Source organism: Homo sapiens, chromosome 2 (genome assembly GCF_000001405.40).
Source record: "Homo sapiens chromosome 2, GRCh38.p14 Primary Assembly".
Lineage (NCBI taxonomy): Eukaryota > Metazoa > Chordata > Mammalia > Primates > Hominidae > Homo > Homo sapiens.
The window spans coordinates 57687033-57753342 of NC_000002.12; the positions used below are offsets into that span (position 1 = coordinate 57687033).

The 66310-nt window shown below is 36.1% G+C and overlaps 2 long non-coding RNA genes across 3 annotated transcripts, besides 3 other annotated features; both read left to right on the forward strand.

Moving 5' to 3' along the window:
• The first annotated feature begins 14189 nt into the window (after positions 1-14189).
• LOC101927235 (uncharacterized) lies at positions 14190-26150 on the forward strand. 2 transcript variants are annotated; one of them, XR_245007.4, is made up of 3 exons: positions 14190-14759; positions 19391-19551; positions 25935-26150. It is a non-coding gene; the product is annotated as an uncharacterized LOC101927235 (long non-coding RNA). The 2 variants fall into 2 exon arrangements; XR_940113.3 differs by having other exon boundaries at positions 14190-14582.
• Positions 14760-15261: an enhancer, noted in NCBI's record as "H3K27ac hESC enhancer chr2:57928927-57929428 (GRCh37/hg19 assembly coordinates)". NCBI's record gives its function as "activates a minimal SCP1, AML or CMV promoter by ChIP-STARR-seq in naive H9 embryonic stem cells {active_cell/tissue: H9 hESC(naive)}" and the evidence as "EXISTENCE:reporter gene assay evidence [ECO:0000049][PMID:30033119]".
• Positions 15262-15761: an enhancer, noted in NCBI's record as "H3K27ac hESC enhancer chr2:57929429-57929928 (GRCh37/hg19 assembly coordinates)". NCBI's record gives its function as "activates a minimal SCP1, AML or CMV promoter by ChIP-STARR-seq in naive H9 embryonic stem cells {active_cell/tissue: H9 hESC(naive)}" and the evidence as "EXISTENCE:reporter gene assay evidence [ECO:0000049][PMID:30033119]".
• Positions 26151-33867: 7717 nt separating the features above from the next.
• On the forward strand, positions 33868-39303 carry LOC105374697 (uncharacterized). The gene is made up of 3 exons (XR_940111.3): positions 33868-33944; positions 35824-35920; positions 38663-39303. It is a non-coding gene; the product is annotated as an uncharacterized LOC105374697 (long non-coding RNA).
• Positions 54388-54588: a silencer, noted in NCBI's record as "peak3705 fragment used in MPRA reporter construct". NCBI's record gives its function as "represses an SCP1 promoter by STARR-seq MPRAs in K562 erythroleukemia cells {active_cell/tissue: K562}" and the evidence as "EXISTENCE:reporter gene assay evidence [ECO:0000049][PMID:32103011]".

Sequence of the window (66310 nt, forward strand, 5' to 3'; positions counted from 1 at the left end):
AGTCAGACAAAAATAAAGAAAAAACACTTTAAAAAATGAACAAAGCATCCGAGAGTTATGGGATATGTAAATCAACCAACTCTATGCCTCACTGGCATTGCTGACAGAGAAAAAGAGAGAGTAAGCAACTTGGAAAACATATTTGAGGATATAATCCATGAAAATTTTCCCAATCTCACAATAGAGGTCAGCATGAAAATACAAGAAAATCAGAGAACCCCTGCAAGCTTCTCTACAAGATAAACATTTTAAGGCACACAGTCATCAGATTTTCCAAGGTCAGCACACAAGAAAAAATCTGAAAGGCAGCTAGAGAAAAGGGTTACATAGTGTAAAAAGGGAACCCAATTAGACTGACAGTGGATTTCTCAGCAGAAACCTTACAAGTGAGAAGGGAGTAGAGGCCTATTTTTAGCATTCTTATAGAAAATAAATTCTAACCAAGAGTTTCATATCGGCCAAGCTAAGCTTTATAAGTGAAGGAGAAAGAAAATATTTCCCAGACAAGCAGTCACTAAGGGAATTTTTTACCATGAGACCAGCCTTACAAGAGAGGCTTAAGGGAGTTTTAAACATGGAAACAAAAGAAATATACCTGCTATCAAAAAAACAAATATAAGTACATATGCCACAGACCCTATTAATAAAACAACACAATTGAGACTACAATGCAACCAATTAACACCACCACAACAGAAACAAAACCTCATATATCAATATTACCCTTGTGTTGGGAATAGGCCCCCCAAAATCTGGCCATAAATTGGCCCCAAAACTGGCCATAAACAAAGTCTCTGCAGCACTGTGACATATTCATGATGGCCATAATGCCCACGCTGGAAGTTTGTGGGTTTACAGGAATGAGGGTGACGAACACCTGGCCCTCCCAGGACAGAAAACCACTTAAAGGCATTCTTAAACCACAAACAATAGCATGAGTGATCTGTGCCTTAAGGACATGCTCCTGCTGCAGGTAACTAGCCCAACCTATTCCTTTATTTCTGCCCATCCCTTCGTCTCCCATAAGGGATACTTTTAGTTAATTGAATATCTATAGAAACAATGCTAATGACTGGCTTGCTGTTAATAAATACGTGGGTAAATCTCTGTTCAGGGCTTTCAGCTCTGAAGGCTGTGAGACCCCTGATTTCCCACTTCACACCTCTATATTTCTGTGTGTGTGTCTTTAATTCCTCTAGCGCTGCTGGGTTAGGGTCTCCCTGACTGAGCTGGTCTCGGCAGCCTTGAAGGTAAATGTCCCACTTAATAGACACAGAGTGGCAATTTGGATAAAAATCAAGGCCTAAACTTGTGCTGTTTTCAAGAGACCTGTCTCACATGTAAGACACCCATAGGCTCAAAGATCAATTACACAAATAGAAAACAAAGTAGACAAAGTAGAGCAGGGGTTGCTATTCTTGTATCAGATAAAACAGACTTTAACAATAGTGTAAAAAAAAAGGGGGATACAGAAGGTTGTTACATAATGGTAAAGGTTTCAATTCAACAAGAAGAATTTAACTTTCCTAAATATATATGCACCCAATATTGGAGCACCCAAATTCATAAGAGAAGTACTGCTAGACCTATAAAAAGACTAAGACAGCCAGACAATAGTAGTGGAGAACATTAGCACCCCACTAACAGAGTTAGATCACCAAGGCAGAAAACTAGCAAAGAAATTCTGGAATAATTGACTTGACTAATTGGACCTAATAGACATATACAGAATACTCCACCCAATAACCACAAAATATACATTATTCTCATTTGCACACAGTACATACTCTCAGATAAGCCACATGCTCAACCATAAAGCCACTCTTGATAAATTCAAAAAAGGCAAAATTATACCAAGCATATACTCAGACAAAAGTGGAATCAAAATAGAAATTAATACCAAGAGGATCTCACCACACAATAACAGAAATTAAACAACTTGCTCCTGAATGACTTTTGGATAAATACCCAAATTAAGGCAGAAATTTTAAAAAATCTTTGAAATAAATGAAAACAGAGAAATAACATTCCAAAATCTCTGGGATATGGGGAAAGCAGCGTTAAGAGAAAAGTTCATAGCACTAAATGTCTACATCAGGAAGTTAGAAAGATTTCAAATTAATGACATAATATTGCACCTAAAGGTACAAGAACAAACTAATCACAAAGCTAGCAGAAGAAAAGAAATAGCTAAAATCAGAGCTAAACTAAATGAAATTGAGATTCAAAAAACCATACAAAGGATTGATAAAAAATGAAAAATTGCTTTTTTGAAAGGATAAATAAGATCCATAGGCTGCTAACAAGATTAACAAGAAAAAATGAGAGAAGATCCAAATTAATACAACCAGAAATGATTAATGTGACATTAGAACTGAGCCCACAGAAATGCAAAATATTCTCAGAGACTTCTGTGAACACTTCTATGCACACAAATGAGAAAATCTAGAAGAATGGGTAAATTCCTGGAAACATACAACTTCCCAATATTGAATCAGGAAGAAATAGAAACCCTGAACAGACCAATAACAAGTTCCAAAATTTAATCAGTAATAGAAAAACCTACCAAGAAAAAAATAAAAAAGCCCTGGACCATATGGATTCCCAGACAAATTCTATGAGACATACAAAAAAGAGCAGGTACCAAACCTACTGAAAATATTCTAAAAAAAAAAATGAGAAGGAGAAGTTTATTTCTAACCTATTCTAAGAAACTAGTATTATCTTGATTCCAAACTCCAGCAAAGACACAACAAAAGAAGAAAACTACAGGCCAATATCCCTAATGAACACAGATATGAAAATCCTCAACAAAATACTAGCAAACTGAATTCAGCAGCACATCAAAAAGTTAATTCACCACTATCGAATGAGCTTTATTCCTGTAATGCAAGGCTGGTTCAATATATGCAAACCAATAAATGTGATTCACCACATAAACAGAATTAAAAATAGAACTATATGATCACCTCAATAGACACACACAAAAAAGCTTTCCATAACATCCAACATCTCTTTATGATTAAAAAAAAAAACCCTCAACAAACTAGGCATCAAAGAAACATGCCTCAAAATAATAAGAGCCATCTGTCACATGCCTATAGCGAATCTCATACTGAACAGGCAAAAGTTGATAACATCTCCTTAAGAACTGGAATATGACAAGAATGCCTAATCTCATCACTCCTATTCAACATATTATTGGAAATCCTAGCCAGAGCAATCAGGCAAGAGAAAGAAATAAAAGACATCCAAATATGAAAAGACGAAATCAAATTATCTGTCTTTACTGAGGAAATGATTCTATACATAGAATGCCCTAAAGACTCCACCAAAAGGCTCCTATACCTAAGAAATGACTTCAGTAAAATTTCAAGATACAAAATCAAACTACAAAAATTAGTGCATTTTTTACACTCAAAACATTCAAGCTGAAAGTCAAATTAAGAACACAATCTCATTTACAATAGCTACAAAAATAATAAAATACTTGGAAAGACAGCTAACTCAGGAGGTGAAAGATCTCTACAAGGAGAACTACAAAGGACTGCTGAAAGAAATCAGAGACAACACAAACAACTGGAAAAACAATCCATGTTCATGAATTGGAAAAATGAGTATTGTTAAAATATTTATGCTGCCCAAAGCAATCTACACATTAAATGCTATTCTTATCAAATCACCAATATCATTTCTCAAAGAATTAGAAAAAACTATTTTAAAATTTATTTGGAACCAAAAAAGTGCCGGAATAGCCAAAGCAATCTTGAGTATAAAGAACAAAGCCAAGGGCATCACATTACCCACCTTCAAACTATACTACAAGGCTACAGTAAACAAAACAGCATGGTGCTGATTCCAAAAATAGATACATAGATCAATGGAAAGAATCAAGAACTCAGAAATAAATCACCATATCTACAATCTACTGATCTTCAACAAGATTAACAAAAATAAGCAATGTAGAAAGGATTCCCTATTCAGTAAATGGTGCTGGGAAAATTGGCTATCCCTATGCAGAAGAATAAAACCGGACCCTGATCTATCGCTGTACATATACGAAAATTCACTCAAGATCAATTAAAGACTTAAATGTAAGACTTCAAACTCTAAAAATACTAGAAGGAAACCTAGGAAATATCCTTCTGAATATCAACCTTGACAAATAATTTATGAGCAAGTCCTCAAAAGCAATTGCAACAAAAAAATTGACAGGTGGGATCTAATTAAAGTAAAGAGCTTCTTCACAGAAGAAACTATCAACAGATTAAACAGACAACCTACAGAATGGGGGAAAATATTCACAAACTATGAACCCAACAAAGGGCTATTATCCCGAATCTATAAGGAACTTTAAAAAATCAACAAGAAGAAAACAAATAACTCCATTCAAAAGTGGGCAAAGGACATGAACAGACACTTCTTAAAAGAAGACATACAAACAGCCAACAAACATGTAAAAAATGCCCAGCATCACTAATCATCAGGGAAATACAAATCAGAACCACAATGAGATACCATTTCACATCTTTGGTATGGCTATTAATAAAAAGTCAAAAAGTAACACATGCTGGTGAGGCTATGGAGAAAGAGGAATGCTTTTACACTGCTGGTGGGACTGTAAATTAGTTCAGCCACTGTGAAAATCAGTTTGGAGATTTCTCAAATAACTAAAAATAGAGCTGCCATTTGACCCAGGAATCCCATTACTGGGTAGATACCCAAAGGAAAAATAAATCATTCTACCAAAAAGACACATGCACTCATGTGTTCATCACACCAAAGACATAAAATCAATAGAAAAGACATGGAATCCATCTAGGTGCCCATCAATGGTAGAGTGGACAAAGAAAATGTACATATACACTATGAAATACTATGCAGCCATAAAAAGAATAAAATCGCGCCCTTTGCAACAACATGGATGCAGATGGAGGCCATTATCCTAAGCAAATTAACACAGAAACACAAAACCAAGTACCCCATGTTCTCACTTGTAAGTGGGAGCTGAATCTTGGGTACACACAGGCAGAATGATGGGAACAATAGACACTGGGGACTCTAAAAGGAGGGAAGTAAAGAGGAAAGTAGGGAGAGATGGGGACAAGGGCTGAAAAACTTTCTGCTGGGTACTATGCTCAGTATCCGAGTGACAGGATCAACAGAATACCAAACCTCCACATCATGCAATACACCCTTATAATAAGCTTGCATGTATATGCCCTGAATCTAAAATAAAAGTGGAAATTTTTAAAACTTGTACATATTTATTATTTACATGTTGTTTTGAAATAAATATGTATACAATGTGGAATGGCTAAATTGAGCTAGTTAACATATTATGATCTCTCATATTTATCATTTTTTGGTGCTGAGAATACTTCAAAAGTACTCTCAACAATTTTCAAAAATTAAGTATAGTCACCAGGCTAGATCTCTTGAACTTGTTTCTGCTACCTGACTGAAATTTTATATTATTGACCAACATTTTCCCAGCCCCTGGGACAACCATTGTACCTTCTTTCATGAAGCCCACTGTTTCAGACTCCACATTTAAGTGAGATTGTGCAATATATTTGTCTCTGTGTGCCTGGTTTATTTCACTTAATATAATTTCCTCCAGATTCATCTATGTTGTTGCAAATGACAGGATTTCCTTATTTTTAAAGGCTGAATAGTATTCCTTTGTGTATACATGCCACACTTACTTTATCCATTCATCCATTGATGGACACATAGATTGTTTCCCTATCTTGGCTGTTCAGAATAGTGCTGCAATGAACATGGGAGTGCAGATATCTCTTTAACATACTGATTTCATTTTTTATATATAAATGATCTTTTATGTGAAATTTTTGGAATGTGAAAGAAAAGAAGGCAGAAAAGGGCAGGAGAACAAAATTGATTCCTGCATTAGGAAATTACTGGTTTTTTCTCAAGGGAGAGCAGATAGTCATATTTATATGTTGCCTGGAGATTACATGACGACAGAAAAGGTGCTATGTGCACATTTATTCTTAATGTTGTTCAATGTGCTTTGACCTGCCTGCTAATGTTTTAAAATGTGGTTTTCAACATTAAGCTTGTATTATTGCAGATGTTTGCTCCTGTTTTCTCTGACACGGTTGACCCTCTGAGAAACAAAACCTACAAAGATCATTTATTTATTCATTTTCATTCAATTATTTATTCAACAAATGTGTTTGAACATGTACTATTTGCAGTCAATGGGCTTTTAAAGTTCCAGAACTGCACTCCCCACACAGCAGCAGCCACTTTAACCACAATTCCCAGATCACAGTCTCCATTTTCCTATGAGACTGAGCATCAAGTGATTTGGTTTGAATGAGCCACAGTGAATACTGCTGCCTCCTTGCACAACTCCACTAGCTAAGCTAGCATATTGCTTTTCATTTTATATTTAGCTCATCTTCTGTCCTAAATTTAACAATTACTTCAATTTAAAGAAACATGGTAACAAAACTATTTGCAAAGCCAACTACACTTATTTTTCATTTGCTGTTATTTTGATATAGCATTTAAATCTTGTGCACTGACACAAACTGCTGTTGAAAATGGAAGAGTTTAGGGAAACACACTGGGAGATCAGACAGTAGAGCCAGGGTAGCTAAAAATAATCCTGATCCCTTTATGGTTAACCCTATTCAACAAGCTGAAATTTATAATTATTTGATTTTAACTTTAATCCATTTCTGCTCAAGGTAAAGAAAATCAGCTCAAGGTAAAGAAGAGTAAAAATTATCTCTAGAAAAAATATACAATTAAACAGTATGTATTAGGTAACCACAATGCAAATAACTGTGCTATTTAGATGGATAAAAGGAAACACTGTATAATGTTCCTTAAATTTAAATGGGATAGATAAAACATGAAGCATTGAGTTATGTAGAACTCAATTCTACATAACTTTATTCTATGTAAATGTGAGCAAAAAAGAAAAAAATGTATGGAGGCTGTTAAAAAGGTAAAATTAAAGCAGGTCTTGTGGGAAGAAGATAAATTGGGAGTTGGCTCTTGAAAGAAGTGATGTATTTGAACACAAATAGGGACAGTTAAGGGAACCACTGAGGTGGTAATTAGCATCAAATGAGGTCAGTAGTCCATCAGTTCTTTTGGTTGAAGCAGAATCTTGGTTAAGAATTAGTGACAGTAAGTGAAACAGAAAGTTATGGGGTACTAAGAAATACCGGATTGACACAAAGCATAATACTACCCTTGAATAGAAAAAACAGCATAGCGGTGTCAAAGTCATCATCCTAGTAAAAGTTTACTCTTAAAGTTTCACCCACAAGGATATCTATAGAGGTGCTGATTTTCCAGCTGGAGCAGCTATTGATTTGCAAGTACATTCCAATCTTTTTCCAAACTGTCCCAGTAGTGGATATGAAGTGAGAGAGGCAAAGGAAAAGATGTCTTAGCTTTTTAAAAGTAATAAGAAACGGACAAAAGACCAAACACCGCATGTTCTCACTCATAGGTGGGAATTGAACAGTGAGAACGCAGGCACACAGGAAGGGGAACATCACACACCGGAGACTGTTGTGGGGTGGGGGGAGGGGGGAGGGACAGCATTAGGAGATATATCTAATGCTAAATGACCAGTTAATGGGTGCAGCACACCAACATGGCACATGTATACATATATAACAAACCTGCACGTTGTGCACATGTACCCTAAAACTTAAAGCATAATAATAAAAAAAGTAATAAGAAACGTTGATGCCTTATAGAGAATAATTATCTCACCTCATATTATCAGTTGATTTTATTGAAATAGTCACATTATATTTGCATTAAAAGACAGTGTAAGGAACTTGTACAACAATTACAAATAGCAATTGCTTTACTCCCAGTAACATTTTAGTGATGAGTCAAAATTCTCATCAGAAATATCCAGTCTGAAATACCATAGAACTTGTAGACAGTCTTCTATGTAACAAATATTCATTTTTCACTGTGAAGAAAATCATAGAAACTAACCATCAATATTATCAAACAGCAAAATAAAGTTACAGTCTGTACATTCTTAGCTGAGCGTACAGGTCAGATATTTTCAGCCATTTACAGACTACTTAAAGGTTATTACTGCTACTATAAAACAGGAAACTATATACCATGAAAAAAATTACTAATTGAATTTCTGTACAGATGAGCTGCATAAACCTTTGCCTCAGATGTTGATCATCTTAATATTTTCCTTGAACTTAATGATGGAGGCTCCATTCAGTGTATTTTATGTAACTACTTTAACATTGTAGAACATATTACTATGAGCAAAAAATTAGTATTAATAAATCAATTCTCAGCCATAAATATGTTTATGCTATAAGTTTATAAAATGTACAGCACACTAGATTGAGTTCAGTGGTAATAAGGGCATAAATTTGATATAAAACATCTTGGTGATAGATAAATTCTTTCATAATTTCACTACACTATAAAAATTCCCTGTCATTGATATTTTGTCTGGTTATATCTGGCTATTTTGCCCCAATATGAGACAAACGTGATTTAAAAACAGATTGTGAAGAAAAAGTACTTTTCTACAGATGATTGTTTAACAGTTGTGAAGTTGGAGAAAGTACATATTCTGACATATAGGATGACCTGAATCAACTAACCTCATCTTTGCATAATCCTGGCTATTCTTGCTTATTTCTTTATTTGATATGAACTTTTGAACTGCCCTGTCTAATTAAATATAAATTTATCTAAATTTTTATTGGGTCAGCATTAAACTTAAAAATAAACTCAATCACAATGGACATATTAATGATGTTAAATCTTTTCATTAATAAAACATAGTATGCCTTTCTATTTTTTCGATATTCTGTCTTAGGTTGCGTTCCCCCAGTAGACAGACACTGAGATGGAAATTTGCATACCGAAGGTGGATTGAGGATTGTTTATCTGAAAAAAACATCTATGGTGGAGTAAGAAAAATCACGACTGGGCTATGGAGAAAGCTGAACTGGGATGCAGAACAGAAGCTTCAGCCTCACTCGTGGGGAGCTCTGGCGCTAAAAAAACTCATCGAAGATTTCCCAAATTGGAACAAGGCCTCTGTACTCCTGCATTGACCAGTCATGGTATAAAAGCTTCAATTCACCTAAGCGGGGGTTATAACAGTGGATGAGTCAGCTGCCTGAGGCTATGGAGAATGCTCAGGGAGGGACTCAGCTGTGATTAGTTGACAGGCAACACTCCTGGCAGCTGGGAGAATGAGTGCCTTACTCTTGCCAGAGGGGTCTGGTATACACACCATATCATCCACTACTAACCATGTTTATGTTGCTAAGATTCACTTGCTTCATATAATAAGTGTACCCCATCTAGGAACATCTTCTCTAGAATTCTGGTCATCCTCTTGCCTGGAAAAACTTATATGAGGAAGGTGACTAGGACTAACTAAAGCCCCTGCTGTTATAATTATTCTTGGAGCTGCAAGTAATATTCATTATTCCCCTTCTGCACTAAGATTCTGTATTCTCCTCAACCACAGCTAGCACCTCTCCTGGTTTAAGTGATGATGGGATGATCCAGACCATCATCCCTAAGGGGTTTGAGCCCCTGGTCTTCATCACCTTCTTAGTCCATGGCTTCTGCATTTTTATATTTAGCATAAATATAAGCAAGGGACTATCGAGAGAGACTCACTGGATCACCTAGGTGACAAACATTCTTCCCTATACCCATTGTGTGACTGAAGACCTACCTCCTCCTGATGGCCAGGACACATTTCCTTGCCTGCTGCTGTTCTCCTAGCCCAGGGAATCTGAAGTGACAAGGTGGCAGGCATAAACAAGTCTGACAGAACTATTGTTATGTTCCCTGGCAAAAGCATTGTTTCTCTGGGAGCTCAGATCTCAGACATGCCTGAAGTTGTGGGGAAGAGCAGCACAAGTTCCTCAAGTGGGTTCCTGGGAATGATAGTAAACAGGGATACTTCTGCTTCATGGATCCAGGTGTCTCCTATCTATGGGGAGTACATCATGACATAAAAATTGTTGATTTCTACACTATGGCCTAGAGCATGGCACTCCATCCTCCTAGGGCATTATCTCCACGCTGGTGACGCTGGTGATACAACTGAGCCATTGCATAACTCAGTCAATCTTGTAACTTCTAGGTGGTATATTATATAACCAATTCCCACTCTTGCAACTCCTCTGCCTAGCTATTTGTACTTGATTCTGGATTCAACTTTTCTATCCTACGATGGATTGCTAGTGAGCCGATCTAACCTTGACCCAGCTCATGGTGGGCCGTTCAAGCTGCATAGTGGCCTAATCTCCCATGGACAAGCACTCCATGTCTGCCAGGAACCATTAGCATACCAGGAGCTGTGAATGGTGCATCGGTATCTCTTATGGATGTTATATGTATCTAAGTTGTGATGCTTTTATTGGGGTTTGCTATAAACTCCACATGGCAACTTTTCTCACCACAGATGCCTCTAATACTGTAGGATCTGCTGGGTCATATGGGCCAGATAGCAGAGCTAATTGCAGGAGAGTCTAAAACTTCTGTAGAGTCCTTTTCTTCTGTAAGCTACACTCAAAGCTGGAAGCTGTCTGTGTTACTTGGCAGATAAGTATTCTACCAAAGTGTGGAATGAGCTACCTCTCTAATTTAAAGAGGTTTACCAGGCATTGTGCTTTTCTCTTAGTGGTAGGGTCCGGAAAGTGTAATAATTTGTATTTATGTTGCAGAGGATGTCCTAACGTTTTCCAGATCAATCAATTGCTACAAACTTCACTAATGTGATCAGTCTCTGAACCTCAATAGGTTTTTCTCTCACTTTCTGGGGCACATATATATTACCCATGACTTGAATATACTTGTGACTTCTTGCTCATCCAGATTTACATGAGATCATTGGACCATATTAGAGGATGGAAGAGTTAATATTGCCCTAAGGCAAACATGTAAATATGTACTGTTGTCTATCCTATTTGAACTGACATTCCCACATAATATGGTTGGCAGGAGTTTTTCTGGATTTTCCTAATGTATCTACTCTAGCATGTTTATTTCTCTTAGTCTTCGATCCCATGTTGTATCATCTATGGAGCTCTGTCATTTTAAATTTACTCATTGTGGACTATAGCTTTTTGCAAAATGCCTATCAAACAGTATAGAAGTGTTAACTCATATGGTCCTTGCTAGGGTATAAAATCCCTTAACAGAGAAAAGTATTCCTGAGTCAATAAACTCTCTCATCCAACTTTTTATTGTCCTCCTTGAACCAGAATTCTCAGGATCCAGTCAAAAACTACTTTATCGGATCTTGCCAGTATATCTTGGCTAGCTCCTTCAGATCTTTCAATGTTAGCCCCTTTTGTCCCATGGAAAGCTCAGAACTTTTCCATATGAGTTATGCACTTTCACCCTAGTCATTAGTCTGGTGGCAAGGAGAGGCAGAAGATAAGTACAGGAGGGGAGAAGGGTACCTGGCCTTGTAAGACAGAGTCTCTGCATTGTATTTAAGCTAGTGTGAAGTTCTGGCATTTAACAATGAGGAGCAAGACACTTCAGCAGACTCAGAGGATGCAGGGAGATAAGGAGTTTCAACAGCCTTAAAAGCATCAACCCATTTTTCCTATCCCAAGGCTCAAGTTCCCTCTACTTTCCAAACAAGGTCAGAGCACAGAAAACTTGCCAGATTGAGAACTTAACCTTCTCTGGAGTTTTGCCACCGTTTAAAATTAAGTCCTATGCATCACCTTCAGTCTTCTGTCCTTGGCTGCAAGAAATAAGCATCCTTTCGTATGCTAAAAAGGAGTCCTTCTGACTTTTATATTTTACATTAAATTGGTGATTAATCACTTCATATTTCATCATCTTTCTCTAAAGCATAGCTTATATTCACCAATCATAAGATTCTATGGTACTTATAATTACTACTTACTCTGAACCTCTCTAGATTCTAAAATATTGCATCTGCCAATTAATTCCTTTCCTGGTTTTCCATGCCAGGTCACCACTGGTGAAAGTTTTAACAACTGCATCACCAGAGTGTGCTAGAGCCTATCTGTACTCCATCTACCACCAGTGATGTTACCTACCATTTACTGATGATTCAGCATTCCAATTTAGGATCTGTTTTCTTGATCCTCTCTTGGGACTAATTGTCTTAGGTCTGGTGCTCTAAGAAAGACTCTCACGTGCAGATTTGCATACAGGAAGTTTATGAGGGCATACTCTCATAAAACACCACCTGGGAGGGAATGCAAGCTGCAGATCTGGCAGATAAAGAAGTTGAATTGAGATGCAGTTACAACAGAGGCCTTAGCTGATTATACCAGGAGCTCAGAAGCTAAGCTGGCTCTTCACAGATATAACAAATTGGGGGAAGCGATTAAGCTTGTGTCCTGCCTTATTGACCAATCATTTCATGTTGTCTTCTCAGAATGTAATTGGCTTTTTAAACAGCAATACTTGATGTCAGACAACAATGAAGCCATAGTTAAAAATTGCCAACCAAATTAAAAGGAGAAAATGAAAATCTTTTGATATATTCAAAGCTGAGAAAAATTAATCCAATGTGCCCTTTTAAATATTTTTTCTTTTATCCCATTATCCCTTGAAAAGTTACCAAAAAACTTTCTTTGAAGGATGTACCAACATCAAGGAGAGAGGATGTTATGAGATTCCAACCCTAGAAAGCGTCAAAAGAAATTCCTAGGTATCAGATGAGCTACTACAGGTTCTAACCTGCAGTTCATATACACCGTTCCTCCAAGACCCCGGGAAAGAGTCATCTCACTCTTGGACACAAGAAGGACAAAAGTAAAACTTGAATAAACTGTCTGCTACCTGTAAATATCTAACATGCTTCATAAAGACCATTATTTGTTTATTTTAATGTAAAAGTAAAAGCAAATACCAGAAGAGAAAAATGCCCAGACACAGTGGCTCACACCTATATGTTGAAGGCCAAAAGAGTAAGGGTCGTGATCAACCCAGTATACCACTGGAGGCTGTATGAGTAAACAGCAAACTGTTCTCATAAATGCAGAATGTTGGCAGACGGACAAACTGCCTCTGCCACCCAGAAGGAATGCTGAGGGCAGTCACGACCCAGGCACAAGTGTTTCTTTTGATTAGGCACATCTGAAGCCTGTTAGCAATAATGTGAACCTGTGATCAGTCGAGCAGCTGACCAATCATTACCTCCTCCTCCCTGCTCTTTCTACCCAATAAATACAAAGGGCTGTGGAAGCTCAAGGTTGCTGCCTTTGCTTACTGGAAGCAGAGAGCCCTCTTCTTCCTCCCCTAGCCCCTTCCTTTAAAATAGTTACTTTTGTCTTAAGTTTTTATTTCTACATTCGTCCTCCTTCCTTCAGTCTCGTAATGACTGTCTCAAGCAGTATCAGTAGTAACTGTTGTAATGATAGTCTCAAGTAGTAACCATGGCAGTCAGCCACACCTGTAATTCCAGTTTTGGGGAGGCCAAGGTGGAAGGATCACTTGAAGCCAAGAGTTTAAGACAAGTCAGGACAACATAAGGAGACTCCATTTCTACAGAGAAAAAAAAAATTAAATTAGTGGTGCATGGTGGCCTGTGCCTGTGGTCCTAGCTACTTGAAAGACTGAGGTGGAAGAATCACTTGTTCAAGGCCAGAAGTTCAAGGTTAAAGTGAGCTATGATCGCACCACTGCACTCCAGCCTGGGCAACAAAGTGAGACACTATCTCAAAAAAAAAAAAAAAAAAAAAAAAAAAAAGAAAGAGAGAGTGATAAATGGTCAAAATGGTCAAAGGGCATAAATTAGGCTCACAAAATAGGATATCTGAATGTTTATTAAATATAAAATGTTAAAATTTGATTATGAAAGAAATACACATTTTAAAAAACAATGAGATGCCATTGGGGGCCTATTACTTTCAGAGATTAAAAAGATTGAAAAGAGCTCTGTGCAGGTAACAAGATATGGGCCTTCTCAAGTATTGTTGCTAAGTGTGCAAATTGTTTTAATAATCCTGGTGGGTAATTATTAACTTTAACAAGGTGCCAAACCCTTGAGCCAGTATTAGTCTCAGAAATATCCATGACAATTTTGTTTGCACTAGTAAGAAATTGAAAATAGCCTAAACAGCAAAAGGAGAGTTGAATAAATAAATTTCACTGTGGAATTAGAAAATGAAATACTATGTTGTTAATAACGAAGGTGTTGTAGAAAACTAACATCATGGTAACATTGGTACTATATTTTCAAGAGAGATAAAGCAGATTGTTAGGTAATGAGTAGTTTGTGAACCAATAATGCAAAGAGATTCTATTTTGCCTCCCCAACCCCACAGCTCAGGTTTTTCTTCTCCTTTGGGCAACTGCTTAAATTCAGAGGCAGCTACCAAAAGGAAACGTCTCTCTACCCCCTACTGTTTCTTCTGTGCAAAAGAATGTAAAATATGAGGCTTCTCTTTCGCATGTAGGCCTGAGAAGTTTTGACAAGAATGTGTATGCAGGGAGAAATGACTGGTGAAAGAATTTAGAAAGAATGTATGGGGACAAAAAGGAATCACATGAGCTGATTTAAATTCTTCTTGTGACAAGGGGTGTGTGCAAACATGAAGGAACTAGGGTTTTGTTTGTAAATGTTTATCGGTTTGGGAGAGGCAAAGATCACAGACTGTGATATTCTTGGGATAAACAGCTCAATATGTTGGTCCCAAGCGACACCATGTGGAATTGAGAAGAGGGCCATTCTCATCTAAACACCCATCGGAGCCCAGGTTTGGCGTTCTGAAGATCAGGGACTTCCATTTGTTTATAAGCTCATTTGATTGACAAGTATTTATTGAGCAACTACTTTATGATAGTCCCTGTTTTTGCTGTTGGTAATGTAAAAATGAAAAAGACACGTTTTTCTGTTCTTAAGGCAGTTACCGAGTTAAAAAAAAATAGTATGTAATCATCTTATATGGTACATGTATATTTATATAAAAATATGTTATAATGATAGTATATCTTAAATATCATAGTATGTTATACTATAAGAAAGAGTATAATACATTCAGTAATGAAAAATGCTGTAAAGAAAAATAAATCCAAGAGGGAATGGTGTGGTAGTGAAAGAACGCATCTAGCTGGGGTCGTCTACCTAATACAGAGAAATGTTAACTGAGATTTGAAGGAAGAGATAGCGTGAACCCTGCTCATACCTGGAGGAAAGCACGCTTGAGGGGAGAGCACTTGGCAGCTGGAGGAAATGCAGAAAGGCCTGGTGCTAGGGAGCACAATGTGGCTAGGGGAGAGCAGCACCAGACCAGTCAGTGGCCTGGTCCCAGGCGGAGGCATGGCTGGAAGGCCCTTCTATTCCCAGTAAAAGAACTAGGACATGATATCACTTAGGTTAAAAAATAAAATACAGTTATTCTGGCTGATTGGTGGTGAATAGAAGCAGGGAGACTGGCTAAGCTGCTATTGTTACAGTCCCAAGGTGGTAGTATATTGCACTAAAGCAATCAGAATTGACTTATAGGTTGCATTTGTGTCATGAAAGAGAGATGTCAATGATGACAGCATAGGTATTGACCTGGACCATCAGAAGAACAAAACATTGAGAGAACACCCATGACCTAGTCACAGGCATTTCATGAACAACTGTATCCCCATAGTGACTCTGAAACTCCCTAAATTGGACTTCAGACTCCAAGACATCCAATCAGAACCTAAGTAAAAGAAAAAAAATATGGCAGATGCATAATGATGATTTTTGATGATAGACTGATTTGTGAACTGTCATGAGGAACCTCCTTGAGGCTTTTAAAAACTGAGTTTTTGGAAGAGGGTGCTAAGTTCCAGCAATCTAGTACATAGACGGATAAATGGATTGATAGCTGAAAGGGAGAAAGATTATATAGAAAGAGGCAGAGAGAAATTGTGTGTGTGCATGAGTGGAGTCTCAAGAGAATATCAAAGTAAATATTTAATACAAGTCCCCATACACCTACTATGTACCCCAAAATTAAAAATTTTAAAAATTTTAGAAATAAATATAATTTTAAATTGAGGACTACCAAAAAAAGTGATGGTATCTGGTGTCTGAAAAATAGTAATTAGTTGGGATTCCTAAACTAAATGCCATTCTTGGTCATCAATCAAAAGATAAGGAGAATGAAAATTTGAAGGAAAGGAGAGGGATGTTCTCTACAGAAACACTTAAAAATGGAATTACCTATGGGTAAAAGCTTTATGATTATAGGAAACCATATTTCTTCACTAGTTGTAAGTTAGAGTTTTAAACAGCACAACACTATTTAAGACCATGCGTGTTTACTTTTTCTCTCTTTGGAGGAAATTGCAACAAAACAAAATATTCCTTCTTCATAAACTCTGAGATTTTGTGATATTTTACAGAAGGCTATGAGAATTGGTTGAGTGAAAATATACTATTCAGAGATTTTAAAGTCTCAAAAATGATTGTTCCTTTGGGAAAAGTACCTCCTAAATGAACCACCACTTAAGTGAAAACAGAAAATGCCATTGTTAACATTCTAACAGACTCACTCCTCTAGACATGTGCTCAAGTGTTGTTCGCACATACTCAGCAAGCTCTCTGTGGCCATGTACCTGCCTTGTTTCCTCCCTTGGCATGTGCTTGAGCTATAAAGTCATCATTTAAAATTAAAAACCCTGGGTATGATGCGCATAATAGCTTCTTTGTTTCTAGGCTTACCAGGTGAGTGAAAGTAGAACTTCTAAGAGTAAAACCAAAGCATAATATTGATTACTTCGTATGCAAACTTTTTTTAATTTTAAGCAAAATCTACATGGATTGTCAGGGAAAGTATTACAGACTTTGATGACCTATGGGTAGAAGATCAATCAGAGACAAGGATATTTAAATGACAGCAAACCAATAGTGGGTAGGTTTTTTTGTTTTCTCAGTGAGGAGTAATGGAGACAGGAGCAAAGATAAAAGAAAAAAGAAGACAATGTCTTAAATTTTAAAATGAGACCTTGGACTTGCAGTCACACGATACTATTTCCCTTTGTTCCAGATATTTATTGCTGCATAACCACCACCCCAAAATTTAGTGGGATTAAAACATAACCAACAAGCAGTTGGTTACCTTTGCCATTTTGTAGGTCTGGAATTTGAATAAGGCACAGTAGAATAGCTAATCTTTTCTCCATAATATCTGAGTTCTCAACTAAGGTGGCTTGAATAGGTTAAGATGGCTGGGACAGCTTTATTGGGTGGTATGTTTGGAGTCTTTGTTCCAGTCTGTTGTGCGGGTTCATCAATTTTCCACTTTGTGTCTGCTAATACTGCAGTGTCTAAGATGACTTTGTTTCTCGTTCTTGTGTGTGTTTGTTGTTTTTCTTGAGACAGGGTCTCACTCTGTCACCCAGGCTGGAGCACAGTGGGACAATCGCGGCTCACTGCAGCCTCCACCTTCTGGGCTCAGGTGATCCTTGCACCTCAGCCTCCCAAGTAGATGGGACCACAGGCAAGCACCACCACATCTGGCTAATTTTTTGTAGAGACAGGGTCTCCTTATGTTGCCTAGGCTGGTCTTGAACTCATGGGCTCAAACAGTCCTCCCATCTCAGCCTCCCAAAGTGTGGGGATTACAGGCATGAGCCACTGCACGCAGCCTTAAGATGACTTCTTTACTCACCTAGGTTGGGTTACTGGAACAACTGGGACTGTGTGTGCATCTCTCTCCATGTGGCCTGTCAACATAGCTAGCTTTGGTCATCTTCACAGCAAGGTAGCCTCAGCATAGTAGGACTTGTTAAAGAGAGGCTGTTTTCTCCTAAGAACAAACATTCTAGGAACACACTGACTAAGCCTTAGAAATTCTGGAATATCACTTCAACAATAGTCTATTGATCAACTATATCATTAAAAACTGGTCAAATTCAAGGGAATCCACATCTTGAAAGAAGAGTAAAATATGCAAGCATATTTAATATACCATACCTCTCCTTATAGTATAATCTCATATAATTTGGAAAGTGTTATAATATTCCTTAATTTTAGAAAAATTTAAAGGTGGGAAAAAAAGGTGTGGCATAATAAAATAAAACGATTATCTTCCATTTTAAGGACTGTCTTACTCTGGTAGTCCATATTGAAATAAGAATAAATATAATTATTGGTAAATTTGATTGTCTAGTCAATAACACGTTTACTTTATGAGAAATATAAATAATATGAAATACAAAATGAAATATATAAACATGGCATATTTTGTTACATATAGAAATGTAAAGATTTTTTTGTAAAGTAATTGTGACCTCCCAACTTTCTGTTTTCCCTCATTCAAAACATTCTGGGCCTACATAGCAAAAGGCTTTAAAATGTCTTCTATTAAAATGTTATCGAAATGTTCTGTGATTAAAGTAGCATCTCAAGTGTGTTCTAATTGAACTGCATCTGTGAATTCTGCAATTTGGCTCCTATGAACCTTGACAACATGTAAAAGCTTGCATAGAAATTATATTTATTGAGCTTTTAGTCTGTGCTAGAAAATATTTTAAACACTTATTACCTATTAATTCATTTAAATCTCCAAATGGCTCTAGGAAATGAATAGTAGTATTATTTCAATTTAACAAATAAGTTATCTAAAGCAAAGACCTTGCCCAAGCTCAGAAGCCAACGAGAAGTAGAGCTGGGATTCAAATCCACACAGCTAGCTTTATTGAGTGTTTTAATCACTATAATACACTGTATGAGCTGCCTGAGTATTCTTAAAAGTAACAGTGGAGTTAAAATCACTTTATTTAATCTCTCTCTTTCTATGACTTATTCTTCTGCATTTAAAATCTCTGAGGAACAAAATTTTTACTTTGTCACTGTGACTTAAAATCCTTCCAATCACAGATAGAAAATGTAAACTGGGGAAATAAAATATGGAGTGCATTTTGTATTAACTGTCCTAGTATTAAGACAGACTAGAACACATTTTGATCATCTGTAATTGGAGCCAATTGACTTGGATCTTGCACTGAAATCCTGCTGAGCATCACAGACACACTTAGCCTAAATATTATTACTTAGATTTAATTTCTCCAAATTATGGCTTTTATGGGCCTTAAAAGCCCCATAAACAAGTGTCAATGATTGTAGACACATACAATTTCTGTTGACATACACAACAAAATGTGTGGGTCACTGTACAAAGCTCAAAGTAAAAGTTGACTTTTATTACCTCTGTACTAATAACAGTTACCATTAGTAGACCATGCCTATAGAAGGACAGTTATTAAATGGATGAGCTTTAGAAAAAATTAAATCAAATTTAATTCTATCAGTTCTAGATAACAAAGCATGGGCCAGATAGCATAACTGTCAGCATCAATGTGGGCCTTTAAGTAGGTACTAAATTACATGTCATTTCTCCTTCAGAGAAAACAGAAGAAAAGTTGCAACAGAGTGAAAAATCAGGAAAACCTCATCGAGATAGATATTCTGCCAGAGACAAAACGAAACCTCATCGAGATAGATATTCTGCCAGAGAAAAATGAGACATCAGATATGTGTGATCACAGGTCATAGACTCAGTGAAGGTGAACAATTCTCAGACTTGGGAATTTTGAGACCAGCAGGCAGGTCCTATATCAGCACATTGGCTGTAGCCATTGGTCACAGGGAATAAAGCAAGCATGAGGGTTTCCCGAGTCCAGAGGCTCTTGTAATTGCTCTAGAGCTATGTGCTTCATAGGGTGAGTGTGACATCTGAGAGATGTCAGGTATGGTGACAACAAATTTAGTGGAAGCCTTAGCACAAGGTCATACTGTTTTAGAAGAAGCCTAATCTTAATCCTCTTTAAACTAGCAGTTTGGGTTTCTGGTGAGTTATTTAGCTTGGGCAGAAAACCAGATCCAAACATCTAAGAACTTTTCCTTCTGGTTCAAAGAACTTTTGGATAAAATCACCCTCTAACAACCTCTTCTGAGGTAGGAATTTTCTTTTTTCTCTATCTTGTGGCTTCAGCCATCTTGCCGTGTGCCTTCTTCTAGGGCTCCAGAACTTTTTTATCCAAGTCTTAGCCTACTCACGATTGAAGAGTAAATAGGAGTTGAAACTTGTCTGTTACAAATTCAGCTTATACTGGTCTCCTGGAAGCTGGAGGCTCCTTTGGGAACATAAGTGGGTAGAATGCATATATTTCACTTTGTGCCTTTTATTTTCGGAGTTTAAAAAAAAATCCCTTACTTTTTATACTGCCTCATACTAGCCTCTCTAAGATAACTTAAACCATTTTCTTTACCCTTTTATTGAAGCCAATGGGGCATTGCAAATTATCATTGTACTACTGAGTCAGTAATAGCCATAGAGTTTTTTAAAAGCATTATTAAAGGAACTAATCTGAATGCACATCAACTACTTTTCTCATTTGAATAATAGAGCCACGTAATTTTTCAAACTGTATTAAAAATGCCCAGTTTAAATTTCAGAATATAGTTCCATTTGTGAGGCTCTAATGTGGGTTTTTTTTGGTTTTGTTTTGTTTTGTTTTTGCAGCAAGGGAGCGAGGGTTTGTTAATTTTTGTTTTTATGATGTTTCCAAAATAAATTACACAAGCGAATGATTAATAAATTCCAAATCAAGCTTTTAAATCTATGTGCTGATAAAACTGTCTTAAAATTTATATCTCAAAGACTATAGTGTTCTATGAAATCTATCCAGAATAGAGGAAACATAATCTCTTTTCTCCATTACTCCAACAATGTCCAAACAGAAGAAGGCAGTAATAACTTTTTTTTTTTTTTTTTTTGAGACAGAGTCTCGCTCTGTCACCAGGCTGGAGTGCAGTGGCGTGATCTCAGCTCACTGCAACCTCTGCCTCTGAGGTTCCAGTGATTCTCCTGCCTCAGCCTCCCGAGTAGCTGAGACTACAGGCATGTGCCACCACACCCAGCCAATTTTTGTATTTTTAGTAGAGACAGCATTTCACCATGTTGGCCAGGATTGTCTCAATCTCTTGACCTCGTGATCCGCCCACCTCGGCCTCCCAAAGTGCTGGGATTACAGGCCTGAGCCACCGCGCCTGGCCAATAATAACATTTTTAAGCTCAATTTAGATGAGTGACATTATGCTGTGTGCTATAAATATCTAATCTTCCAAACAACCCTGAAATGAAGTTATTACTATTTGTACTTTTCCCTACTTTGTATTCATCTGCTTATCATCACTACATATCCTCTGTTCTGGAGACACCAGGTTGATAGTGAATGTTTTCAGCCTTCCTCATGATATGACCAGAATATAAATCTGGTAATCACTAATCAAATGTATTTTATAAGTTAAAACTTGCTAGATAGAAAACCCAATAAAAAGCTATTTGTAATGTTCAGTAATGACATAATGAGATGTAAACCTCTGGGAGGGAGAAGAAAAGAAATAAATGTTTGGCCAAAGAATTATAGAGGCAGCAGTACCTGGACATGAGGGGCTTGTGAAAAAGAGAAGTCTTGATGAATCGACTTTTTTATGAATGGTGATAATGTTAACAGAAATCGTGTAGAGAGAAGATGATGGTGAATCTCTCTAGACATATTGGTTTAACGTTCTATGAAACATGCAGGTGGAAACGCCTGACTTTTTTTGGGGTAGAGGGGTGAAATGAAAGCACTGTGGGACCCCTAAAGGAGGATCAGGGAAGAAAAAAGGGACGAACAAAAAAGAGGGAGGAGAGAGCAGATGTAAAGGAGAGGGAAGTTTATGTCTCCTACTTTATAATGCACAAGTAAAAGTTTTTCACCTTTTTGGTACCATCATATAATCTGTTGTTCAAAAAGAAAAAAAGTGATGAGACTTTACACTCACCAAATAGGATGCTCTTTTCAACAAATCAAGCAAACAAACAAAACTTGTGTCTGACAACCACAGCCAAGAGAAGCAGAGGCCACTACCCATCACTAACTTTAATTACTTCTAGGATAGCCTAAAAAGAAAAAAAGAAGAAAGGAAGAGACAGGGAGAGAAAGGAAGGAAGGAAGTTAGATAGTTGGCAGATTAGATCTGTTGGTTATTGTGGAAGTAACGATAGGGCTTAGAAAAAAGCACATCATTTTCATACTTTTTCTGATATGTGTATCTAATTTTTTAGTATATGAAAATTTATTTTCTCATGTTTTCTACTAATTGATATTCATTATGATACAGAAATAGGCAAGGCTACTTGATTACAATCAAAAATCAATTTTTTTCAGTTTTGAAATAGTTTCCTGTTCTTTTTTCAACTAAAAACTATTTTAAACTCTTCACTTATACAGTACTTGTAAGGTAAGTTCCCTTGATTGCTGCCTAGAAGTTTCCCACCGAGAAGTATAAACATATGCTTCTACTTAAAATAGAAGCAGCCCTATCTTCACCTCCTTCATTTTTCTTAAGATCTTTTATCATTAGAAATGTCCTTGGAATCAGAAATTTTAGCAGAACAGTATTGTACTTTCCCATTGAAAAAAAAAAGATTTTTATTGCTTTCCTTTAATTACCAGCTTCTGGAACGATTTTGAACATCCCTCTGAAATATTAAAAATTTGAGATTGTTGAACAACTATGAATATTCACCAAGCAGTCATTCGACCCCTTTGCACATTCCTAAGCAGAATATGATAAAGATCAGTCAATCCAATTCTGCAATTCCTTGTTTGAATTTTCAGATATAAGTTTAAGATTGATTTAGTCATAGCTTTCTTCTCACCTGAGATGGACTTTGGTAAATTCAATAGAAGAATGTAAGTATTCCTGTTTACTTATTTAATTTTTTTTGCCTTGAGTTTTTCTAATTGGCATGTATACCCCCTTTTAAAATTTCCCTCAACCTGACAATCAATTGCTATAGGACCAAGCCGGTGCAGTATGCTTCTCTTGCTGTTTAGCACAATACCTATATACAGTAGGAGCTTGATTGGTGCTCATGAAAGAAGGAAAGGAGAAGCAGGCATGCAGCTTGTTCTTAAGGAATTAGATTGAATTGGATTAACAAGTAGGCTGGAAGTAAATACCAAACAGTAACAACAAACGTTCCAAAGCTAAAAATATTTTATGACCAGCAAATAATTACAGCCTGAAAAATTATCTTTATTGCCATTTTTGCTATGATTGGTATCTTTAAAAGCCACGCTTATTAGCATGCAGGTTTACAATTATGCTCTGAGCCTGGTAATGCCCTGCCATTTTTACCTCTAGGGATTTATGTCTGATTCTTGTTCCATTAGTAAGCGTCTGTAGGACAGAATGACAGAGCCATTCGTGCTTTGCCAGCACATGATAATGATGATATTATTATTTTCACAGTCAGTTTGGTGATGGTTGTTTGAACCTCATCATGTCTAATAGAGGAAAAAATGAAAAAACTAATATTTGAAACAGTGTATTGTGTTTAGCATCATTATTGCCACTTTTATGGCAAGTGCTTTGACATTTAAGTGAGTTCCATTTACAATATCGCCACCATAATCTCCTCATTTTGTAATTGCTTCTGGATACCTATAAGGTTTAACTGCTGGTATTACTCTTCAATAAAAAAAAAAGAACTCATGCATTAGATTTATGGAAAGTTATCCTGGGGATTTTAGATCGTTATTTTAATGTTAGCAGAGCTCAATACAGCATAGGTCCTATTGTTAGTTGCTGTAGCCTGCATGAGTTATGTGGATTTCTTGGGCTGTACAGACATTGAGGCCAGTTGTGCTATGGGGGTAGCAACTCCCATCTTGGGATTGTAGAATAAATGTATAATAAGGTATTCTGAAGTGAGCAGCTTATTTGGCTGCTCCTCAGAGACCCTCTGACTCTGGGATGGATACAGGATGTCTGCCCCAGCACGCTTGTTTTCCTCGTCCCAACGCCTGACAGACAGCACCACTCAAGTGTGGGATTTTCACTAGTTGGCGTGATGTCAGCCAACTGGGGAATACATCTGAGAGGGCAGCATACTGAGACACTACTGCCTGACAGGTTTGTTTTCACGTGATGGATTGGTCAGGGGATCAACAAGGCAGAGATCAGATATGGTCTAAACATCCAGCTGTAGGATTTGGTGTTTAGGAAGAGGGGAAATTGCTTCTGTTTGGCCCATAGATTGGAACCCACTATAGAGATGGATTTTTGTTTTTTTCCCTTTCATGAACATTCTTTAATTAACATTATAATGGCTTCTGAGTAGCCTTGCCAAGCTTAGATCCTTTCTTCCAACTGAAATCATTCTGCTTCACCTTCTGTACCAAAAGCAAAGAAATATTTCCAAACCTCCACAGTGCAGTTTGGTCCTCCTGGAGATTTCTTCTTCATCTTTTGAATCTATCAATATTCCCCATGTCTAATGGAAGTATTACTATAACTTACAGAAAGCTGAGTTAGCTGTTACTTACTTTTTATTCAGACCACAAAACGTGAGTTCTGAGGACACCAAAAAGTAGGTGCTGAAGGCAGAAATCTGAATAGGTCAGATTTTTCTTCCTTTCATGATTATGCAGTGAGTCCTATAGAAAGAATTTTTCCTTGCAGTCTGGCTTCCCTCTATATGACAATCTGTCCACCAAATTCTGGATATAGGAATATTATGAATCATACAAGTTATGTAAATACATCTTTGCACCAAATGTTGAAAAACTAGATTTAACAAACAAATAGGAGAGGTATGTGATATGATTAAGCAAAAGAGTGTTCCTAAGTAAATAAAAATCAAGTAATTTTTGTTTAAAACAGAATAACCTATGCTACTGGGGAGCCTATACCATGATGAGTTTCAGTAAATCTAACTCCACATTCATTTACCTAACTTGTGCATTCTGTTGATTTCATCAAAAGCCATCTAGCAAGAGAAATAAGGTTGCCTGTTAGCACTTACTAATCTAACAATCTGGGGTTTTAAAAAGTTATTCCTGCTTCTCAGTTAATACTTCAAGATTTATAAGTATAATGGCTTTGATAATCCAGTCAATAATTCACATGTAGATAACAGTATAAAAAATTCTGCAACTACCCATTGAGACAAGAAATCTTCACATTTCAATAAATAACCAAGAAAAAACCCTGCAGCTTTCAGCTGCCAGCTTAGAGGAAGTTTCTGTTGAGGTTCTGAGGCCCTCAGACTACTCTCTCCTCTGTCTGTCCATTTCTATAGCAGCTTTGTTATGTTTTATGATGACAGTCTCACCCCCTTGAGACCAGCCATAAGAAAGGTACAATAGCAGCATTATTTGTATTGTTTGGTTTTGTATGAGATGCACATTGGGAAACCACTACTTCATGGAATAGCATTTGCAGGAGGTCTCCAGGGGGCAGCTCTTACCAATCTCGCTGGCTCAACCCAAGGTTGAATGACAATAAAGAATGGGAAAAATTAAAAGAAAAGGTACTTTAATTGAACCTGTATTTGTGGAAATGTGATACAGACCTAGAAAACACCTTTCTTAGTTCCTGGAATGAGAAAGACGGCTTCTCCAGGGACCTTGTACAGTGACAGCTGAATCTTTGCTGGCTAAAACAAATGCCCTCCATTAGCTAAAGATGTACTTCAAAAATACTTCTTTGAGAAAATGCTCATTCTCCCATTGACAAATAAAACAGAATAAGATAAAATAAAATAACAAAATAAAACAGACGAGACCAAAAACAAGAGATGGCAAACTTTCTCAGTCAAGGGCTTTGCAGGGCATATGGTCTCTGTGGCAACTACTCAGCACTGCCATTATAGTGTGAAAGGAGTCATGGAAAATAACATAATCAAATGTGCGTAGCTGTGTCCCAATAAAACCTTTTTTATAAAAGGAAGCTGAGTTTGGCCCAGGGAGCTGTATGCTGATCACTGATCTAAAGTATTTTGCAGTCTAGCTGCTTACTATAAAGTTGGAGAAAAGTCTGGAATAATGAAGTCGTTATCCAGCATGTCTAAAATTCAGATCTTTTAACATTCAGTTCTCTTGCTCTACAGTGCCACTGTCACAATGCTCTCATGCCAAACCTTGACTGCAAAGCTGAGATGTTAATATGGAACACCTGAGAGGGCTGGCACTTCAGCGTCCTTATTCCTCCAGAACCACACCACAAAAGTCACCTTCTCCCCAGACAGATTCTCTACAAAATGCCTTGCAGCCGAGGTGTGGTGGAAAGAATATTGTATTTGGAATAAAAAATTTTTGATTTTGCACCATCATGGTCTCATTCATGAGCTACGTGTACCTGGGCAAGACAGGCTGTTCATGGCTTTTCTTTTTCTTACTTCTAAGAGTCAATATTTAACTCCGTAGGAGACTTGTTAAGCTCAAGTGAGAAAATTTACCTAAATATCCTTTAGTGATGACAAAGGACTAAACAACTATGAGCTATGTCATTATATCGATTAAATACATGGATAAGTGAATGGCTATCTTCAGGTAAACTGTGATCGATGAATTATGTGGTGGGTTGTGATTGGCAAGCACATGAGTTCCATGCGTGCCTAAGCCAGTTGATTTTACTGTACTTCAAGGCCTCCAAATTATATCTCCTAGCCTTGACAGGCATACTTGTAAATATATTACAAAACTGTAATAAATTGCATATACATCAAATCATGAGAGTATCAGGATAGGATCCAAATTGTTTAAAAATCTACTAACATGACAGACTCTCTTGGGTTAAAGCATAAGCAGCTTTTTCATATTTGAAAGAATGACTGTCACTGTGTCTCAATTTGGGATGCAATACAAACTTATCTTAAATTCAAAGATCACCCATTGAACCAGATTATGTGGCAAATTGCTGGGGTAGGGCTGATAAAAAAAATTCCCTAATGTTTCTGGCTCCTGAAAGACTCAACCACTGGCTTCTCTAAAAGCAAGTGCAATCCAGGGCATGGATCTCTTCCTTAAGAGGTACTCTATGAGAATACTGTGGAGGAGAAAAACAAAAACAAAACAAAAAGCATTGCTAAATAATCTGTTTTGTCTTGTCTTGTCTTTGGTGCACAGTATTTTAGCACCATTCTAGAGTCTATTAATTTGTTTGCTATAATACAAAAGCTTTCTTAGAGCTACTCCACTTCTATCACTTACTTTAGTTCTACAACTCCAAAAAGACATAGGATCTAGTCTAATTTAAAAAGAAACTTTTTTTTTATTTGAAGAAATGTTTTTGCATATGGCTTCCAAAAGTATCTATGAGCTTCAAATAAATCTTTTGACCTAAACATTATTATGGGTCATTGTAATTCTGAGAGGCAGTCGACTGCCAGCTCAGACTCAATCAGTATTCATCTAGAGGCATATTCTACATGTAAAACCTTGTTAATGGTGGAGAAGCACTGGTTAGGAGAAAGGGGTGAGTGGAAGGCAGAAGCAGAAAAGATGCAGAAGACATTCCACATCCACCCAAGTACAGTGAGGTGTGTAAGACAGAACACAAATTATGGGAACCACATAGAACCACACCTAGTCCAGTCAAAAGAGCACAAACTGGGATTACAGAGACCTGGTCTATCCCAAATGTATTGCTAAGAACCTGGGTGCTTTTGTAAATCTCCATTTACTCACCTTTACTGGAGAGTTTAGTCCACATGCCAATCCTGCTTTTACTGTTTTATGGATTCATGATTCTATGGATTTTAATAGCATAGATTACAGAAAGTTCAGTAGGGAGATTCCCCTCTGCATATTATGATATGATAAAACCAAGTACTTAGGCTTTCTGACCAGAGTTCTGTCTTATAAGGTAGTTTCTTCTTTAACACTGACCTATGGCTATGTGAGGACTCCACAATGAACACATGAATGCTCAGACTGGGATTATTGAGAGTTATTTTTCCTAGGGCTTCATTCATTCCAGAGAAGAAACAACTGCTTCTCTGTGCCTGAAACTATGTCCCCACTTCTCGCATTCTAGTAGACGGCTCTAGGTAAAATGTTTGTTTCTGACTGTGCTTCGGGTGTAGCAAACAAAATATACAAAACGTGGGTGTAGGAAACAAAAGTCATGAAGTTGGAAAAGTGCTCCATGAAAGACATTATATTTTATATTTAGAACTAGATTTTACATCTCAAAAATAACAGATTAAACAGACCTAATGCTTCCTTATGTCAGTGAAGAAAATAATAGACAATATAAAATTTATGTTATTTTTTACATCATCTAAGTACTTCGAAACTAGAATAAAATCACTATCAAACAACACAGTGTACAAAGACAGTGATTTCCAACTCTGGTAGTAGAATAAAATTATGTGTTAATATTTAAAAATGACCAGGGTCCTGCCCCAAACAATTAAATGATGAGGTTTGCGTATAGGAGTTTTGCTCCAGAGAGCAGTATTTACGTACACCAAAATGAAAATGGTGCACGTGGAGTTTTGCTGCTCCACGGCCCTAACATTGTTCTAAAAGCAGATGCAAGAAAAACGTTTGCAAACACTTCATTTTTCCAGCAAAAGTATTCATTCCTTCATTAGCACATATTCCAATAAGGGAATAAATTGGACTTCATTCTTCAAGTTTTTGTTGAATTATAAGGAGGCTGGAAGGACAGGACCAGTAGTTACAATCATTTTAGAAGGATGACGTTGCCTGAAAAAAAGCAGTCATGGAAGCCACTCCAGGTGGCCTCTGAGACCTGTGGAGATTTTTTCATTTCTCACTAACTCATGTTTTACCATCTGTAAAAAGAAGGCAATATTTGCCTCTGACCACCACAGAAGAACGATCTGAGAGAAAATGTAATTAAAAATGAGAGTTCCAAGGAGTGCTTTTTGTAAGAAAAGTATGATGTAAAATTAAGATATTATCATAGTTAATGCGGTTGTCACTACTACTGTTACTTGACTATTGTACTACAATATCCCTGTCATGCTGTTAACGATCTTCTTGGGACCAAAAGTGACAGGTGTAAAATGATTTTTTTTAATGTCATACTTGCTTTGTCTTCTAAAGAAAAGTCTATGAGGACCTCAGAATGGGCCAAAAAATACAGTAGTCTTCTCATGGAAATCCCTCTAACCCTGGATCTACTGTACACACTCATTATTTCAGTTTCCCCACCCCTTCAATTATCATGCATTTTTATTCAAATACAATGTAAAGCTTCAGCTGATTTGAATAGTGTTAGAAACCACAGAAGGGGCTTTCTTTAGAACATTAAATGGGGACTGCCTTTCTTGAATCCAACCTTCTTGAATATCACAACTGTTTCTATCCTGTTTCTAGAGAAAAAGTTCCATTTTCACATCTGTCTCTTGCAAAGACATAACATGTGCATAGAAGTAAACTCTGTTATGCGCCACTGAAGGATTCAGTATCTGGAGTCTGAGGGCATTTTTCTTTATGTCTACAATGAGAGAAATTGGACTAGCTGAGCCTACAGTGCTTCTACTGCAAAAATGCTGTGAGTATAGAATTATGACCAAAAATCCCAATAGGTTTTTTCTTTTTATTTATTTTTGTTGTTGTTTTCTTGAGACAGAGTCTCGCACTGTCGCCCAGGCTGGAGTGCAGCGGCATGATCTCGGCTCACTGCAACCTCCGCCTCCCAGCTTCAAGCGATTCTCCTGCCTCAGCCTCCCAAGTAGCTGGGATTACAGGCACCTGCCACCAGGCCCGGCTAATTTTTTGTATTTTTAGTAGAGACGGGGTTTCGCCGTGTTAGCCAGGATGGTCTTGAACGCCTGACCTCATGATCCACATGCCTTAGCCTCCCAAAATGCTGGGATTACAGATGTGAGCCATTGCCCCCGGCCCCCTATTGGGATTTTTTTAATGGAACTATGTGACTCTAAAATTCAGTTTAAAGAACAACCCAAATACTCTTGCTTAAAATACCAGAAAAAATCTTTAGTTTAGTGGTGTGAATGCGGGAATAGGGACTTTTACCTGCCAAATATCAAGACGTATGATAAAGTTATAATTAAGGCAGTGTCGTTCTGGTCCAAAATATATAGTCATATGATAGAATAGAATAGTAAATACAAAAAGAAATTAATGTTTGTGAAAGAATCAGTGAGAAAGGGATGAAAATAGAAATTACTATTGTGACCAAAATGTTTATCCATTCCTAGTAAGTATTCAGTATTTACAGAATATGTTTATATTCTTTACATTAAATTCATGACTAGCCATGTTCCTTAATTCAATATTATTTTTGAATAGTTTGTAAGTTGATTATCTTTCAGTTTCCAAGTCAACAAAATTATTACTTACAGATGCTATGGTTATTTACTTTTATTTAAATATACTTAGTATTAATTTTGATATTATGTATTGATTAGAATTTTCTCTTTGTGATGCATAATGACAGTAATGAGAGATACCCTTCTGCCTTTTCTACTCAGTAGACATTGGCGGTTGCTTTTAAACACATATTCTTTTTTGGAATGTGGGTCCCCATCTCTAGCGCATTGAAAGTTGTTTTTTATTTTTTTTTTAATTTTTGAATCATGACTATATGTTACATTTATAAATGCCTTTAAATCATCTATCAGAAAGTTTTCACAGTCTTTTTCTTATGATCATGTAGTGTGATGAAAAAGGGTTATAGATTGCAATCTTAAATTTCTAGATTAAACCTTATTTGGTATAGTTTTCATTTTAAAAATCAGAATTTGATAATACTATGTTTAATATTTGTGCATCTATAGTCATAAGTAAAATTGGTCTACTTTTGGTATTATTCTTTTCAAGTATTTTTCTAAGTATTAAAAATTTATTTTTGTAAACCTGTCCCATGGCTATTACCTAGATGAATAGGTGTCTTAGTCCACTTGGTGTCATTCTAAAGGCATAACTGAGGCTGGTCAACTGATAAAAGAGGTTTATTGGCTTATGGTTCTGTAGACTGTATAAAAAGTATGGTGCCAGCGTCTGCTCAGCTTCTGGTGAGGGTCTAAGTCTACTTCCACTATATTGGAAGAAGAAACTAGTGCCTACAGAAACCACAGAGCAAGAGAGAAAGTGGCAGGGGAAGTGCCAGGTTCTTTTTAACCAGCTCTCACAGGAACTAATAGAGTGAGAAGTCACTCACCCCCGAGGGAAGGCATTAATCTATGCTGGAGGGTTCCACCACCATCACCCAAACACCTTACATTAGGTCCAGCCTCCAAAACGGGATCAAATTTCAACATGAGGTTTGGAGGGATCAAACATCCAAGCTACAGCAGTAGGTAAACAAATAGGACAAACTACATTACCCAAATCCACTTGACTAGGAGGAATTCAGCTGTTAGACCTAATGAATGCAATGAATAGATGAAAATTTTAGCCTTCTATACACAGGTTAAAACAACTTTCAGAAATACAGTTGTTTCCATATCACATCAAACCAATTTATGTATTTGTAAATTAAAACTTTAAGTTATTCGGTTTATCACCTATATGCATAACACATAAATACAAGGAAAAACTAGATTGATTTTTCTTTTTCATTAATTACATTACTGACAGAATGTTTGAGCTTCAAGAAAAAACTCTAATCAGAACAAATTTTGGTAAAAACTGGCACTATATAAGAGCAAAATTTCTGTGTAATAGGAAAAGACAGACATATAGATCAATGGAATAGTATAGAAAGCCCAGAAATAAACTCTTGCATATATAACCAAATGACTTTGACAAGAATGCTAGATATTCAATCAGAAAAGTATAGTTGTTTTTGACAAATGATGTTAAGAAAACTGGATATTCACATGCAAAAGAATGAGGTTGGACCCGTACCTTACTCCATATACAAAATTAATTCAAAATGGATTAAAGACATGTAAAGAGATGTAACAGTTAAAACTATAAAACTGTTAAAAGAAAACATAAGATAAAAACTTCATGACACTGGATTTGGCAAAGATCTTGGATATGATACCAAAAGGCAGCAAAAGCAAACAGAGATAAATTGCACTTCATCAAAATCTAAAAATTCTGCACATCTAACAACATCTATCTTTCTATAGCTACTATCAACAGAGTATAAAAGGCAACATATGGAATAAAATATTTGCAAATCATATTCTAATAAGGGTTCAATATCCAGAATATATGAACAACTCATAGAACTCAACAACAACCCAATTTAAAAACAGTTAAAGGACTTGAATAGACTTTTCTCACAAGAAGATATATAGTTGGCCACTAAGAACATAAAAAGATGTTTAATATCACTAACCATTAGGGAAATGTACATCAAAAGCACAGTAAGCTATCCCTTCACATTCATTAAGATGACTATTTTTTTAAAAAATTAGAAAATAATAAGTGGCAAGGATGTGGAGAAATTACTGCCCTTAAGCATTGCTTGTGGGAGTATGAAATGCTGTAACTACCACAGAAAACAGTATGGCAGTTCTATGTTTAAAAAACTAAGCATGGAATTACCATATGATCCAGCTATTTCATTTCTGGGTATGTACGCAAAAGAACTAAAATCAGGGAAGCAAACAGATATTTGTGCATCAGTGTTCACAGCAACACTATTCATCATACTGAAAATCTGGAAACATCCCAACATCCATGGATCAGTGAATAAATAAATGTGTTATATAGATACAATGGAGTATTATACACCCTTAAAAAGAATGACATTCTGACACATGCTATAAGGATGAGCCTTGAAGACATTATGCTAAATGAAATAATCCAGACACAAAAAGACAAATATTGTATGGTTCCACTTATATAAGGTACCTAAAGTAGTCAAATTCATAGAAACAGACAATACAACGGTAGTTGCCAGGGCTGGAGGGAGAGGAGAATGGGTGTTATTTTTTAATGGGTACAGAGTTTCAGCTTGGAAAGATGAAAGATTTTTGGACATGGATGTTGGTGATTCTTGCACAACAATGTCAATGTGTGTAATGCCTCTAAACTTTACACTTAAAAATTGCTAAAATTGTAAATTTTAAGTTATGTATATTTTACCACAATTTAAAAATACTAAAGTGCTTGAGGTCAAGGTTTATGTCTTTTTCTCCATATGTCAAAAGTTGGCCACACATTGGAGCCTCCAGAGTCAGATGCACCACATTTAAAACCCAGTTTTTTCACTTACCGGCTATTTGACTATTACTAACCTTTAAAGATTATTATTTGCATATCTATGAAGTGACAGTTAGAATAATACCTACCTGTGACTTGACATGAAGAATAAATGTGTAATGCTTAAAAATGTTTAGTATAATGCTGACAAATTGTAGTCACTAAAGAATTAACCACTATTACTCCTGTCTTAGAAAATCTGACACAGTGCTCACTTCTGAGGCCACCTGCATTTCTGGACACGGTCTTGGCCTTGATTCTCTGTCTATAAAGTGGGAACTATGTAGTTTGCATCGCAGAGCTGCTATGATGAGATTATGTGAAAGTGCTTATAAATTACAGGACTATATAGAAATAAGCTATCTCACAGCAGAGAATAACAAAATACATTAGAAACTAAAGCAAAAAAATGGGAAGGAAGGAAGGAAGGAAGGAAGGAAGAAGGAAGGAAGGAAGGAAGGAAGGAAAGAAAGAAAGAAAGAAAGAAAGAAAGAAAGAAAGAAAGAAAGAAAGAAAGAAAGAAAGAAAGGAAAGAAACTACTTGCCACGAGAACAATTTTCAATGCTGACTTTACATGTAAAAACACTTCAAAAGAAGATATTCAGAAACCTCCAAAACTAGAATTACAATATCCAGGTTTCTCAGATATAAAAAGATTGATTACACACAAAAAAAGAATATTTTATGGTGGCATTCGAACACATGAAAAATAACCCAAATACCTATCATTCTAGAACCATTGCTCATACCACACTTTATGACTAAAGAAAAACTACCCTCCGCATAGGCTCTGGTCTCATCGCATACTCAGTCTCAATGGGATTTCCTTAAGAGTCAAAACCCCGACAATTGCATGAAGCCGGAAGCTCAGCAATCTTCTGAGGGCATCTATCTTGTTTTCTAAGAAGCATTTTGGAGGTTTTTCTTTACCTGGAGAAAGCACTGGCTAGAGCTATCTGTAAGTGCACTTCTTCTCTTGAACAGCAGAGGGTACTCCAACTCCGCGAGAGACAGACCATCTCAGCCCCTCAGTCCGCTGTGTCTTCCTGGCCTCGTCAAGACATGAACCCCAGACCAAAACAGTTCCGTTTCCACAAAATATTCCACTGAAAACCTATTACTATTCCGTGGGAATTATCGGCACATTCCAAAGGAGTAAATGGAGCCGTGGCAAAGGGAAAGGGTGGAGTCCCACCACACTGCAGGCTGCCTTAGGCCTGACCAGTTCCTCTCATACCTCTTACATTCTAAAGAGAGTTAAAAAATGTCTGTGGCAGAAATTGTGAAGGATTAACGAATACCTCCCATAGCCCCTAACTCCAAAGCAGAGTTACTGAGGAATATTAAGTTACAGCCACACAGCGTCAAACTGGCACCTGGCTGAGCTGTCCCACCATCTTAATAAAAGTCCCACAAGCAGAGGGAATAGGATGGGAAGACTCTTACCTAGCACGCTGTCAGGAAAAGTTTAGGAAACACAAAACAAAGCAGTGACTCTACCAGCCTGACCAAAATAAAGTCATCTTACTTTAAATGTGAATGTGCCTAGAAATTTCTGAGGCTAATTCATATTGTGCAAATGATGCTGCCTTCTAACGTGACACTGAAAGAATTGCAAAACATTCTCTAAATATAACAAACAGAAAAAACTTTCATGCCTTCTGCTCTTTTCTTCCTGATGCCATTATTCAGGTAGTTATTCAAATGGCCCTAATTTAATTAAGGGAAAAGCAGATAAAACTTTTTCTTTTTTTCTTTAATACAACATTCCCTTCACTCCATTCGTATGGCTTAGGAGTTCGGGTAATTCTCTGTAAGGTCATCCAAGGAAGACTTCTTTTCCTTTTTTCTATTCTCCCTGGCTGCTCCCTTTCCCTATCCCATTTTTGTCATCTTATCCCCTTCAGCCAACACAATATGCATTCTTTCCAGATCAGCCAAGCATTACAAGCAAATAACCACTCGCTGGGTGCGGTGGCTCACGCCTGTAATCCCAGCACTTTGGGAGGCCGAGGCAGGTGGATCAACTGAGGTCAGGTGTTCGAGACCAGCCTGGCCAACATGGTGAAACCCTGTCTCTACTAAAAATACAAAAAATTAGCCAGGAGTGGTGGCAGACGCCTGTAGTCCCAGCTACTTGGGAGGCTGAGGCAGGAGAACCGCTTGAACCTGGGAGGCAGAAGTTGCAGTGAGCCAAGATTGACCCATTGTACTCCAGCCTGGATGACAAGAGTGAAACTCCATCTAAAAAAAAAAAAAGATAACCATTCAAATATGAATCTATATTAACTAATATATCATGAAGTCACCTTGCCTTTGTGGTTTTGGCAAAATTCTGGTGAAATTTCTAATGAAGGAAACTCATTGTAATATCCTTCAGGCAATTTAACAAGCTTCAGAAAATGGGGCATATATAGAATATACAATAGATTCTTAGGTCATTCTAGGCACTGTACCTTAGGTGCCTTGGTAGTAGTTACTAGGCCCTTTTATGGGCTTTATGAAGATAGAGAATCAGGTTCAAATTCTGTCTCTGGTGGTTGTTTTAACCTGTGTGACCTGAAGTACTTAACCTCTTTGATCTTCCATATTCCCAGATATAAAAATAAAGAGAAGGACAATCTAGGGCTATTAAAAGGATTCACATTTCATAATCATGTTTCAACCACAAACCTGGGTGCTCAGTAAACATGACATTTTCTCTTTGATTAAAAGAATGAATTAAATGCTACACCAATTTTGTAAAACTCAAATTGACAAATGTTAGTTTCATCCAAAGCATTTGCATGTTTCTGGCCTAGAAGTTCAAATTCTTCATTTTACTCTCTCCATTTCAGGGCATACAATGTAAAGAAGCTTCACGAAAAATAAAAGAAAAGTGAAAATATATTTAGCTACAAATGATTGTCCTCTTCCCTGAAAATTACAGAAGAGGTATCTTCTATTAATGGCAGTGAACGAGAAAATGTTCTGCTGCCTCTGAAAATGAACAGGCATAAAGAAGACTGACAAAGAGCCACCTGACATTGCCAGACTTGTGGAGAAGGCTTCAGTGCAGTGCTCTCAGCATTTCTAAATAAAACTGCACATCTAGGTTTCTTTCCAAATAGTATATTGATTACTTGCAGTCAAATTGTGGTCTTTCAAACAGCATGTTCCTTTATCATCATGGAACCAGCAGTTTCAGATTCCGTAATTGAGAGCTACATAGTTTATAGGAATTGGTATTCAGAATAAGACTTTTTAGTTTGAAGCTGAATAATGATAGATGTATGTGGAGATCAGTCGCTTGCTGGGAAAAAATCGTGCAGTTCATGTTTTCATATTTTTGCCAGGAGAAATAGCACCTTATGCATTTTTTCCAGAAACAAAAATATTTCCATCCACCATACCAGTTTAGAAGACTGAATTCTAGAAATTTCTTGGTGGTAGTTTCTCTTTTTGGGGAGAGGGCTACTCTAAACTAAAGAAACCCCCTAAATTCACCTCCTAATATGGCAAAATTATTTGTTCCATATTATATATACCATATATTTTGTCTTTAATGCTCAATTCATGAATTGTGAAAAATGACAGAGAGAATGTATCATCTAGCTATTCCATGATGGATCATGATATACTTGTACCCTCCTAAATGAAAACAAATGCATACTTTTCAGTCATTTACTTTTTTTTTTTTAAGTAGAGGTCATTAATGATCTTCCTTAATTTTATTTCATCCATATAATCATATAATTTGAGAAATATCATTAATGATATATCTGTCCCTTCTTTTGAATGTGCATATATATATTATATATATTTCAAGCTAATTCAAATATAAATATTAAAATTATTCTTTAAATTTTTATGAAATATTTTAGATATATTTTTAAAATAATGAACTCCGTAATTGATTATGGCACAAACATCCCTTACCCTGCCCTTCCCTTTTTGGTGGGGAGAGAGAGTCTCAAATGTAGTGATTTAATCAAAAATAGACTTTTTAATTCACATCTCATTAAATATGAGTTTAAAAGAAAAGACTAAAGTGTTTTATGTAAAGTTCTGTGATTTGTAAAACCTAAGAGATTGCTCCCGTAGCAGTTCCCTGAGCAAAATAAAATCAGTCCATTTCAGAAGACATAAATTGCTTACCTGTAGACTAAAAGAAATCTAAAGGAAATGTCCTACTCTCCTAATTAGAAATATTTGTAGAGAAAGTATACTGTTTATGACACTGGAAATAGTTTCGTCTGCTGGTTCTAAGTGTGTGTGCTATTCTAAAAGGCACTATTCCCACAATTAATTACAGTATCATATGATTATAATTTTAGATGTAGCTCCATGATGTATTTTGAGATGTCACTAATCCACCTTGATCCCCCTCTTCTCTCAAGCTCTGCAATGTAATGTCATGTAGCTAGGCATTCCAAGCAGTTTTCTAGTCATTTCATATATTTTAGTTTACAGTTTACGAAGACTGCATATTATTCGTGGGCACAGACTCACAAAAGTTTGCTTCTTATATATCCCTATAGTTTTAAAAAAATTAACAGGTATAGAATAGGACCTCCAAAATCGTTTTTTGTTCAAAATAAATTATTTTAGGAAATTTTATTGCATACTAACAATACTTTTTAAAATCACAGTGATTTTGTTATGGTATCAGTAATATCAAGAAATTGTGAAAAGTTATTTGCAAACTATAGTCCTTCAATCCAAATTATTTTGTCACTTTACAGCACACACATTTCTTGGTGAAATTTGCAGGCTTCAGTATATATGTCAAGTAATGACTAGATCTGGAATAGTTGTGTTAATTTGGAAAAAAATGTTATTAAAGTTTTATTTTGTTAGCCTTGACATATTCATTTTATTATTTTAAAGTAAAAGAATAATGAAAGTGGAATTGAAAGGTTTTTTTATTTTGAAATTTAAGAATTATTGTATCATGTCTTAAAGAATTGTAAGATCCCAATAATATGTGAAAGGAGCCAAAGATATTTTTACCTAAACAAAATGATCAATTAATAGTTTATCTTTACTTTTCAAATTCAGTAAATATTTGTCTGATTTGTTTCACATAAAAGAGAAGAGACGGCCACTTGCTCATCATAAATTACATAATTATTTTATGTATGTGAATTTTACATTATGATTGTTTTTGAAAAACCCCTCGTAAGGATTAGGGAATCCTATTTAAGAAACGTAGTGGCATGTAGTGTGCACCAAAGGGAAAGAAAATCAACCTGTATAAAATTTGTTTTGCTAAAAAGAAAAAAAAAAAGGCAAACTGGAATAAGGAGAGTGAAACAATCTTCCTTCAACTCCAACATATACTTCATTTGCACCCCCTACAATAACTGTCACGGTTTTTTTAAAATACTGCATGAATTCATGCTAAAATTCACTTTTAAAGCAAGGAACATCTTGCAGTAGCTTGGATATGTCCAGAAATAACATGAGTAGTGGCTATTTTACCCAGCAGGCTCCTTTATCACTCCAGAGAAGGAAAGTCGACAGCCTTTGTATCTGCAGTGTAATTAGCTTGTGGATGTAGGGTCATAATGAAAGCAAAATTTACATTATTACAGGCATGTGGCTGTTTGCTTGTTCTAACTGGCATAAGAAATGAATTCCACTATGTACATTTAAAGATGTATTCAATCCATTTTCTAATACTTTTCCCTCCAGGAAAGCAACAGTGTGTTCAGCAAGCTGGAACTAAACTGTTACTGAATGGAGAGTTCCCATCCTGCCTCAGTGGAATCAAAGAAAAGAGAAAGGCTCCAAAATGAACACAATGCGTGTTATTTGCTACCATAAACTGTGCAACTGGTTTCTACTGCTGTGTTGCAATTGAATAGTAATCAGGAGAAGTTACACGTTGTTCTTAGAAATAATACAACGAATCCTGTCAATCTTAAGTCCTGACACTGAATTTAACGCTCTCTGTTTAGTCCTACCATCAAGGATGATTTGCAGGTGAAGAATTCTTGATAGTCAGATGCAGACTACGTCTTCAGATCCTATGGCCTAAGGTTATTAAGGTGGGAGAAGCAAAACAAATGCGGTTCTCATCCAGTAATAATGGATTTACAAGAATTTGAAACAAAACTTTCCTTCCAGCTACTGCTTTCATGTCAGAGAAATAAAATACATGTACAAGATTTAAAGCTTTATGTGTCTAACCCTTTCTGACCCCTTTTACATTCAGTTATTAATAATAATAACTATGATAATATTGCTTATGCCCAGGGCTGAAATGAGGGTTAATTAGTTAATATTTATAAAGCTTTCTGAAAATGAAAAGTACTGTTTAAGCCCTAAGTGTATTCTTTTCTTCTTTCACTCTCTTCTTTCATTTCCTTCTTTTATCACAGATCAATTGATTCTTCCTCCCATCTGGCTAATTTTTTTCACTGGTTATATTTCCTGCTCGTTTTGGATTATTGCCCTTGACTCCACATTGACCTCAATCACTCTTACCCTTCAACATTGTGTTTGCTCTTTTTGCCTCCCACGCTTTAGTCACTTCTTTCTCACTTTCATTTCTTCTTTCTAGTCTTCCTTTATCCACTCCTAACACTAATCTCGTAGCTGTAGACTTATCTTTTTCATTGTCCTCATTTTTTAAGCATAGGTGAAATACCGGAATTGATATAGATTTAATTTAATTTTATCTCCTATGTTATGCATTATTGAGACCAGAAAGTAGATAAATCAAATTGGTCATACCCAATCCTTTCCTACAAGATAGTAAATGTTTTGAAGTCACAGACTATTGCCATCTGGAATAGTCCTTCTTTTGTAACCCAGTATAATCTCCACAAAAATGTTATTTTTAAAAAATCCCTCCACTCTATAACATTCTGATGACCTGTAAGCTTTCAAGAAGTCTTCAGTGAAAACCTGTCTCTACTAAAAATACAAAAAATTAGCCGGGTGCGGGTGTCGGGCGCCTGTAATCCCAGCTACTCAGGAGGCTGAGGCGGGAGAATGGCGTGAACCCGGGAGGCGGAGCTTGCAGTGAGCCGAGATTGCGCCACTGCACTCCAGCCTGGGCGACACAGCGAGACTCTGTCTCAAAAAAAAAAAAAAAAAAAAAAAAAGTCTTGAAGGTGCTTGGAATTTTTGAAAAGTTTATTATATGGCATAAGTATGGGTCAGGTGTTAGCTGGTTCCACATACTTCCCATTGTATGTACAACTTCTAAATAAACAGCAATAAAAGCATATACTGACTTATTATTTCCTTTCTAAAAGTAAAAGGATAGAAATAATACAGCTGTTCCCTTAAGCCCATACAAAGAATTTAGTTGTAGTTACAAGGATCAACTAAGTTTTAATAGTATATTTTAATGGTGTGTTTCAAGAGAGTCTATTAACTAAGAGAGTTATTCAGATTGTGGAAATAGAATGCCCAATATAAATACATAAAAGTCTCTTATAAGTTCATGACTTAACTAGTTGCTACCTAATTATTCTCACTTAACAGCGTCCCTGTATCTAATTTTGTACATCACCACCAGAATACTCTAACTAAACGACTTAAACTTTGCTATATGCTTGTTCAATGACATTAGGGCCTTCAAGTTGCTTATAAAGTTCAGCACTTACCAGCTAATACCCTGAATATCGCTCTCGCACCTTAAATTTTCAAGTTGAATAAAATATTTAGTAAACAAGTACTCTGTGCTATGTTAAATGCAGTTCAGCAGCATTTTGCCATGTGTACAGGCCTCCTGGAGACCCTAGAAGTACCAACCATTGTATCTAAAACTAAAACACCCAGCAGAACCTGGCTTGGGCTTCTGTTCAGCTATGCATTCATTCAAATTCTTCGTGCCTACCAACCAGTTGTTAACTGGTCCCACAACATCCTCTGTTCTTTTCAGTTTCTCTGCAATTTCAGTCATATTCACTCCATATGACCTTGCCACTCCTCTCTGCGTATCATTTTTTGATAAAACAATTTTACCATAAACATTAAGGTAATTATTTCTCGTCCTATGATAATTATTGTTCTTTAGATTTATTTTGATGATTAACCAAGCATAGCTTTGTTATACTTACTCAACAAATAGACATTAAACTCACACACATTCAAGTCACATGGGTGTGAATATCAGGAGTTTTCTAGGTGCTACGGGAATATATGAACCAGTTGCTATTATTTAAAGATATTTATCATCTTGGGGACATAAACGAGGAAGCAGGTGACACATGACAATGAAGGGCACCAACTAAATATTATAGGAATATAGACGAAGAAGGAAACATTTTCAGCAAGCAGTAAGTAGGTAGAAAGTAGTTAGTGTTAGAACTGGTATATTACTGATGGTTAAACAAGATCGTAAGGCGGGCTGGGCACAGAGGCATCAGCCTGTAATCCCAGCACTTTGGGAGGCCGAAGTGGGCAGACCATGAGATCAGGAGATCGAGACCATCCTGGCTAACACAGTGAAACCCCATCTCTACTAAAAATACAAAAAATTAGCCGGGCGTGCTGGCACACGCCTGTAGTGCCAGCTACTCAGGAGGCTGAGGCAGGAGAATCATTTGAACCCAGGAGGCGGAGGTTGCAGTGATCCAATATTGTGCCACTGCACTCCAGCCTGGATGACACAGTGAGACTCTGTCTCAAGAAAAAAAAATGTAAGGCTATTTTAAGCAGATACATTAGTTACTTCTTGTTGTGTAACACATTATCCAACAATTTAGTAGCTTAAAGCAACAAACATTTTATTTATTATGTCATAATTTCTGTAGATTAGGAATCTGACTCAAGGTCTCTCATGGGATTGCAATCAAGCTGCTGGTTGGGGCTACAGTCTCATCTGAAAACTTCCACTTCTAGGATAACTCACATGTTGGCTAGCCTCAGTCCCTTGTCATGTGGGCCTTTCTACAGGGATGCCTTATGACAAAGCAGCTGGCTTCCTCTGGGTGAGGGAGAGAGAGAGAACACTCAAGGCGAAAAGACCTGAGAACTGACATTACATCATTTCTGCCATATTCTATGTATTACACATAGATGTGAATATCAGGAGGTAGGGATCATCTGGGCCCTTCTTAGAGACTGCCTTCCACTGTAATAATGATAATATGATCAAAAAACAAGGGGGAAAATGTTTCATGGGCATTTGGGAGTGATGAGCAGTCCAAGTTGGCTGGACATGTCACCCAAATATGGAGAGCTCTGATATTGCCAAAGAGTTGATTTTATGGAGTAGCTGGAGTAATGTTGAAAACATTTACATGAGGCCAGGCACGGCGGCTCATGCCTGTAATCCCAGTACTTTGGGAGGCCGAAGTGGGCAGATCACCTGAGGTCAGGAGTTTGAGACCAGCCTGGCCAACATGGAGAAACCCCATCTCTACTAAAAATACAAAAATTAGCCAAGTGTGGTGGTGCGCACCTGTAATCCCAGCTACTCAGGAGGCTGAGACAGAAGAATTGCTTGAACCCAGGAGGCAGAGGTTGCAGTGAGCTGAGGTCACGCCACAGCACTCCAGCCTGGGTGACAGAGCAAGACTCCGTCTCTCTCTCTCTCTCTCTCACTCTCTCTCTCTCTCTCTCTCTCTCTCTCTCTCTATATATATATATATATGAACACCACATTCACAGTGAATATTTTAGAAAAATTTAACTCATTTTATTAAAAAGTACCAACTTCCATGGTGGTTGAATTAATTTATACTCCCAACAACAGTATGTAGGTGTTCCTTTTCCTCTGCAACCTTGCCAACATCTGTTACGTTTTTACTTTTTAATAATAGCCATTCTGATTGGTGTGAGGTGGTATCTCATTGGGGTTTTGATTTGCATTTCTCTAATGATCAGTGATACTGACCTTTTTTCTTCATATGATTTCTGTCCACATGCATGTCTTCTTTTTAAAAGTATCTGTTCCTGTCGTTTGCCCACTTTTTAATAGAATTGTTTGGTTTTTACTTGTAAATTTGTTTAAGTTCCTTATAGATGCTAGATATTAGATCATTGTCATATACATAGTTTAAAATTTTTTTCTCTTATTTTATAGGTTGTCTGTTTATTGATAGTTTCATTTGCTGTTTAGAAGCTCTTAAGTTTAATTAGATCCCATTTGTCAATTTTTGTTTTGTTGCAATTGCTTTTGGTGTCTTTGTCATGAAATCTTTGCCTGTTCCTATGTCCTGAATAGTATTACCTAGGTTGTCTTCCAGGGTTTTTATAGTTTTGTGTTTTAAGTCTTTAATCCATCTTGAGTAAGTTTTGTAAAGGTGTAAGGAAGGGGTCCAGTTTCAGTCTTCTACATATGGTTAGCCAGTTATTCAAGCACCATTTATGAAGTAGGGAATCCTTTTTCCATTGCTTGTCTTTGTCAGATTTGTCAAAAATACTTGTAGGTGTGCAGCCTTATTTCTGGGTTCTCTATTATGTCCCATTGGTCTGTATGTCTGTCTTTGTACTAGTGCTATGCTGTTTTGGTTACTATAACCCTGTAGTATAGTTTGAAGTTGGGTAGTGTGATGCCTCCAGCTTTGTTTTGTTTAGGAGTGTGTTAGCTATTCAGGCTCTCTTTTGGTTCCATATGAATTTTAAAATAGTTTTTTTCTAGTTCTGCGAAGAATGACACCATGGTGATTCCTCAAAGACCAAAAAACAGAAATACCATTCAACCCAGCAATCTCATTACTGGGTATATACCCAAAGGAAGATAAATCATTCTATTAGACATATGCACACATATATTCATTCCAACACTATTCTTAATAGCAAAGACATGGAATCAATCTAAATGTCCATCAGTGGTAGACTGGATAAAGAAAATGTGGTACATATACACTATGGAATACTATGCAGCCATAAAAACTAACAAGATCATGTCCTTTGCAGGAAGACAAATGGAGCTGGAAACCATTATCCTTAGCAAACTAATGCGGGAACAGAAAACCAAATACCACATATTCTTATAAGTGGCAGCTAAATGATGAGAACACATGGACACATAGAGGGGAACAACACACAATGAGGCTGATTGGACAGTGGAGGGTGGGAGGAGAGAGAGGATCTGGAAGAAATAACTAATGGATACTAGGCTTAATACCTGGGTGATGAAATAATCTATACAATGAACCCACATGACAAAAGTTTACCTATATAACAAACCTGTACCTGTATCTTGAACTTAAAGTTAAATTTTGAAAAAATTATAAGAAGTATGAAAGTTAAGTGATTCTGAATAAAGTAATACCAGTTAAAATGCTTATATAGTAGCCCAAATATGAAATTCATTTGAAATGGGGATTATTTTAACTCTTAAATTTCATTATATAACTTTTTATGCATAATATATATGTTGTCTATCCATTGAGACTAAGTTTTAACACAAGGATAGTATATATCTTTTTATCTTCATTATGTCAAGCACAATGTATTTAGGCAGTATTATGTAAGTACTAGTTGGAAAGAAAAAGAAGGAAAGAGAAGGATCACACAAAAGTAGTATTGCAGAAAAGAGTTTCAAGAAGGACGTTGCTGACTTTCTCAAAATAACACAAAGTATTTGGGTTGGAACTGAAAAGAGGTGCCTAGATCTTAAAAAAAAAAAAAAGTGAGATTTTTTTCTAAAAGCAGTGTCAGTGGAGGGATAACTTAGAACTCAACTACATTGAACGAATGGGGAGTGGAGAAATTGAGGCCTTCAGGATAGATTCTGTTTTCGAAAAGTTTGGTGGTGCTGGAAAAAAAAAAGGAAAATATTAATAGTAGCTAAAGAAAACTGTGATTAAAGTATGTAAAGACTTGAGCACATTTTTAGACTACAAGGAAGCAGTAAGGAAAAGAATTTAAAGACATGAGAGAAGAAAGACTTTATGGTACTAAATCTCAGAAAAGACAGAAAAAAATAGTTTTTAAGAAAACAGAGATGGTGGCATTAATTGTGGAAAGACACAGGAACGATTCTTCTTCCATAAGACAGGAGGAAAATGTGGGTAATACGTGAGAAAATGTTTCTCACTTTACAAAGTTCCATAACAAAGCCTCTGAGATCAAAATGATAAAAATTATTATAAGGACAATGACATGTGCTTCTTTGTGCATCATAAATAAATAGAATCTAAAATATAGGTAGGTATATGCAGGGTTAAATAAACTGAATCTACGTAGTCTCTGTTGTTTAAAATATTTTTTCATTTTGTATACCTTTGCTTTACGGACTTCGTGGAAAACTTATTCTCATAAAATAAAGCAGTCATAGAGTTTTGTGTTAATATTAGGTCAGCTGACTTTAAAAGGATGTTCTTTTTTACCCTAGATTATCAAAAATTCTATATAATGAATAAGCTTCTACAATATTAAATGCATGGTTAGAAAATATAGGAGAAAAATACAAGAACAAAGAGTTCCTGCCTTTGAAGAACTCATAATAGAGAAAGCAGAGTGACAATTACACAAATTTCTCTATGACAGAGTAGATGGCATAGGATCGCTACTAACAAATCAAAGGGGATTCAAACAAGAAGGAACAAGTGGCATTCAGGTATGGTCATCAAGATGTCTTCATGAAAGAGCTTACAATTTACATGGAATTGGCAATTGGACAGGACTTTTAAGAGAAACAATAAAGATAAAGAACACTCTAGTTTTGAGGCAAAGACACGAATACAGGCATGGAGTCAGGAGATTACCGGAAATATTCAGAGAAAAGCAAATATCTTAATTAAATTCAAGGGGAGGGGCATGAGGCAAGAGTTAGGAATACTCCTGAAACATCTGGGACAGTAATAAATGAAGTTTTAATCAATGAGTCAATAAATTCAGATCTATGTTTTAAGAAGCTTAATCTAGCAGTAATATGCTTTAGAATCAGTAAGAAAAAATGGAGAACTCAATTAGGAGCCTATTGTGGTACTCCAGACCAGTAGTGGAAATATAAGTGGAAACAATGTCCAAATGGAAAGCATTGGTGGGATGCTTGAGGCATTAGAAGGTAAAATCAAAAGGATAAAGCAAATAACTTGGATGTGAGGGTGACGAGGGAGAGCTGGGAATTACTCCAAAGGTATGTAGCTTTGTTACCTATGCTGCCAAAAATTCTTATATTTTGAAAAATGGACAGTCTCCAAGAATAGCAATATAAGGATAGTGCAGAATATTTTGGAAGTCAATTCATACTTCAGAAAATTCTCTTTGAACCCCATAGCTATATAATGGCCTAAGTGGATGTCATGAGCTACAAGGTTCAAGAATCTCCAAAGGATAAAATCAACAGAACATTTTGGAATATGAGCTTTGTCCAAAGATCATGAGAAGCAAGAGAGGGAAAATATTGCTATATAAGTATTATACTACAGACATCATAACTAGTAGAATGCCAGTGCTGGGAAATAAAACTGCTGCATAGTAGGTACCAATGGCTAAGTGTGGTCAGCTTTTGTAAAGAAAATGAGTAACTCTTGCCAGGACATTTTGCAGTATCCATTCCTCAACAAAATATTCTTCTGGCTATCAGCTCTTACTCTTCAGGATCAATCATCTTTCTAAGAAATGCCAAAACATCTTTAAAATATTCCTTATCAGAGAGAACCTGACAACAGCGTAAAGGCATAACGAAAGTTAAAATTTTAACAAGCACAAGTTGGTTAATCAGTGTGAGATATATTATTTCTCTCCTTGGTAAAAGATGCAGCAAATAGATGCTCTGTCCTGTCATTCTGCTCTTTGAAGTACAAAGACTTGTCTCAAATGAGGCCCTAAGTTCTTTCTTTTCCTTTTCCTTAAATCAGCAAATCTACTACACAGGCTCTTACTGATACTAGAGTCATATGCCTCTTAATCCAATGATATATGAATTATGGCAGTACATGGCTCTGAAAGTGCCTCGAAAGCAAAATATGGAAATTCCCACCCCACTCTCCCAAGAGAACAGGATGAGCCGTCATTATTTTTGTGAATTCAGAGACTATCCCTGTGTTCAGAGACAGCATGTATATGTCTGTCTCTCTTTTTGAAGTTTTGTTTTGTTTTATTTTGTTTTGTTGTTTTGTTTTTAACATGAAACCTCAGATGTACTCAAGGACAGTTTGCCAGCTTGGTCAAGAACACTACAATATCTACATATTCACTAAGTCATAAATCTTCTGTACTTTGGCTCTGTGTATATGACACATGACCCTTATCTCTCCCTAGTGGTTGCTTACTCAGAGAAAATAGAGGTCTATGGAAACACATTGCTTCCTTCACAGGTAATATTTCACACATACTTCTTTACATCTTCCTACACATCAAGAGGTACAGTCTGGAAGGGTAGTATAACACAAATTGTCCTAAATAGACTAATTTGGATCAAATGAGAAATTTTCCCTAAACATTTGTTAGTATAGTAGTATTACCTACATGCTTCCAAACATTGTTTATACTTCTTAGGAGCAAATGAACAATCCTCTGATTTCTTTGGGTATTTGGTTCAATCTGTCTCTCAGACATTACTGAGTTCCTGTAATAGTTCATTCTCACTGCTGATAAAGACATACACGAGACTGGGTAATTTATAAAGAAAAAGAGGTTTAATGGACTCACAGTTCCATGGGCTGGGGAGGTCTCATAAACATGGCGGAAGGTGAGGGAAGAACAAAGGTGTGTCTTAAAGGGCAGGCAAAACGAGAGAGTGAGAGCCAAGCGAGAAGGGAAATGCCTTCCAAAACCATCAGACCTCATGAGACTTATTCACTACCCTGAGAACAGTATAGGAGAAACTGTCCCCATGATTCAATTACTTCCCACTGGTCCCCTCCCACAACACGTGGGAATTATGGGAACTACAATTCAAGATGAGATTTGGGCGGGGACACAGCCAAACCATATCAGTACCATAGCAATCTCCCTAGTATTTTATGGAAAGCCAGCAAAAGTGATTACAAAGGGAGCACTTGCCTTGACCAGAAAACTCTGTCATTAGGTTTAACATTCAGACCCGAAGCTCATTTCTCTTTCTCATTGAAAAACGGATAACCATGTTATGAACATTAGCCATATTACCAGTATAACCAAGAGGAAATATTTGTCACTTTTTTCACTAGTATTCATAAAACAAATAAGCATAGATTCCTTGGGTTTGCTTGAATACCCAAGAAAAATGGCCACTTCAATATGCCAAGCAATTTAATGAAAAGCGACTTCCAAACTGTGGGTTCCATTTTTGCTAAAATTGTAACAAGAAAAAATACAGGAAAGTATGCATAATGTTATGACTTCTAACATTTCTCTGAATTATAATGAAATGAATTATAATTTCACTAAATGACAATGTCTACCCAAGAAGTGGTTCTCATTTCTCATGTTTCATATATTTCTAATATTTCTTTTTCTCAATTTTTTGGTTCACATTGAGCTAATCAAAGTTCTTATTACAAGTAACAGAAGCCAGATTTGCCTAACTTAAAACAGAAAATGGATTTATTGGAAGGATATGTGGAGGCACACAAAATTGATGGACCTACTGGACAAACAGCCAGCAAAGTACACAGGAACGTACAGAGTATGTGTGGGAAGCGCAGAGACCACCACCATTATCATGCCATTGGGATAGCCCCATTTTCACTCTACTTCAACTCCATGATTAGTCCCTCAACAGGCCCAACATCTTTGTATCATCACGCAGATTCAAAATCCCAGGCTGAAGTATCCAATGATAGTACTTCAGATGTCTACAGCTTCACTCACTGAGAACTGGGAGACACTTAACCTAACATTGTATTTAGTGAAAAGTGTTGTCTGCCAAGACGCAGGCAAAGGAGACATTCACCCTATCCAGGCTTCACATGTTGGACAAGCAAAAACCATGATAAATATCCATTGCACATGCTACAAGGAAAATTATACTTCACATGTCAAATAATTATGTCTGTGTAGTAAGCATATTAATTTTTGAAACTTGGAGAATGAAACAGAGGGAAATGTATTGAACATTATCTTTTTGAAACTTTTTTATCAAATAAGGTATAGATCAATTAATATTTTCTATTATATAAGATGTGGAAGAAGGATAGTATTTCCTTCATCATTTTTAACCCTCTGCCTTTAAAAAGCATTATTATATTTATTAATGAAAGCCATTTTAACACTAATACTAATGCAGCACAAAGCTATAGCTATGGAGAAGTTAATTTTATGCTTAACATTGTTCTAAGTGTTTCACATGTATTAACTAACTCATTTAACTCTATTGATTCATTTCATTTAGCAGAGTTTCTAGGGGTTTCTGAAATCACTTGGAAAAATAAGTCATTTAAACTTCAAGTGAAGTTACTAGCATCATTAAGCCTCATTAAATGCTAGAAGAATCTAGAACTGCCCAATATCCCATGCTAAAATTTATTCTTTAAAATTGGCATCATTTTCTGTAAAAGAAGTGAATCTTATTTCATAGTGCATGTTTGTTGCCCTAACTCAAAGATGACTGTAATGTGATCAAAATAATACTATATATATGCAATCTTTAAATAAAGCATTTATATTAGTCAGGGTTCTCTAGAGGGACAGAACTAATAGGCTAGATGTATATATAAAGAGGAATTTATTAAGGAGTATTGATGCACATGATCATAAGGTAAGGTCTCACAATAGGCCGTCTGCAAGCTGAGGAGCAAGGAAGCCAGTTTGAGTCCCAAAACCTCAAAAGTAGGGAAGCTGACAGTGCAACCTTCAGTCTGTGGTCAAAGGTCCAAGAGTCCCAAAGCTGAAGAACTTGGAGTCAGATGCTCAAGGGCAGGAAGCATCCAGCATGGGAGAAAGATGGAGGCCAGAGACTACGTCAGTCTAGTCTTTCCAAGATCTTCTGCCTGCTTTTATCCTAGCAGCTGATTAGATGGTGCCCACCCAGATTGAGGATGGACCTGTATCTCCCAGTTCACTGAATCAAATGTTAATTTCCTTTGGCAACACCTTCACAGACACACCCAGGAACAATACTTCATATCCTTCAATCCAATCAAGTTGACACTCAATGTTAACTATCACAGCATTCCTAGTAAATTTACAAATGGTAACTGAAAAAACATCCAATTTGGAAATCTTTAGGGTAACATGATTTAATAGGCTAAAATTATACACCAGTTTGTTTTAATTACCACCATTGTATCAAATAAATATAGTCCTTGAACTGTAGTCCACATAGTCTACTGCAGAGAAAATCTAAATCACACATAATCCCAAGACATAGGGCACTGGTTGTCTACACAATATTCATAATCTTCTCATTTACCAAGAGAACTCCAGTAATGTACCCAGCTAAAAGAAAACATTCTTCAGCCTCACAACAAATTACAGGCAGCAATCATAGGATGGTGTTCTAGGAAAATTCTTTTTCCCCTAGTCTTCCTTTTTGGCTCTTTTGGTCATTTCCCCTTTCCTTCCTACTATCTGCCTGAAAGGTACATATAATGACTAGACCTCTAACAGTCAGTTTTAGGCTATAAGATGACACTGAGGATCGAAGCCATGAGCTAAAAATGGCAGAGCAGAAAGAAGGAGACTGGGTCCCTGGACAGAGCGTGGAGACACTGTATCTACCCTAGGCTGCCACCTCTGTTCTTATATATCAAGGTAGATACATAAATTCTATCTTGCCTTGATCATTTTAAATAGTCTAATATCTACCTAGCAATTTACCATTGAAAATATTTCCCACATATATTACCTCCTTTCAAAATTCTAATAACCTCAAAAGACAAAACTATCCTCGTTTTATAGATGTTGAAGCAGTTTCAGATGCTAATTGACTTGCTCAGGATTATAGAACAAGTAAATAGAACACCTTTGATGTGGACTTCAGGTCTCTAAACTCAGATTCTATCTCCACTAAAGTGTATCGCATTATCAGAGAGATTCCCCACCTGTCCCCTCCCCACAAGGTTAAATTTCTTAAAATATATAGTCAGATTTTTAGCCTGTAACAAGTAAATTTATTTACTTATTCTTTATATTAACAACTCCAATGTAATGAGAAAACATTTTATTCGCAACTTCATGGCCATGGGGCAATGAGAAACACAACAGTTTGAAGATGATTTGCTGGGTTGCCCGAAGTCTTTGTCAAATTCATTTTAGAAGACTTCCAGTTATCTGACTCAGTGGCCCAAAAGAAGCCAATTACAGAGACACAACATGAGTGGAAGGAATTAAAATGATAGGAAGAAATGAAAGTCTTAAGATCCATGATTTACTGGGGATGTAGGTACAATATGGAGACTAAAAGGAAAAGACTTTGTCCGAATATTAAATAATAGTGGCATTTTAGTATAAATTATTTGTATAATTAGATACATAGTCTAAGCTTGGAAGCTTAGAACTTTTTGCTTTTACTTTCTCTATATAAACAAACACTTTGAAGCATGAACTGTGCAGTTTTAGAACAGTCAATTGGTCGTGATTTTATGTATCCATTGGTAGTAGGCAACCAGTCTCTACTATCTGTATTACATGAGAGAGAGAAAGGTGAAGAATGGGCCCTGGATTCAAACTACAAAGTCAAAAATTGAACTAGTGACTAGAATAGCTTAACCATTTTTATTCTACATAAGTAAAAATTAATAACTCTAGAAATGAAGAACCATATAAAACAGAGTAAGGTATACCCACCATAATAAGGCGTTTAAGTGAATCTTAAAAGAAATGCAAAGAATCTAGTATAGTAAACCAGTAAACGGTAGACTTTGTTATCAGGAAGACCTAGGATAGAATACTGACTTTCCTGCTAGTGACTCTGTGGCCTTGGGCAAGTCATGTAACCTCTCTAAGCCTTGCTTTCCTCACCTGTTAAATGAGTATGATAAAAGTGTCTCAAAAAGTTACTGTGAGCTGGGCATGGTGGCATGTATCTATAGTCCCAGCTACTTAGTAGGCTTAGGTGGAAAGATTGCTTGAGCATCTTGGACAACATAACAAGACCTCATCTCTCTAAAAAAAATTTTAAAAATTCAAAAATTGTTTTTAAAGTCATTGTAATTAAAGAGATAAAGCTTGGTGGGTAGTAAGTGGGATAAGTGCTCAAAAATGGTATCATGATTATCATTTTCTAGATAAATCATAATTAGAATTTTTTTCTAATTTTGGAGTCTTCTCATAGACTTCTTAGGTCAATAAGGTATAATTTACTCAAAGATATCCCCAAATAGTATTAGCATAATACTATTTAGTATAATACTAATTAGTATAATCGACTTATTTGAGTATACATACAAGTGTGTCCAAAATATCTTGATCAAAACCAGTGTGGGTTATCATTTTGGGCTTGTTGTTGTTTTGTAACTTAGCCCAAAATAGACTGTATCTTTCTCTCTCTGAAATACAGATATTATTTGAGGCAAGAGTAGGTAATACTAAGATGGGATTTTTTTTTCCCTGAAATCTATCTTTCTGAACCATCTGATCTCTTAAAGTACCGAAAAAATGATTTATTACAATAAATAGCCTTAAAGATAAAAAAGAATGAGATTAAATTCTGACTACTAAGGAGAGACATTTCATCTTTCTTGATTTCAACAGGGCTGGAAAAATATCAAATTTGAAATAGGAAAATACACCAAGTATTCTCCCGTCCTTTGGCCACTAAATGTTAGAAGTGTAGCTGTACTGAGGACAGGAGGCATAAGAGAAAGTACACTGCCATATAAAGTGCCTCCTAACCCACTGTTGGATTTTCATAAGGTTGTGGTGATGTTTCTTGGGGTTATCCAGATTCCTCCATTAACTGATTGATACATTATATCTAATCAAACTGCCATCTCCTGGTACACAAGTTATTTCCTGGATCCTGTTTGAAGTCCACTGGAAGTCTCCACTCGTTAATGCTTAGCTGTGTAGTGCCTTTGTAATAAAGACAATGATGCTGCTGCTTTCCAGAAGCACCTCAGCACAGAACGACGCCAAGTTACATGTGCATTTTAACCACTGGCTCTGGAGCAAGGCATTTAAATGAGAAAACTGAAAATTAAAAACTCATTAATTTAGAAGACACTTTTGCTGAGTATCAGGCAGTATGGACAAAACAGAAGACTACCTATGAAAGAAAAGTTAACTGCAGAAATTACAATGACAAACAGGAATCCAGGGGAAATATTTAAGATAATTTATATTTAAGCCTTCAGAAGAATAGATAGGCTAATTACAAATATTTTTAAATCTATTCAACAAAATATTTTGAAGAACTTTTAAAATGATCTGAATAGCCTAGGTTGACATCATCTCATTCTCAAAATACTAAAATTTATGTCTTTTAAAATGTTATATAATGAAGATCACTCTTCTCCAAGTTAATCTGAATATTTTACAATTTTTTAAAAGAAATAGGCAAAAAATTATTATAATTGATCAAATATTAAATTGCATATGTTTGGAAATATTTATTGTGTTCTTTTAAAAATATGTTCACATATGTATATACACATGCATATGTACACATACTCAAGTATACATCTACCCAGAGACACATATGTATATATATGCTGCTTATTTCATTCATTGGATGAACTGAAAAATAAGTGAGGGTCACAGAATCACTTGAGAAACTAAATGCAAATATCAAAGAATACCTTATCAGTAAAAACAGACAAAAGCTTCAAATAGAATAACCATACAGAGTAGCCAATACAATTTTTAAACAATTTTGGCAGGCATATCTAAAATACGTGCTGGGAAGGTAAGTCCGCCCATCTTTTCAGAAAAAGACAGAGGTGAACCAAATGCACAATACAGACACAAAGTCAGTACCCAGAAGTAGATTTGAAGAGGAGAAAAGGATCACAAATCCCAGAGACGTCTTTACATATATTTTGATGTTTTCCTTTTGTGTACGGTATTGATGAGTGTGTCGTGTGCTCATTGAGAAACCAGCCCTCAGTAATTGTCAGGGATCTTCATTCTGAGTGCAGACTCTACTGGAAATTAATTGCTTCGGTGCAATCTGAACCACATCATAAATGTCATGTAGAAGTTGCAGGGAGTGAGGAGGCAGTGACAGCTCAATCCACACTGTTTCATTTAAAGGTGGGTAAAACACACTGCGACAGAAGTGCTCTTCATCAATAATTTAGTCCGCAGTGTAAAGCCAAGCCGTGCCAAAGATGCCAGGGGAGCCGCTGCCTCCCTGGTTTTAATGACACCAGCAGGGAGGGGTTGAGGGGCCAGCTCAAATCAACATTCACTGCACATCTGGGCATGTCGGCAGATGAAGATATCAAGGACTGAGCTGACAGGACAAAGGGTTGAAAAAAGAAGTGTAACCTAGAAAACCTTTACTTTGAATTCTTTGTATAAATTCAAGGGAGATGACAGTTCCTAAGGTCATCTTATATAATAAAACTTCAGTGATCTACATAGAGAATTTTAACCCTTTCTACCATGTAATCAAAGAAGATAAAAGTTTAGTTTCTATCATTCACTTTACGACTCTAAAATATTCCCATTTGTTCCCCGCAATAAGACTTCTGCGATGAGTCAAACGCTAACCAGAATTGCATGATTTCATCTCATGAACCCTAATTACAGCTTCTCAGAAGCCACACTACAGTTGGAGGTCACTCCAAGATCCTCTTAACTTAGGGGAGTTTAATATCTTGGCTATTTCACAATGTGTTTGCCTGAAACTCAAAATTTAGTTTGGGAGCTCCCACTGTAATATAAAGGAAATAATGTAAAATGGCACAACCATCCCTTCTTTATCGTACCTTCTTTTAAAAAAAAAAAAAAAAGGAAGGAGGTGTATGTGTTCTCACTACCTAAAGAACGCTGTTCGTGGGATTCTAGTGCAAAAGTTTGAATCGAGTTTGAAAATGAGGATTATATGAATTATATGAGTGGCAATTTTGTCCTGCTCTTTTGAGGACACCAGCATTCCCAGGTTGTGCTATTCTTGGAACCCCAGAGACCAAATTCAATTATCTCATCCTATGTTTTGTATATTTAGAGGACATCACAGCCTCACAAAGGGCTGATTGGATTCTCATTCTCACACTAAGGAAAGTCAGCCCTCATTGAAGGAAATTTACTGAGTTTCCATTTTCCCCCAATGGTTTTCACTATAAAAAAATGAAATTAGTAACATTATTAATGCTAATCAGTTAAAAGTTTAAAATATTTAGCTATATAAATGAAAAATAAAAGACAATCAGTATATGTGATTTATAAAGAAAAAAATAAGAGTGTGAAATGAATTTCAAATTTACTACTCTGATAATATTTAGCCTCCTTCAGGTGACTAGTAGTCAGGTTTTATTCAAAATGAAGAATGTGTGAGAAAGTGGTAGCCATATTAGTTTGAAAGTGTGGGTTCATGGGATAGTATATCTTATTAAGCTAATAAATATAAATCCCCAAGAATTCCTAAGCACGACCAGTCCATCTTGAAGTCAAGGTAGAAAGTATGTAACACAATTGAAAGCACATTTCTAAAATGTCTTATAGGAATCAGTGCACCCATTGCTAGTTATAACATTCAGGAACAACACACGAGAACTTTAAATCATTACTGCAGATCACTTCATCACAGTATATCCCTCCAGTCTAAATTTCTGATATCAAGCAAAGGTTATAAATCTCACCATTAATATGCTAATTTTTCTATAAACTTAAGAAGAGGACTGCCAAAAATATCGAAGATATACAGCTAGACAATTCTATAGGATTTAGATTTGACTGGCTGAACAGACACAATTCAACCCAACTCTTGAGATGGGGTTTCCCAATGGAAGAAAATGCAAGTCGGTGAAAGGTCTTACCAGAAAGAAACGTGACTTTGATATCAAATCCTCAGCTAAAGTATGTAACAGAGTCTGTAATTAGATTAATAATTGTCAAATCAAAAAACTTGTTTTAGCGCATGTAAATTTTCCACCCTTTGTAGCTGATAAAATAGACACAGTTCGTCAATAAAAGTCATATTTTACTTCAGTTAGACCGATCCCACCATTTTTGGCTTTCTTCATTGCGTTACTATAGTTAAGGTAGAAAAATGATTTAATTCCATTTTAAAAAAACAAAAACATTCTTATCTACCAAGAAGATACATCAGAGAGAAAGCTATTGTCTTCGAATGTATTAAACTGAACATACGAAATTGTCGATACTTGATTTCTTTACCTACAAAAACGCAGTTTCATATGGCTTAACCTAGTAATTCTTCACCTAATAAAAATTTCATAAAAACTTCACTTAAATAAAAATCCTAATGGAGTGTTTAAATATTTGTAAAACCATCCATTCAACAATATTTGAAAAATTTCGAAGCACTACTATGCATCAAGCACTGTCATTGGCCCTGTTTTTTTGTGGTTGTTGTTTTTGTAAAAAATGCAACTAGTAATGAGAATGCTTGCTTCTTAGAAACAAATTGAGAGATATTAGGAAATGAATGAATTTAATGCCAAGATATTTGGATTTTTGTTAAATGACAATTCATAGGAAATGACCAAATAGTGTCTTTGAAATTATCTCAGTTTACAGGAAAGAAAATGTGAGTGATAATGATTTTTCTACTCTTATATTTTTAGTGTCCATAAAAGCACAATCATGAGGCCAATTTACGTAGAAAACTGCCACAACCTGCTGGTGGCAAAAAAGACCTGGTGGGAGGATATTTCAGATAGGCTATTTAAACTAAAATAAAAATGGCAGTTGTTACAAATTTCAAATTAATGTCCACTTTCTAAACCAAAGATGCTCAACTGTCTCTCCATATTCACATGTATGAGTCCCCTGAACTCCAGATGGAAACGGATGTTATAATTATCACGGGATTGTTGTAGCTTTAAATGGGAATGGAAAATAATCATGCTGAAGTGTCAGATCCAAAGGATGGCTGCTTTTAAAAAGCCCATTAAACAATATTATTCAATGTTAATGGTAGCATTATCAGAAGGTCTTTGATAATGTAGCTGCCAATTGTGCTCTCTTGATTTGTAACTTTCTTTGAGGGCTTGGGGAACATGAGCTGTTTAAAGCACCTTTTTAAAAAGCTCCTAATTCCTTTCTGACTTTGACTATTCTCTTTTTCACCGAGGAACTGAATGGAACCTGTAACTCTGATTAAAATGAACTTAGACTATACAGAAGGCCTGCCTTACAATTATATATGTGCCAAGATTAAAACTCAGATATCTTGTAGTCAACAGTACCAGGCTAAGTGGTAGGTAATAGAACTTCCATTCAAAACTTTAGAAAAAAACAGAATGAGTATAGCCTTTACGGAGGGGTAGATAAAATACTTCAGAGGAGCAGATTTCTAACAGATAATTCTTTGCAGAAAAGTCACAACCATTCTAACACAACTAGCTATTTTAACAAACACTGGGGTGAGGAGTTTGCCACCTAAGTATTGCCCAAGACACATGACTGCATATTAGTGATGGTAGCAGATACATTTTTAATTAAATCTTCTTTTATTTAGAGCATTATGCAACACCTGGGTGACAGAGTGAGACTCCATGAAAAGAAAGAAAAGAAAAAGAAAGAAAGAGAGAAAGAGAGAGAGAGAGAAAGAGAGAAAGAGAGAGAGAAAGAGAAAGAAAAAAGAAAGAAAAAAAGAAAGAAGAAAGAAAGAGAAAGAAAGAAAGAAAGAAAGAAAGAAAGAAAGGAAGGAAGGAAGGAAGGAAGGAAGGAAGGAAGGAAGGAAGGAAGGAAGGAAGGAAGGAAGGAAGAAAGAAAAAGAAAGAGAGAAAGCAAGCAAGCAGGCAAGTTTTTCCAGGGTGTGGATATTTTCGGCCAATGAGTTGAACACTCTTAAATAATAGCTATGTAGGCAGTGATGGATGAAGTGAACAACTTTATTCTAAGAAGTCAACTCTTTCTTCATTTAATCTCAACCTCCATGTAGAATCACAAGATGTACCCTAAGAGCAGACTTTCCTGCCAGGCCTGTTAGGGTTGAGAAGTAACACTGCTCTGGTCCCACTGGGCATCCACTCTACACACCAGGAAATTTAATTTGTCCTAAAGTGAAATATTTCCCAGAAGAGAAAAACATTCACCTGGACATTTCTTTCCTTGCCATCCTCTTCTGCACTCATGATGTAATATTCATGGTTATAAGGGAATGGGGGGTGGGAAAATGACTTGTTTATAGAAAGTAAAAGAAAAGGTGTAATTAGAAGATGGTAAGCAACTCAAGTCTCAGTTACCTTGACCAGTTTGTGAGATCTGGGGGAAAAGAAGGTGCTTTGGAGATCTGCAGAAAGGTCAAAGGAAAATATGATGTGGGCAAGGGGTGAAGGGTATTTGAGACAAGCCAGGGAAGCAACATTTCAAATAGGCTTTTAAAATTCACTTGGGTTTGTACTATATGTCTCTTGAAAGAGTTAGAAGCCCAATATATAAAAAGCTGACTATTTATATATTTGATTCCTTAAAAGCAATGAGGAATACAAAGCAGATGGTCCAGCATTGTAGATTTCCCTTTTCATATTGCTTAAACACTAGAGATCAATAAGTCTAATATAAACAGATGATTTCCATAGCAGGGTTTATAATTAGCTGGCACTGAATGTGTCCAAACTCTAAAATAATTAGCAGAAGCATGTGGCACACCATTAAAACCTTGTGGCTTGTCTGCATTTACATTTATAATTATTAAAGTTAATTATGATGCTTGTGTTATGGTTCCAAGCTCCTTTACAACTTAGATTAAATATTTTTTTAATCCCATAACTTCATTTCTAACCTTCCTTGAGCCTCTGGAAAACAGTGAAATCATACAAAATAAGGAATGTATAGCTGCAGTTTTTTGCTCCAAAGGGTACTAGTCTGTCCTTATCATGAAAGATAGGCTCTTCTTAAAGAGCTGGCAGCTTTCTCAACTGATAACAATATTTCGATCTTGAATTTTAATTTGTTTGTAATGATGGGACAGGCAGAATAACACTGCTTACAAGTCTTTGGAGTGAAAGCTGTCATTTTTGAGAGCTAAATGAATGGCAAGTTAGTGTCAATATAGTCTCCTCAATTTATTATATAGTGAAAGAGAATTTAAAATAATATACATAATGGGCTTGGTTCAAGATCTAAAGATACTCTACATTATTTTAGAGTGCAGCTGATACTTCACAGGAAAGGAACAAACAGTTCACCTTTATTTTTAAAGTCCACATCCCCTGAAAAGGCTATTTAGCAAAGCCCTCCACTGTATTGGGAACCTTGGATACAACAAAACACGTAACACAGACTTTGCCTACTCAGCCAGAACAATGACAGTCTTAGTCTCACCAACAGTCATACTAACCACAAGAGCATATTTCTTTAAAATTTGCCTCAAGAAATATGATGACATATTTTTGGTGACCTTATACTCAGGTGTCATTTATTGTCATTGCAACAACTGGCCAGTGTTCTTAACATAAATCTCATTAAATCTGGAAATTTTTTCATCTTTGGTCAAGAACATTTTAAGAAATTTATATTCTATATCCTATCTAATACACCAGGCCATATTTAAAGACACAGTTCTTAACATATTTACAAGTCAGGAAATCAGAAAAGGAACATTAAATACCTTATTTGTCAGATCTGCTCATGTATATCTCTGTTACTATATTCAAGTTATCTGTAATCAATAAGTGTAACAAATGTGCTTTCTTTATAAAAGAGTCCATTGACTTATATAGTTTAATGTGATTTATTAATATTTATTTTCTGGTTCTTTCCGTTCGCTAGAATTTTGCGTAAGTACCATACACAGTTGGCATCCTACAAAACAAAAACAAAACAAAAAAATCCCTGTTTTTAGCTACTGTGCTTTTCAGATCATTTCTACTCAATTTTTACATGAGTTTAAATACAGTACACTCATTTATCTGCAAACTGTAAAAGACATAGCTATAAAATATCTAACTTCCAGTCTCATTTTTACCACATAGCTGAGAGAGATTTTAATAAAAATGACCATTTTTTTATAATAAAGAAAAATCTTTTGTTTCATCACTTCTCCTGTTGCATCACTTACAGGTAAAAAAATTAAAATATACTTTACTCAAGCTATTAAGATTAGAATGAAATTCATGTTAATTTCATTGCTAATGAAATATGTAGAGACATAAAGACACTGTCATTTTAACGTAGCAGTTAAAAAGGAAAGGATGTAATATCAGCAGGATGATTTTAAAATTACTTATCATTTTAATAAAACTATTAAATAATTATGTCCAATGAAATTTTACACTCATTACTCTTTAAGAGATAAGAGAGGAACAGAAAATGAAGAAAAGATGGAAGTTAGAATGAGATGGATTAAGGTGAGAAAAATCTCAAAATTGGAATGGAAAAAGAAAAGACACAAGAAAAGGTGTACATAGAAAGGGTCAAGGAGAAGATTAAGACTGTGGAATCCAGGTATTGGAAATATCTGCCCACTGGAAAAGATCATGAATTTTCCTCCTGCCCATGCTCATACTTGAATAGGGCTTCAACAATCAGTGCAGTAATTTTTCCTCCAGAGCAAATATTCATACAATGTGCCTAGTATCACTGTAATAGAAATATGTATTATTACTTACAGTCTATGTTATATTTATGCTATGTATGTGTTTATCTGTGTATGGTATATATTTTTGCTCTGTGCTTCTCTTAAAATTTCCTGAGGGTACCTGCATTGAACTGTTAGTCATGTATTATTTTTCCTAGAAAAACCTAATACACATAACAATCTTTCTTAATTGTAGTATCCCAGGGAGAAAAACAAAAGCAAGTTTTTTTTAAAGTTCTTCATATTAAGATAAAGAGGACATTTTTATAAGAAATCTTGTGATATTAATACTTTGCATTCCCTGCAAATATCCATGTCATCATTCACAGAATTTAATTACAGAAACATGAATTATGCCATTATTCATCTGTATTATCAATAAGTTGCACTTTCTAGGTGTCTTATATGTTTGAGGCATTTTATTATATACTGCAGTCACTAAGATTAACCTCAAGTGACTCATAGCCCGATTTGGGACACAAAGTGTCATAAGCAATATGAGATGGTGCCTGCTCTGTAAGAAATACACAACATAAACTATATGTAATAGACATGCAGAAAGAAAAATAATCACCCAGGAAACATTCACTGAAATAATGAAACTTGCAATATGGTTTTATAGAAGGACAGGATATCAAAGGGCCCAGATCCTGGGATATTGGGACAGGATTTTTCAAGCCAAATTTTTTAAAGGCATGGATTAAGGTATATAATATATTCAAAGAAAAAAGATAAGCCTATTTGGAGAACTAGGGAGATGTCACCTTTAATAAGGTCCACAAGGAGTTTGTATTTCAATCATCAGGCAATAGAAATTTTTTTTCCTCACAACGTATATTATATAAAAAAAAATCAGCACAGTATTCAACTCCATTTTGTTTTTGTCAATATATCCTTGCCTATAGAGAACAAAACTAAGGTCACAGCCTCCCTGCAGCTCAAGTGTTTTCATTTCTCAAATCTCCAACAAAAGACACTCATATTCCTTTCTCAGAAAACCCACATTCTTCTCTCAACTAGTTAAGTCTACTCTGTGTCCATCATACACTTTCTGGCCCACACTTTACTTTCCTCTGGCTCAGGCCAGACCAGGAGATGTCTGGAATATGACAAGGTAGTATGAGCCTGCCAGCTCTATTCTGTTAGCAAATTTATTTTCTTCTCTTAGACGGATGATAAAAATGTCACGGTGTGATGCTTTAGCAGGCCCAGGAGCTCCCACCTACAGCTGTGGGGCTTGAGTGGGACCTGAAGCCAAGAATGCCATAAGGAGCACAGACAGCAACTCCGCCATCACTGCTCCTCCTGCATTGCTCATTCTCCTGCTAAATGATGCAATGGGACCCCCTCAGGGATTCTGAGTCTGATCATGTTTTTCTTGCTATTTTTTTACTTCCATCTTCCCTTCACTAAAGCAGCCCAAACTACTGAATTTTTCATGAAACAGATAATATCATTGTACACAAGATAATGGCATTCAAATACATCCATCTGCTTGTTAGCTCTGACTACATTGATTGCAATTCTACTGAAAGAATATTTACCAAAAAAGTGATTTTTTTCTGCCTTTGCAGTATTAAAAAATGCACAGTTTCATAAGGGAACTATAGAGTCACTGGTATATACACAACCTAAGAGGGGAAAATGATCTGAGAAATTAAGCAGTGGTCCCTGGGGTGCATCCAAGAACAACAGTTTATATTATCTCAAAGACGGATTTGAAATCCAGATGAGTTTTATGACTCAATGATTTTGTTCTTCCATCAACTGAAGTATGGTTGGTGGAAAACTGTGTTTCACTGGCATGACAGACATGGCCCAGGCAGCTCCCCTAAAGGTTGGAAAATACACAGTCATGTCATTGTTCATCCTATCTAGAGTGGCCATGACTGGATGGAGCAGGATGGGAGAACAAGGCTCCAAGCTCCAAGATTCTTCCGGTCGTCATGGGTGTTGGAGTGATAGGAAAGATGAAGAGAAGATCAGAGTAGAAGTGAGAAAAGGAGAAGGCAAAGGAAGTGTGTCCTTCTGATCTGGCCTTTCATGGCCTCGAATTTGGTTTCTGATCCTAGGATGAATAATCATCAATCTGATTCAGATGAGGAGAGTTCACTACATTTTTTCACATCTCAGCTCAAAGGCAGAGTTTCTTTCTGTCTGTATCATGAAATGTTACTCAAGAATTCCTAAACACTATCTCAATTCTCCGATACACAAATGATACATTTATTCATTTATTTACTCTGCTACTCTAATTGCCATTCTTACATTCAGAAGTCAAATGGAAAATTAATTCAGCATGTTGGTGTATGTGTAGCCATTATGTCATAAGATGTTGTTTCCTCCATACTTTTTCTTTGTCCTATTCAACCACAGTCATGTCATATTAACTGGCTTGGATTCTTATTTGAATAATTGCTAAGACATTTTCTAACTGGCATGAGATTTTTAATTGAATGTTCAATTAATTCAATTACCCCTAGCTTCCCTAAATTCTAGACAATTATCCCTAGCATCCTTAAATTCTAGAAAAAGCTTTTTATCCATTATGTAAATAAAACAAGTTTATTTCATTCCATATTGTCTTCAATTTTCTAAACCAAGAGAAATGACACATTGCACTTAACCTAAACATTTTATAACAAAAAAAAAAAAGCTCTATCATTCTTTAATACCTACAACACTTGTAGACAGAAACTTACATAGGACATCCAGGAAATGTTTTAAAGACTCAGTCAGAACTTCCTTCACTATAAAGAGGTAATTTAATTGAAAAACTTAAGATGTACTGCTATAATAAACACATATACACACACCATGCACAGCCCCATCTTTTGAATGATATCCAGATTGGGCAAGAATGGGTAGGTATAGACAGGGATCTTGTGGGTATGTCTTATGGAGTATTATTTTCACAGACTAAGGGATACATTAAGCTTCCTGGGATCTGGGTAATTTCTTCTATGTGCTCTGGACCATATGTGGAACCTTGTGTGAACCCAACAAGTGCAGTTCACCCTTGAGCAATGTAGAGGTTAAAGGTGCCAACTCCCCATGCAGTCAAAAATCCAACTTATAAATTTTGTATCCCCAGAACTTAACTACTAACAGCCTACTGCTGACCAGAAGCCTCACCAATAACATTAACAGTACGTTAACACATATTTTGAATGTTATATGTATTATATACTGTATTCTACAATCAACTAAGCTAGAGAAAAGAAAATGTTATTAAGAAAATCATGAGAGAAAATGTGTTTGCTATTCATTAAATGGAAATGGATCGTCATAAAGGTCTTCAGGTTGGTCTTGCCTTCTCACGAACGGCCAAAGGGGAAAAAGTCCACAAACAAGTGGACCTGGAAAGTTCAAATCTGTGTTGTTCACAGATAACTGTAATTAAAAATGAAGTTAAATGTACATTTTTATTATTTATTGGTAGGTATTTCAGGCCATTGCTGAGTCAAAAAAGCAACTTCTGCTTGATCATATGAAAATTCATTTTCTTCTTAAAACATGTTTTATCATTTGTGAAACAGAGGTACACAAATTGCTATCAATCCTTGATATTCTTGAAATTAATAAAAGGTATTTGTGTAGTTTTCTGTATTTTCAAACCTTCCCATTTAATGAGTCTATCTCTTGATGTTGTATGTAGTTCAAATAACTACCACTCCTGCATGCCAATGCCTAATAAGGAACACTTATTTCTAACACCCGAATAAACAGCCATGATATCTAAATCAGATAACAAAGGTACCACAAGAGCAATAAAATGATCTTCCTCATTTTAAATATCAATGAGAAAAAGGTAGTAACAATAACCGCATAAATCCTTACCTCAAACTTTCTTCCAATGGTTAAATCACTGAAAATTAAATAACCAGGAAGGAAAGTGAATGGGAGAGTGGACCATTTTGGCTCCATCAAATGGGATAAAAGAAAGACCTATATATTTTGTATTTTTCTAATCAACCTTGAAGTATATTGGAGGAAATCAATAAATATTAACTATATTAGCTAACAATTCCATCATAAGTCAATGGGTTTTCTTTGTACACAGTGTTGCACAAAGCATTACCTTGTATTTTCTCTCTCACTAATATAATGAGAATTAAACATTTTGGTCTGACTTAAGCATATAAATGTTAGATCTCCAATATGGATCTATCATCTCCATGGCTGTTTCTGCAATTTCTTCCTACTCAAGCAAGATAACCCATTCATTGCATCCTCCAATTTCTCTTCTTAGGACTAATATTTATGTCAGTCCACTTCCTGTCTCTATTCATGTAAATCTGTCAACTACAGTGGCTTTTCCTAATAAAGCGTAACTGCTTCTACATAAATGCAAATAATATTGGGTTCAGGTCATTTCAGGACATGTGAGACAACTGTTTATAAGTCCTGCAAGTTCCGTAATACTAAAAACAAACAAAAGGATAATTACTTAGTGCTATTTCAAACACAATTGTTATAAGATATGAAAAGGAAAAATATTGTTTTTACTCTTAGGGACCTATAATTTAAAATAATAAAGAAGAACAAATAATAGTATCACATATATGAAACAAGCACCAACATGTAATCTATGATTACATTGCAATGCTATGGAATTCAGAGGAAGGAGGAGGTAATTTGGGCAAGAGTGGTAAGGGAAGGCTGTGTTCAGTGAATATAATGAGGAACAATTTGAATGATAGGCAAATAAGGAAGGAAAGTAGGGAGAGAGGAAGGGAATGACCTTAGAAATCAAACAAACCTACTTTCTCCTATTATACAGCAGTAACATAATTTTCTTAAGCTGGAAGAGAGAAGTGATAGGAACACAAAAAGAATTCAAGTTCTGACTACCAAGGTATTGTCCCCCTGTGATAGGAGACTACATTTTTTCCAGTATCCAGTAACCAACCTCATTCAAGAAAAGTGGAGAGTGGGATCCTAAGATCAATAAAATACAATCTTTGATAGGGGTTGGCAAACTTTTTCAGTGAAGGGCCAATCAGAGAACAAATATTTTAAGCTTTGGGGACCATGTGGTCTCTTAGAGCTACTCAGTTCTGCCTTGGTAGGGTGAAAGCAGCCATATAGAATATGTGCGAAAGTAAACATAACTGAATTCCAACAAACTTTATTTACAAAAACAGGAAGCCAACTGAATTTGGTCCATGAGCCAAAGTTGTCCAGCTCCTGTTCTATGAGTATATTAAATAAAAAATTAGACATATACTTAAATTCAATTAAATCTAATCCCAATTACACTGTTAGAAAATATTAAATTTGAACTCAGTTTTGCCAGAGTATGTTCTCTTAACTATTGCTGTTTCTGTTAGAAACTAAGGCAATGCCTTACTTTGTCTCTCAAGATTTTTCTGTTCAAAATAGCTTTAGAAATTAAAGAGGTAAGTTAATTGCTGTTCTACTAGAAAATGGTGGATTTTTTTTCTCACAGTCCAGATTATTCAATAAATAAAACCTAGGTAAGAATTAAATTGGCACTCTGAGTATTAAGCTAATAAAATCATGATTTGCAGAAAAGTTAGATTTTGAACCTAATTCGCATGGCTTATTATAATTGTATTATTTGCATGGCTTTCATAATCTCCAATTCACATTAATCTTACCTATTATTTTGGCCCTGCATTCTCCTGAAACTTTCAATTCACATTTCCATGAAAGTTAGAAACCCACTCAGAGAAGCTTTCATTTCCTTAAGGGAATGTACTGTTGTGTCTTCAACCTTCAGAAACGTTGCTGAAAGCATCATATATTAATGACACGTTGCTGAATTTTAGAAATAGATTTATATTATATAAAACCTAGAATGTCACAAGGAAAAGTAGAGT